The sequence below is a fragment of the Chroicocephalus ridibundus genome, unplaced genomic scaffold (genome assembly GCF_963924245.1).
Source record: "Chroicocephalus ridibundus unplaced genomic scaffold, bChrRid1.1 SCAFFOLD_61, whole genome shotgun sequence".
Taxonomy (NCBI): Eukaryota; Metazoa; Chordata; class Aves; order Charadriiformes; family Laridae; genus Chroicocephalus; species Chroicocephalus ridibundus.
In genome coordinates, this window is record NW_026961567.1 from 897,878 (window position 1) to 966,744 (window position 68,867).

A 68,867-nucleotide genomic window follows, 5' to 3' on the forward strand; every position below is an offset into this window, starting at 1 on the left:
TCATCTCCGTTTTGACAGGAACTTCTTGGAATGGTCCGTTACATTTGACTCTTTTATGGCTTGGCTGTAGAGCCTGGTCGTGTCAGCGCTGCAGCCCTGTCGCTCTTCTTGCCCGACAGCGTCTCTTGTCTGAAAGTCGCTCTTCTTGCCCGACAGCGTCTCTTGTCTGAAAGTCGCTCTTCTTGTGGAGAGTTTTCTCTCATCTTGGAGTCACGTTGTCTCTAGTGCTGTGTGGTGTTGGGCTGCACGTGGGTGTGTTTGGCTTGGAGCTGCGCTGCCTGGGGCTGTAGAGTCAGGGGTAGGGGGAACAGCAGTAAGAGTATATGGTTAATACATTGATCTAATGAGACTGTTGAGGCCAAGGTGGTACAGTCAACTCCCATCAAGTTAGCCATCAGCAGGTGGTGTGGGCAGCTCTTTAATTAAGGGTTTTTTTGGGATGAGCAGAGCTATGTGGGAGGGGCTGTTCAGCAGTAGTGAAGCAGACTGCATCTCAAAGATGTTAAAGCTGCTTTGTGTGGGGTGTGATGTTTGTGTAGTTTGTTTTTTTTTTTTAATGTCAGGCTGTAATTGTACTCCAGATGGTATTTCTAAGTCAAAAGAAGACCTTTTCCGGGGGGGTGTGGGTTGTCACACTGGGTCCCCCCCAAAAGAGGCAGTTCACAACCTAAAAATGCCTGAAAATTCATGGGGGGAATGTGTGTTTAAAAATGGAATAAAACCTGTCTATATGGGCATGAGGCATTGAAATAAAGAAGAATTTCTCATTTTTATACCTATTGTAAAATATGAGTTTATGTATATAAATTTGTTTTTGTTCTAGCTACTTAGATGTTAATTAGGGTGCTTTATGCAGGTTCAGGAAATACATGACTTGTAATTCCATGCTTTTTTGTTGCTTTCTGTATTTTGGGACTCAAGTAGTGCTGTTGAGTAACAAGTCAAAATGAGATTATCAATATGACTTTAAATTGCTAGCAATTTACAATAAATAACTTATTTCACAGAGGAAAATGTTTTTGAGAAAGTTTTCTCATAGAATCTGATTCTGTTTTGTTATTCACTCCCATCCAAAAAGGGGTTCTGGCAGAAGTTCGTTAGTACACACGGTCTTGCTAGAAATAAGGAATGACCCCATAGTAATAGATTGTGTTTGGGTTTGTATTTTTTTTTTTGAAGGACACTCAAGTACATAAATTTTAATAATACTGTTATCATTGCATTGAATAAGCTACTTTTCTATAGAGATAAGTCTGATGTTTATTTTTTTTCTATTTACATTCCATAAAAAAATAACTTAATTGCTCACCTGGACATGTCATTGATGCAATAGGTGTAGCTGCAAGGGAGGAGCAGATAATGCTTTTTCTATCAAGGGTCACTCTTCACTACTTTGTAAATAGTAAACTTAAAGCAAATAACAACACCTGCTGCACCTTCAGGTGCTTTTATGCTTCTGGGGGTTGGCCCCACCCTTTACCCAGGGGATTGTGGGAAAGGTGGTGGGTGGGGCCTGAGGGCCTCAGGTGGGGCCCGGGGTATATGAGCCACAGCTTCAGGGCAGGACCTTGTTCTGCTGCTGGTCTTTTCCAGGGTCAGAGCTCTGGAGCTTCTTAAGTGTTGTTTTGGAGCTTGTGCAGCTGTTTGGGAAGGCTTGTTTTAGCGTTTAAACTAGCATAGGTAAGACATCAGAGGTAAGACTTCTCAATGTAAGGGTGGTTGCCATAGAAAGTGGAGTTGTATGTTATCTTTTTTTTTTCCCCCCCATATCTTTAGTTTTGTAGGGAGCATTTGGTTTGTTTAAATGGCTTAATAGTATGTATCTTTTTTTTTTTTTTGCTTATGGCAGGTGGCGTGTTTTACTATAATTTCTGACTTCATTGAAGATAAAATCTTGTGTTTTTTTCCAATTTTGATGTACACTATGTTAGTTGGTGTTTTTATTAGTCTTAATTGTGTGTGTTATGAGATACTGGAGTAGGATTTAGGGTGAGTGTTTTGTACGTACCTATATATTGAGTTTGTTTGTTTTGAGGAAGCAGCAGGGATGGCTCATCATTTTGCCCCAGAGCATGCAGGGTATCACGGTGGCCCTAAAGCTCTTGCGGGAGGCTACCAGTAGGTTCTGTAACTGTTTTCCCGGCTTTCCAGGTCTGTAGCAGAGCCCGGAGTCTCTATGAAGGCGGAAGACAGGAAGCGCCTGCCAAACACAGGGCAGGGCTCAGAACAGCAGGTCCTGAGGAGCAGTTGGAAAATAAGGGGCAGGAGTTGTGGGGAAGCAGTGGGCCTCCTTCCCTGATGGTTCAGGAGGGGGATGGCTAGGAAAGGGAGGCGGGTTCATGTGTCTTTCTCAAACCAGTTTTGTAATTGGGTTTGGTTGTTGATGGTATCTAGTGTGCTCTAGGCTCTCGCATTTGAGGCAAGACAGATAGTATTGAGGAGGAGCACAGGACTGGTGGTTTGGCAGAAGCGCAGTGCAAATGCTGTGTTTCTTGGTATCTTAGGTGCCGTGAATAACTGTCGCTACAGCATCCGACTCTAGAATCTGTGTGGAGCAGGCAATCAGACTGCATCAGCATTCAGGAGGCTTGAGGGGTTTTGTGGAGGAGGTCGTCATCTCCTCTCAGGATGCTTATTGCTGGTGTTGTGGCTGCTTTTGTGATGACTTTCTCTTTTCCTTTTCCTTTTGCAGAGGAAGAGTAAGCCGGTGACTGCAGGAACGTATCGGATGGTTGTGTTTTGTGGACTACGTCGAGGATGGAATCAGATGCTAGCCCTCCAAAAGCTAAGTTGAGAGACCAGCACTGGAGAGGGGTGGAGGCTGACAATTGTGTAATGGGGTCTTTGACGTTAGTGTAGGGGGGAGGGCTGTTCTGGGGCACAGTCTCCTTTGGGCAGGTAAACAATGTAGCTTACTGTCCAGTGTGATGTTAGCGCATCCTAGGCAGGGCAGTTGCAGCCTGTGTGTGTTGTCGTGTCGTTCGTGTGGTCTGTGTTTTGCATCCTAGACCCTTTTTTTGGGTCTTGAGATCATCTTTAAGCTCCAGGAGCACGGAATGTGCATTGGGTGCCATCCTTATGGTGTCGAACACCTGCACCCGTGGGCGTAGCACCAACCGTCTGCCTCTCTTCTTGCATTAGCATCTTAAAGCGTGCATCGGTCTTGCATCTTGGAACTTTCTGGATGGCCCGCGTCAGCGACTGGGGCTTCTTCCCTGTGTCGTTAAGTTCTTAGGTCTTGAAGCTAGGCTTCCTGTGTGTCCATCTTGTCAGGCTCAACAGTCCCTTCTCAGGAACTGTGAAGTTCTACACTTTGTTTCAGGGGGTTCTGTGGAGCCTCTTCACATCGTCACCATCACGGTCCTGCAGGCTGTCTTGCCCGACGATGACTTTGGTCCCGGTGTCATCCTTCTTGCTGAGAGTTTTCTCTCATCCTTGAGGCGCGTCGTTTGTTGTGTTCTGTGTAGCGTCAGTCTGTGTGTGTTTGGCTTGGGGCTGCCCTGCCTGGGTGTGTAGCGTCCAGGGTAGGCAGAATCACGACAGCAGTCTGTACTGAATATGAGGATCTGTCTAGACCCAGGCAAAGGTTGCTCAGTCGTCTCGAATTGATTAGCTTTCGAGAGGCTGTGTGGATGGGTGTTTCATTAGTGGGCGCTGGCATAAGCGGAGACAAGTTGGAGAGGGTGTTCATGGCTAGTGGAGGGGACAGTATCTCAAAGATGGTAAACCTGCATTGTGTGGGGTGTAATGTTTGCAGGCGTCTCTTCTTTGGATGACAGGCTGTAGTTGGACTTATGTGAACAGGGTTCCTAAGTAGAAACAAGACCTTTGGAATTAAGCTACTGCTCTGCATTAGGGTAATGTTTGATGTTGGTGTGTTGCTTTTTTTTCAGATGCAGAGAGATGAGGTGGCCAGGGATACACAGGGGAGCTGATGGGGGTGCAGGACAAAGGTGGCTGAGCCCGAGGTCTTAAAGGGAAGATGTGACCGGCGGCTCCATGAATACATTTGGCCACTTCTTCTTTTTTTCATGTGAATGTGAGGTTACGTAGCCATGTGTGGAAGTGCTGGTCTGAGGTACAACAGAACTGGTGTTGTTTGCAGTCACTTTACTTTTCAGGTAAGTCTCTTCCAATGAAGTGAACTCTCTGAAAATAATGACGTATTTTTCAGGTAGTATCTGCCTTCAGAGCACCAAGAACTTATATTTACACTTAATGCGAAGGGATGCCGTGCAGAGAGGCTCTTGCTTATACTTATTCCTACAACAGCACAGCCCAGCTAACTTTTATATATGCCCTGTTGGAGGGTTGGAAGCAGAAAAGCGTAGAGGGGTTGTACCCATAGTGAAGAGTAGACGGGACCGGTGACCCGAATCTGACTGATAGGGTATTCCATCCCATCCTCATCACGCTCAGTATAAAAGCGGAGGGATCAAAGGGGTCGGTACCTGTTGTCTGGCCTCTGAAGACTCCTCTGTCTGTTCATTGTCCTTTGACCTCGATCCGTGCATTTATGCAACCAGGTCCGGAGTCTGGTTCCGGACTGTCACGGAGTCTGGTTCCGGACTTTGCCAGTGAAGCAGCGGTCATCCTGGGAGCTCTGTATCGGGTTGTGTATGTCCTGTATATATTTAATTGTTTTCTTGTTACTGTTGTCTTTTCTTGGTATTATTTTGCTGTTAAGATTTCATTACAGTTCAGTTTATCTTTCAGTCCCTAAGTCTCTCTCTCTTGTTCTTTTCTGCCTCAGGAGAGAAGTTAAAAGGGAGCACGTGTCACTTGTTTTACTGCATGGCCTAAGGCACAACAGCAATGATGACAGACAGGGCACCGGAGCAGACTCGGCCGAGGAGAGCGGCGGCCCCAAGCCTTGGTTCTTTCTCAGCCACTGCATTACAGGCGGCACACAAGCCTCTGCTTGCACTCTGTCTGTCGGTCCGATCCAGAACACAGTTCTGGCAGAAGTCGGATAATATGCGTCGTCTTGCTAGAAATGCTGTATGACTCGTTGTGGGGTTTCTTTTACAAGGAAACTAAAGCACATTGAGTCTTGATAAAAATATTGTTACTGTGCTTCATGATCTTCTGGCCTATTTAGGTTAGGATGATGTCTTTCTCTTTATGTCTACGCCCTGCAGAAGTTTAATTAAGTTTACTTACCTACCGGGCCCTGTTGCTGACACAGTTGATGTAGTTGTAATAAAAGAGCACATATTGTCCGTTCCTCTAAGGGTCGCTTTCTCCGTTTTGGTGTTTTGCATGCTGTACTTCTCAGGCCTGTGAGGAAAGGAGCAGCTTTTCCTCTGGCAGGCTCTATGCCTTGTGGAGGTCAGCCAGGCCCTTTCCCAGGGGATGGTGGGAAGGGCGTTGGGCGGGGCCCGGGGTATATAACCCACAGCCTCTGCTGGGGCAGCTCGTTCTGCTGCCAGGTGTCTCCAGGGTCAGAGCTCTGCCTGTCCTTCAGTCGATTGCAGCTTTGGAGGCGGCTCAGCTCCTTGGGTGGAGATGTTATCCCATTTAGAGAATAGCAGGTAAGAAGCTGGAGGTGGCAAGACCTTCAGGACCAGGTGAGGTTTGGCAGCGTGTATAGTAGAGAGCGGCCTCATGTGCCGGTTCTCTTCCTTGTGGTTTTTGAGGTGAGTCGCGTGGTAATGAGTCTTAGGGGGCGGTGAGATAGTTTAAGGGTATGGTTTTCTCTCTTCCAGGCATGGCGCATTTTCCTGGAATCCCTGACTGTATTGAAGACGGAACTTTCTTGTTTGTGTTTTTTTTTTTTCCCCCACTAGCTTTGCTGTATCCCAGATAAGATGCCAATAGAATTTGTCTCAATCGGGCAGATGATGAGATTACTTTGCAGGGACTGGGTGAGCACCTTGTCTGCAGCTGTAGATGGAGTTTCCACATTTCTCAGGAAAGCAGCAGGGCCATAAAGCATAACGTATTTCAGGATGTGGGGTGCCTTGTCACCTTCCCCCACCGTGCTCAGGGTTTTGCCGTGTCCCTGGAGCCTTTGCGGCTTGTGGCAGGCCCCTGGTATAGGTCAGATCAGGGCTTCACTGACTCTGTGGGTCTGCAGCAGAGCCCAGAGTCCGTGGGAAGACAGAAGATAGGAGGTGGTGGTGGGACGCAGGGAGAGGCTGGGAAGAGTGGCTCTCAAGAAGTGTCCAACGCCGGGTGTTCGGGCTGGCAAATAAAGGGTGGGATCTATGGGGAAGAAGTGGGGCTCCTTCCCTGGCAGCTCAGGGAGAAGAGAAGGGGTTTCTAAAGTTTTGGCACTGGGGGAGGGCTAGAAAAGGTAGCCGGGTTCATGAGTCCTTCTTGGACAGGTTTTGCAGATGGGTTCGGGTGTCGTCGGAGCCTGGTGTGCTCTAGGCTCTCGCATTTGAGGCGAGCCAGATAGTATCGAGGAGGAGCACGGGACTGGTGGTTTGGCAGTAGCGCAGTGGTAATGCTGTGTTTCTTGGTATCTTAGGTGCCGTGAATAACTGTTGCCGCAGCGTCAGACTCTGGAATTGGCGCTGAGCGGGCGAGCAGAATGCCTCGGTGTTCACGAGGCTGAGGGTGTTGTGGAAGAGGTCGGCATCTCCTCTCAGGATGCTTATTGCTGGTGCTGTGGCTGCTTTTGGGATAACTTTTTTTTTTCTTTTCCTTTTGCAGAGGAAGAGGAGGAAGCTGGTGACCACAGGAACGTACTGGATGGCTGTTTTCTGTGGACTGCCTCAAGGATGGATTCGGACCCCTGGCCCTCCAAAAGCTAAGTTGAGAGACTGGCGCTCGAGAGGGGACGAGGTTGAGAATTGCAAAAAGGTGTCTTTGAAGTTGGCGTAGGGGAGAGGTTTGTCCTGGAGGGCAGTCTCCTTTAGGCACGTAAGGGATGCGGCTTACTGTTCGGCATTCCCGGGCAGGGTGGTTCCAGCCTGTGTGTGTTGTTGTCTTTCGTGTGGTCCGTGTTCTGTGTCTTAGACCTTTCTCGGGTCTCGAGGTCGTCTTTAAGCTCCAGGAGCACGGCATGGCGCCTCAGGCGCCATCCCTAGGGTCTCAAACGCCTGCACCCATGGGCATAGCACCATTCGGCTGCTGGTCGTCTTGCGTTAGAAGCTTAAAGCTTGCATTGGTCTTGCGTCTTGGAAGTTTCCGGATGGCCCGCGTCTACAACTGGGACTTCTTCCCTATGTCATTATGTTCTTAGGTCTTGAAGCCAGGCTTCCCCCGCATACATCTTATCAGTCTTGACAGTCCCTTCTTATCACAGATGATGATGTCCTACACTCTGTTTCAGGGGCTTCCATAGAGCCTCTTCACATCACCACCACGGTCTCCAGGTCGTCTTGCCCGACGGTGACTTCCGTCTGGGTGTCATCCTTCTTGCTGAGAGTTTTCTCTCATCCTTGAGATGCGTTGTTTTTAGCGTTTTGTGTAGTGTTGGTCTGTGCTTGTGTGTGTGTCTGGCTCGGAGCCCCCCTGCCCGGGTGTGTAGAGTCCAGGGCAGGCAGAATAGTGACGAGAGTCTACAGTTAATATGTGGATCTGTGGCGACCGAGGCAAAGGTTGGGTAGTCATCTGGAATTAATTTGCTCTCAGTAGGTTGGGTGCGTGGGTGTTTTATTAGTGGGTGTTGGCATAAGCAGAGCCAAGTCGGAGAGGCTGTTCACAGTCAGTGAAGGACACAGTATCTCAAAGATGTTCAGGCTGCTTTGTGTGGCGTGTAATGTTTGTGGGCTTTTTCTGTGTTTTTTTTTTTTTTTTGATGGCAGGCTGTAGTTGGATCTAATTGAACAGTGTTCCGAAGTAGAAACAAGACCTTTGGAATTAAGCTATCGCTCTGCATCGGCGTAATGTTGGATTTTTTTTTTTTTCTCTTTTTAGATGCCGAGAGATGAGATGTGCAGGGTGACGTAGGGGAGCCGAGAGGAGCGCTGTACGGAGGTGGCTCGGCATGTGGCATTAGAGGGAAGATGTGACTGGCGCCTCTATGAATACAATTGGGTACTTTTTTTTTCATGTGAATGAAGACAGAAGATAGGAGTTGATGGTGTGGCGGTTTGGCAGAAGCGCAGTGGTAATGTTGTGTTTCTTGGTCTCTTAGGTGCTGTGAATAACTATCATTGCAGCCTCGGACTCCGGAATCGGCGCAGAGCGGGCAAGCAGAACGCCACGGCATTCGGGAGGCTGAGCGTGTTGTCGAAGAGGTTGGCATCTCCTCTCAGGATGCTTATTGCTGGTGCTGTGGCGGCCTCTGGGATTATGTTTTATTTTCCTTTTGCAGAGGAAGAGGAGGAACCTGGTGACTGCGGAAATGTATCGGATGGCTGGTTTTTGCGGACCGCATCGAAGAAGGATTCAGATGGCTGGCCCTCCAAAAGCTAAGTTGACAGTCAGGCGCCGGAGAGGGGCCGAGGTGGACAATTGCAAAATGGGGTCTTTGACGTTAGCGTAGTGGCGAGGGCTGTCCCGGGGCACAGTCATATTTAGGAAGGTAAAGGATGTTGCTTACTGCTCAGTGTGACGCTAGCGTGTCCCGGGCAGGGCAGTTCCAGCCCGTGCGTGTTGTCATGTCGTTCATGTGGTCTGTGTTGTGTATCTTCGCCCCTTCTTGGGTCTCGAGGTCATCTTTGAGCTCCAGGAGCACGACGTGGGGCCCTGGGCGTCATCCTTAGGGTCTCGAATGCTTGGGCCTGTGGGCGTAGCACCATTCATCTGATGCTCTTCTTGCGTTAGCATCTTAAAGCGTGCATCAATCTTGCCTCTCGGAAGTTTCTGGACGGCCCACTTCCACGTCTGGGAGTTCTTCCCTGCGTCGTTACGTTCTTAGGTCTTGAAGCCAGACTTCCTGCACGTCCATCTTAGCGGGCTCAACAGTCCATTCTTATTACGTACCATCACGTTCTACAGTTTGCTTCAGGGGGTTCCGTAGAGCGTCTTCATGTTGACATCATCACGATCCCACAGATTTTCTTGCACGACGGTGACTTTGGTCCCCGTGTCATCTTTCTTGCTGAGAGTTTTCTCTCATCTTTGAGGCGTGTCGTTCGTAGCGTTCCGTGTAGTGTCTGTCCGTAACCGTGAGTGTTTGGCTCGGGGCTGCCCTGCCTGGGCACGTAGTGTCCAGGGTGGGCGGAATCCTGTGGAGAGTCTATATGTAGTACATGAATCCCAGTAGATCGGGGCAAAGGTGTTAGAGTTGTCTCAGGGTAGCCATTGGGAGGCTGTGTAGACACCTCTTCTGTTTTGTTTGGGAAGAGCAGAGGCATGTTGGAAAGGCAATACAGCAGCAGTGAAGAAGAGCTCATGTGGAAGAGGGTACAGCTGGTTTTGGTGCGGATTTTTTTTTTGTAATTTTCTTTGTGTACGGTTGTATTTGGACCTTAGATGGTATTTGTAAAAAGGTGCAAGGCTTTTTGTTGTTATGACTCTATTGCTCTGCCTCAGGGTGATTTCTCTGATGTCGTTCTTGCAGATGCAACAGGACAAGCTTGGCGGGGCAGCGTAGGAGAGGAGAGCAATGTAAGAAGGTGAGTCAGCACGTGGTATTAGAGAGAAGATGTGGCTCTGAGTACTGTATGTATTGGTTCTTTCCAATTTGAAGTTTTGAAGCAATGAATGACATGGGATGTGGGGATGGGGATGAGTCAGTCACTTCAGCCCACCCGCCGCTGCTGACCTTATCACATCTGCCTCAGAGGGAGCAACTTTCAAGTTTTAAAGCAACCCATGTCTGTTGGGTTTTATGGGTGGTTTGCGAGCCTTCAGGTTGCATGCCTCGGGGGAGGATGGGCGGGCAAGGTGAGGGAGTGGGAGATGGGGAATTTGGTAGGGTTTTGGGCAGTATCTCGGCGTGTGTTTCTTCGGTTGGTGTGACATGCAGGGTCAGAGGGGCGATGCTGCGCACCCACTGAGTAGTCCCAGCAAGTGAGGCGGTTGTGGACACGTTGGCGTCTAATAGCCCAGTGCTACATTGCGGCTCAGGGGAGTGTTTGTCTTTGGTTTTGCAGGCGCCGCAGGCATCCGGAGCCGGACGAGCGTTGGAGGTGAGCTGGGTAGCAGAGAGGTAGCGCATGGGGGTGGTGGTTTCCCGTAAGCTCAACAGTAATATTGTGTGTCTTAGGTGTTTTAGGTGCCAGAACCAGAGTGTGCCACAAAGTCCAAACCCAGAATCCATGCGGAGCAGGTGAGCAGAAGGGTACGGCGCGTGTGATGCGGGGTACAGTTGCAGTACAACTTAGTGTTGACGGACGTGATGGTGCCTGATGGCACCATTTTGTGCAAATCGGGATTACGTTGCTCAGTAACTTCCTTGACTGCCATTTGAGATGGTCTTGTGTCGTACGCTTAAGAATTTGGTTCCGTACTATGTTCTTGTATATTTGAAATAGTATTGCTCCGCCTCACTCAGTATCGGTTTCGCATCGTGTTGCCCCGTCACGCTCTTGATTGCTCTGTGTTCTATTCTGGCATCGTACCACACCGTGTTGCGTGGTTTCTTTTTTTTTAATCGGTTGTTCTTTGACTGTGTAATGCCTTGTACCGCCCTCTATTGCGTTATGTCTCGTGTTATATTGCCCCGTCGTAGCCTTGACTGCCTTCTGATCTGTTCGGGCCTCGTACCACGCTGTATTGCGGGTTTTTTAATCGGTTGTTCTTCATCTGGCTTTCTAATGCCTTGTACCGCCCTGTATTGTGTAACATCTTGCATTATATTGCCCCGTCATAGTCTCGACTGCCTTCTGATCCACTCTGGCATCGCACCGCACTGTATTGTGTGGTTTTTAATCGGTTCTTCTTTATTTGACTGTGTAATGCCTTGTACTGCTGTGTATTGTGTTACTTCTCATGTTATAGTGTGCTGTCGTTGTCTTGACTGCCTTCTGATGTTTTCTGGTATTACAGTTGAACGTATGCTGGGTTTCTTAATCGGTTGTTCTTCGTTTGGCTGCATGTTGCCTTGTTACCACCTGGTATGGTGTTGTGTCTTGCATTGTATTGCCCTGTCACTGTCTCGACGGTCATTTTACACGTTCCGTCCTAGGACCGCGCTGTATTGTGAATTCTTTCATGGGTTGTTGTTTCCTTGACTGTGTCGCCTGGTAGGGCCCCGTATCGCGTTACGTCTTGCCTTGTATTGCTCTGTCATTGTGGTGACCGACATCTGATATATTCTACCGTTGTATGGCACCGTACCGTCAATTCTTTCATTGTCTGCTCTGCATTTGATTGTATGTTGCCTTGTACTGCCCTGTGTAAGGTTAGATCTTGCATGGTGTTGCCCTGTCGTTGTCTTGCCAGTTATTTTAGAGTCTCTGGCACAGTATTGTGCAATTTTTAACCGGTGGTTCTGTATTTGACCGCTGTTGCGATGTCACCCCCCTTTTTCCTCCAGGCTGCTGCTCGAGCTATAACGACCAGCAGGAGTCGCTACGAGTGGCACTTGAACTTTGTGGGGTGGCTGGCACCAGAGTCAAGACACTGTGAGTCAGTTAGCTTGCTATAGACCTAGCGGACAGACCAAGAGCCCTTTGAGCTTCCTTGCAAGGCAGCGGCCTGTTTGCCAGCGTTTCCCGGGGACACTCACTTAAGGTTCTGCTCCTCTAGGTTGAGAGAAGCCTTGCCGCAACAGATTCTGGGTAAGTGACTAACAGCATGCCAGACTTTGCCATCTTAGCTGAGCGATACGAAGGGTTTGATCACGCAGATATGATCCTTTAGAGGTGAACCGTTGCCCAAGTCCGGGGCGAGGATGGGATCCAGCCGCACCTAGACTCCTCTCGGAGAAGGAGTTTAGAAAGCAAGGGGGTCCTTTCCGAGCCTCGTGACTCAACAGGAGGGTCTCCCAGACAGCGTGTCAGACCCTGGCCCTGAGGCAGTAAATGACCCGGGGTGCGTGGCCATATGGAACCTGGTAAAGTGCCATCACGTGCGCTGCTACCTTTAGTGAATCACTGTTATGTTTGTTAATGTTTCTCTACCTCTCTCTTAGGAGTGAATTTTATCATTGCGCCCGCCACAACTGCATATGGCCTGTGTTACATCTTGCATTGCATTGCCCTGTCGTCTTGACGGTCACGTTAGAGAATCTGTCCTAGGTCTGGACTGTAGTTTGATGTCTCTCATGGGTTCTGATGTGGCTGTGTATTGCCTTGTCCGGCCCCGTGTGGTGTTACGTCTTCCATTGTATTGCTCTGTTGTTGTCTTGATTGTCATCTGATCTATTCTGCCGTTGTAGGCCACCATATTGTCACTTCCTTCATCAGCTGTTTTTTATGAGCCATGTAAAGGGTTGACGGCACAGACATAATCCTTTAGAGGTGAACCGTTGCCCAAGTCCGGGGCTAGGAATTGGATCCAGCCGCACCTAGACTCCTCTCCGAGAAGGAGTTTAGAAAGCAAGGGGGTCCTCTCCGAGCTAGGAATTGGATCCAGCCGCACCTAGACTCCTCTCCGAGAAGGAGTTTAGAAAGCAAGGGGGTCCTTTCCGAGCCTCGTGACTCAACGGGAGGGTCTCCCTGACAGCTCGTCTGACCCTGGCCCCTAGGCAGGAAATAATCCAGGGTCCGTGGCCACGGAACCTGATAAAGCGCCGTCATGCGCACTGCTGCCTTTGGAGAATCACTGTGTTGATGTTTCTGAATGTTTCTCTACTTTTCTCTTAGGAGTGAAGTGAATGGCTCCACCTGCCACAACTGCATATTGCCTTGTCCGGCCCCGTGTTGGGTTACGTCTTGCCTTGTATTGCCCTATCGTTGTCATGATTGCCACCTGACCCATGGTGTCATAGTAGTGCACTGCATTGTGAATTTTTTGACTGTCTGTTATTTATTTGACTGAGTATTGGCTGGCAGTGGCCTGTATTGTGTTATCTTGCACCGTATTGCCCTGTATTTGCCGTGACTGCCCTCTGAGACTTCCTGAGATCGTAGGGCGTTCTGTTGTGGGTTTTGTAATTGGCTGTTCTTTGTGTGACTGTGTATTGCTTTGTGCTGCCCTGTATTGTGTTACAGCTCGTGTTGCATTACTCTGTCATTGTTTTGACTGCGTTTTGGGACAGTGTCATAGTGCTGCACTGGATTATGGGTATTTTAACTGTTCTTGACTTGGCTGCGCGTTGCCTTTTACTGCTCTGTATGATGTTAGGTCTTGCACTGTATTGGTCTGTCGTTGTCTTGGCTGTTACTTTGGACTGTCTGGGATTGTACTTATTTATTGTGAAAGTTCCATTGGTTGTTCCTTATTTGACTGCTGGGGTGGTGCGGGCGCCCCTTCGTTTTGGCGCCCCAATCATCCATGGAGTTGCTCTGAGTGGTACTTGAAGTTGGGGGATGGTTGGCAACACAGTGGGGACCTAGATATTTTGTTCCTGTGCTGATGTGACTATAAGTCAATTAGCTTACCCCATAAATAGTGGACAGCCCAAGAGCCTTTTGACTTCTGCATGGCAGGGGCCTCCGTGCCAGGATCTCCCCTTGAGCAGGGACGCTCAATTAAGGTTCTGCTCCTCGAGATAGAGATGCCTTGCCGCAACAGATTCTCAGTAAGTGACTAATAGCATACAAAACCTTGTAGCCTTAGCTCAGTGATATAAAGGGTCGATGGCGCAGATACAATCCTTTAGAGGTGAACCGTTGCCTAAGTCCGGGGCTAGGAATTGGATCCAGCCGCACCTAGACTCCTCTCCGAGAAGGAGTTTAGAAAGCAAGGGGGTCCTTTCCGAGCCTCGTGACTCAACGGGAGGGTCTCCCTGACAGCTTGTCTGACCCTGGCCCCTAGGCAGTAAATAATCCGGGGTGCGTGGCCATATGGAATCTGGTAAAGCGCCGTCACATGCGCTGCTGCCTTTGGAGAATCACTGTGTTGATGTTTCTGAATGTTTCACCGCTTCTCTCTTAGAAGCGAAGTTAGCCGCTCGGCCTGCCACAACTGCGTATTGCCTTGTCCGGCCCTGTATGGCATCACGTTTGGCATTGTATTGTCCTCTATTTGCCCGGACTGCCATCTGATCTGTTCCGGCATTGTACTGGTGTGTATTGTGGGTTTTTTAATCGGTTGTGCGTTATTTGAATGCGTATTGCCCTGTCTAGTGTTGTATCTTGCATTGTACTGCCCCGTCATTCCGTTCACTGTCACTTTAGATGTTCTGGGATTGCAGCGATCCGTATTGTGCAGGTTTTATTCGTTAGTCTGTGTTTGACCGTGTATTGCCTTGTTACCACCTTGTATTGTGTTGCGGCTTGCATTGTATCGCCATGTTATTGTTCTGAGTGCCATCTGATACATTTTGGTGTTGTACAGCCCTGCATTGTTACGTCTTCCATTGTATAGCTCTGTCACTGCCTCGACTGCTGTCTCACGCGTTTTGGCATTGCATCGCACGGTATTGCGGGATACTTAATCAGTTATTTATTTGACCGTGTATTTCACTGTACTGCCCTGTATTGCGTTATTTCTTGCCTTGTATTGCTCTGTCATTGTCTTGACTGGCATCTCCATTTATTTTTGTTTTCTCCCGCACTGTATTGCGGTTCTTCTAATTGGTTGGTATTTAGTTGACTGCGTCTTCAGTTCTGCTCTGTCGTGTAATGTTGCATCTTGGATCGTGTCGCCCTATAGTTGTTTTGACTGCCACCCGAGACCGTGTGGGATCGTACTGCACCGTATTGTGGCGTTTTGATGGGTTGTTTCCTATATTATTCTGTATCGTGTTGTAGCAACCTGTATTGTGTTACATTGTGCGTTGTGTTGCCATGAAATAGTCTTAACTGTCCTTTTACACTCTCTGGGGTTGTACCGCACCGAACTGAGGGTGTTTTTGATCGGCTGTTCTATATTTGACTACGTATTGCTTTGTACTGCCCTGTATTTTCCTGAGTCTTGCGTCGTATTGCCCTCTCACCGTGCTGCGAGCCATCTGATGTATTCTGGCGTTGACAGGCACTGTATTGAGGGCTTCTTAGGCTGTTGTACTCTATTTGACCGTGCATCAATTTTGTGATCGGTCATTCCCTATTTGACTGTGTATTGGCCTTGTACTGCCCTGTGTAAAGTTACGTCTCGCATTGTATTGCCCTGTCATAGTATTGCCTGTCATAGTCTGTCATAGCACCAGGATGTGCCCTTGAGCGGGGACGCTTGCTTCAGGTTCTGCTCCTCAAGGCTGAGAGATCCCTTGCCGCAACAGAGTCTCGGTAAGTGACTAATACCACGCTAAACCTCGTAGCCTTAGCTCAGTGATATAAAGGGTTGATGGCGCGGATACAATCCTTTAGAGGTGAAGCGGTGCCCAAGTCCAGGGCTAGGAATTGGATCCAGCCGCACTTAGACTGCTCTTCAAGAAGGAGTTTAGAAAGCAAGGGGGTTGTGGCTCGACGGGAGGGTCTCCCTAACAGCTCGTCTGACCCTGGCCCCTGTGCAATAAATGATCTGGGGTACGTGGCCACGGAACCTGGTAAAGGGATGTTACGTTCACTGCTGCCTTTGTCGAAACACTGTGTTGATGTTTCTAAATGTTTCTCTACTTCTCTCAGGACTGAAGTGAATCGCTCCACCCGCCACAACTGCATATTGCCTTGTCCGGCCCCGTATTGGGTTACCTCTCGCCTTGTATTGCCCTGTCCTTCTTTTGGTTGCCATCTGACCCATGTGAATTCACTGCACTGTGAATTTTGTGACTGTCTGTTATTTATTTGACTGAGTATTGCCTTGTACTGCCTTGTGTACTGCGACGTAGTGCTTTGTCTTGCCCTGTAATTGCCTTGACTGCCATCCGAGATGTTTTGAGATCGTACGGCAGCGTAGTGCGGGTTTTCTGGTCAGCTGTTCTCTATTTGACTGTGTACTGCCTTGCGCTGCCCTGCACGGTGTTCTGTCTCGCGTTGTCATTGTCTCGACCGACATGTGTGATTGTTTGCCATTGTTTGCCAGTGTGGTTTGGGTATTGTAGTTTACTGTTCTTCATTTGACTGCGTATTGCCTTGTACTGACCTGTATAACGTTATGTCTTGCACTGCATTGCCCTGGCATTGTCTTGACCGACATCTGAGACGGTCTGGCATTGTACTGTACTGTATTGGGAGTCTTGTAATTTGCTCTAATTTATTTGTCTGCGAATCGGGTTGTACTGCCCTGTATACTGTAACGTGTGGCATTGTACCGCCTGTCACTGGCTTAACGGTGGCTTTAGAGATTCTATCGTAAGACCGCACTCCGTTGTGAATTTCTCTATTGCTGATTCTGTGACGGCGTATTGCCTCGCACGGCCCAGTACTGTGTTACGCTTGACGTTGCATCGCTCTGTCATTGTCTTCAATGAGATGTGACACTTGGTAACATACGATGGCACTGTATTGCCAATTTTTCCAGTGGCTATGCTTAATTTGAGCATGTATTGATGTGTAGCGCTCTGTATGATGTTAAGTCGTACACTGTCTTGACTTAATAATAGAAATGCTAGAGGCTGGCGTGGTGCCAAGTGGGAAAGGGTGGCTGTGAGACTCTGAAGGCAGCAGGAAAGCCCGCAGCCCGAGGTGGTGCCGCCGCGCCAGCCTCCAAACCATTTTCCGGTAGGGCCGCGGCGCTGGCGACAGCTCCCACGCCGGAAGAGCCAGGAGGGAAAGCCATGCCTCGCTGGAAAGCTCTTTGGCAGCCGCTCGCGTGGCCCCACAGCCCGTGGGGCTGCGGGCTTTGCGGCGGCCGTCAGCCTCGGCGCCACCGGCGCCCACGTGGTACCGCCGCACCAGCCTGTGAAGCATTTTCCGGTAGGGCTGCGGCTCTGGCGACAGCTCTCACGCCCGAAGAGCAGGGAGGGAAAGCCATGCCTCGTTGGAAAGCTCTTTGGCAGCCGCTCGCCTGGCGAAACAGCCCGTGGGGCTGCGGGCTTTGCGGCGGCCGTCAGCCTCGGAGCCACCAGCGCCTACGTGGCGCCGCCCCACCAGCCTGCGAAGCATTTTCCGGTAGGGCCGCGGCTCTGACGACAGCTCCCAAGCACGAAGAGCCAGGAGGGAAAGCCGTGCCTCGTTGGAAAGCTCTTTGGCAGCCGCTCGTGTGGCCCCACAGCCCGTGGGGCTGCGGGCTTTGCGGCGGCCGTCAGCCTCGCTGCCACCGGCGCCCACGTGGCGCCGCCCCACCAGCCTGCGAAGCATTTTCCGGTAGGGCCGCGTCTCTGGCGACAGCTCCCACGCCCGAAGAGCCAGGAGGGAAAGCCGTGCCTCGTTGGAAAGCTCTTTGGCAGCCGATCGCGTGGCCCCACAGCCCGTGGGGCTGCGGGCTTTGTGGCGGCCGTCAGCCTCGGAGCCACCGGCGCCCACAACGTGCAGCCGCGCCAGCCTGCGAAGCATTTTCCTGTAGGGCCGCGGCTCTGGCGACAGCTCCCACGCCCGAAGAGCGAGGAGGGAAAGCCGTGCCTCGTTGGAAAGCTCTTTGGCAGCCGCTCGCCTGGCGAAACAGCCTGGGGGGCTGCGGGCTTTGCGGCGGCCGTCAGCCTCGCTGCCACCGGCGCCCATGTGTCGCCGCCTCACCAGGCTGCGAAGCATTTTCCGGTAGGGCCGCAAATCTGGCGACAGCTCCCAAGCCCGAAGAGCCAGGAGGGAAAGCCGTGCCTCGTTGGAAAGCTCTTTGGCAGCCGATCGCGTGGCCCCACAGCCCGTGGGGCTGTGGGCTTTGTGGCGGCCGTCAGCCTCCCCGCCACTGGCGCCCACCAGGTGCAGACGCGCCAGCCTGCGAAGCATTTTCCGGTAGGGCCGCGGCTCTGGCGACAGCTCCCACGCCCGAAGACCTAGGAGGGAAAGCTGTGCCTCGTTGGAAAGGTCTTTGGCAGCCGCTCGCGTGGCCTCACAGCCCGTGGGGCTGCGGGCTTTCCGGCGGACGTCAGCCTCAGCGACACCGGCGACCACGTGGCGCCGCCGCGACAGCGTGCGAAGCATTTTCCGGTAGGGCTGCGGCTCTGACGACAGCTCCCACGCCCGAAGAGCCATGAGGGAAAGCCGTGCCTCTTTGGAAAGCTCTTTGGCAGGCGCTCGCCTGGCGAAACAGCCTGTGGGGCTGCGGGCTTTGCGGCGGCCGTCAGCCTCGGCGCCACCGGCGCCCACGTGGCGCCGCCGCACCAGCCTGTGAAGCATTTTCCGGTAGGGCCGTGGCTCTGGCGACAGCTCCCACGCCCGAAGACCCAGGAGGGAAAGCCGTGCCTTGTTGGAAAGCTCTTTGGCAGCCGCTCGCGTGGCCCCACAGCCCGTGGGGCTGCGGGCTTTGCGGCGGCCGTCAGCCTCGCCGCCACCGGCGCCTACGTGGCGCTGCCGCGCCAGCTTGCGAAGCATTTTCCGGTAGGGCCGCGGCTCTGACGACAGCTCCCAAGCACGAAGAGCCAGGAGACAAAGCCGTGCCTCGTTGGAAAGCTCTTTGGCAGCCGATCGCGTGGCCCCACAGCCCGTGGGGCTGCGGGCTTTGTGGCGGCCGTCAGCCTCCCCGCCACCGGCGCCCACCAGGTGCAGCCGCGCCAGCCTGCGAAGCATTTTCCTGTAGGGCCGCGGCTCTGCCGACAGCTCCCACGCCCGAAGAGCCAGGAGGGAAAGCCGTGCCTCGTTGGAAAGCTCTTTGGCAGCCGCTTCCGTGGACCCACAGCCCGTGGGGCTGCGGGCTTTGCGGCGGCCGTCAGCCTCGGAGCCACCAGCGCCCACCTGGCGCCGCCCCACCAGCCTGCGAAGCATTTTCCGGTAGGGCCGCAACTCTGGCGACAGCTCCCACGCCCGAAGAGCCAGGAGGGAAAGCCGTGCCTCGTTGGAAAGCTCTTTGGCAGCCACTCGCCTGGCGAAACAGCCTGTGGGGCTGCGGGCTTTGCGGCGGCCGTCAGCCTCGCTGCCACCGGCGCCCATGTGTCACCGCCTCAGCAGGCTGCGAAGCATTTTCCGGTAGGGCCGCGGCTCTGGCGACAGCTCCCACGCCCGAAGAGCCAGGATGGGGAGGATGGGCGGGCAAGGTGAGGGAGTGGGAGATGGGGAATTTGGTAGGGTTTTGGGCAGTATCTCGGCGTGTGTTTCTTCGGTTGGTGTGACATGCAGGGTCAGAGGGGCGATGCTGCGCACCCACTGAGTAGTCCCAGCAAGTGAGGCGGTTGTGGACACGTTGGCGTCTAATAGCCCAGTGCTACATTGCGGCTCAGGGGAGTGTTTGTCTTTGGTTTTGCAGGCGCCGCAGGCATCCGGAGCCGGACGAGCGTTGGAGGTGAGCTGGGTAGCAGAGAGGTAGCGCATGGGGGTGGTGGTTTCCCGTAAGCTCAAGAGTAATATTGTGTGTCTTAGGTGTTTTAGGTGCCAGAACCAGAGTGTGCCACAAAGTCCAAACCCAGAATCCATGCGGAGCAGGTGAGCAGAAGGGTACGGCGCGTGTGATGCGGGGTACAGTTGCAGTACAACTTAGTGTTGATGGACGTGATGGTGCCTGATGGCACCATTTTGTGCAAATCGGGATTACGTTGCTCGGTAACTTCCTTGACTGCCATTTGAGATGGTCTTGTGTCGTACGCTTAAGAATTTGGTTCCATACTATGTTCTTGTATATTTGAAATAGTATTGCTCCGCCTCACTCAGTATCGGTTTCGCATCGTGTTGCCCCGTCACGCTCTTGATTGCTCTGTGATCTATTCTGGCATCGTACCACACCGTGTTGCGTGGTTTTTTTTTTTTAATCGGTTGTTCTTTGACTGTGTAATGCCTTGTACCGCCCTCTATTGCGTTATGTCTCGTGTTATATTGCCCCGTCGTAGCCTTGACTGCCTTCTGATCTGTTCGGGCCTCGTACCACGCTGTATTGCGGGTTTTTTAATCGGTTGTTCTTCATCTGGCTTTCTAATGCCTTGTACCGCCCTGTATTGTGTAACATCTTGCATTATATTGCCCCGTCATAGTCTCGACTGCCTTCTGATCCACTCTGGCATCGCACCGCACTGTATTGTGTGGTTTTTAATCGGTTCTTCTTTATTTGACTGTGTAATGCCTTGTACTGCCGTGTATTGTGTTACTTCTCATGTTATAGTGTGCTGTCGTTGTCTTGACTGCCTTCTGATGTTTTCTGGTATTACAGTTGAACGTATGCTGGGTTTCTTAATCGGTTGTTCTTCGTTTGGCTGCATGTTGCCTTGTTACCGCCTGGTATGGTGTTGTGTCTTGCATTGTATTGCCCTGTCACTGTCTCGACGGTCATTTTACACGTTCCGTCCTAGGACCGCGCTGTATTGTGAATTCTTTCATGGGTTGTTGTTTCCTTGACTGTGTCGCCTGGTAGGGCCCCGTATCGCGTTACGTCTTGCCTTGTATTGCTCTGTCATTGTGGTGACCGACATCTGATATATTCTACCGTTGTATGGCACCGTACCGTCAATTCTTTCATTGTCTGCTCTGCATTTGATTGTATGTTGCCTTGTACTGCCCTGTGTAAGGTTAGATCTTGCATGGTGTTGCCCTGTCGTTGTCTTGCCAGTTATTTTAGAGTCTCTGGCACAGTATTGTGCAATTTTTAACCGGTTGTTCTGTATTTGACCGCTGTTGCGATGTCACCCCCTTTTTCCTCCAGGCTGCTGCTCGAGCTATAACGACCAGCAGGAGTCGCTACGAGTGGCACTTGAACTTTGTGGGGTGGCTGGCACCAGAGTCAAGACACTGTGAGTCAGTTAGCTTGCTATAGACCTAGCGGACAGACCAAGAGCCCTTTGAGCTTCCTTGCAAGGCAGCGGCCTGTTTGCCAGCGTTTCCCGGGGACACTCACTTAAGGTTCTGCTCCTCTAGGTTGAGAGAAGCCTTGCCGCAACAGATTCTGGGTAAGTGACTAACAGCATGCCAGACTTTGCCATCTTAGCTGAGCGATACGAAGGGTTTGATCACGCAGATATGATCCTTTAGAGGTGAACCGTTGCCCAAGTCCGGGGCGAGGATGGGATCCAGCCGCACCTAGACTCCTCTCGGAGAAGGAGTTTAGAAAGCAAGGGGGTCCTTTCCGAGCCTCGTGACTCAACAGGAGGGTCTCCCAGACAGCGTGTCAGACCCTGGCCCTGAGGCAGTAAATGACCCGGGGTGCGTGGCCATATGGAACCTGGTAAAGTGCCATCACGTGCGCTGCTACCTTTAGTGAATCACTGTTATGTTTGTTAATGTTTCTCTACCTCTCTCTTAGGAGTGAATTTTATCATTGCGCCCGCCACAACTGCATATGGCCTGTGTTACATCTTGCATTGCATTGCCCTGTCGTCTTGACGGTCACGTTAGAGAATCTGTCCTAGGTCTGGACTGTAGTTTGATGTCTCTCATGGGTTCTGATGTGGCTGTGTATTGCCTTGTCCGGCCCCGTGTGGTGTTACGTCTTCCATTGTATTGCTCTGTTGTTGTCTTGATTGTCATCTGATCTATTCTGCCGTTGTAGGCCACCATATTGTCACTTCCTTCATCAGCTGTTTTTTATGAGCCATGTAAAGGGTTGACGGCACAGACATAATCCTTTAGAGGTGAACCGTTGCCCAAGTCCGGGGCTAGGAATTGGATCCAGCCGCACCTAGACTCCTCTCCGAGAAGGAGTTTAGAAAGCAAGGGGGTCCTCTCCGAGCTAGGAATTGGATCCAGCCGCACCTAGACTCCTCTCCGAGAAGGAGTTTAGAAAGCAAGGGGGTCCTTTCCGAGCCTCGTGACTCAACGGGAGGGTCTCCCTGACAGCTCGTCTGACCCTGGCCCCTAGGCAGGAAATAATCCAGGGTCCGTGGCCACGGAACCTGATAAAGCGCCGTCATGCGCACTGCTGCCTTTGGAGAATCACTGTGTTGATGTTTCTGAATGTTTCTCTACTTTTCTCTTAGGAGTGAAGTGAATGGCTCCACCTGCCACAACTGCATATTGCCTTGTCCGGCCCCGTGTTGGGTTACGTCTTGCCTTGTATTGCCCTATCGTTGTCATGATTGCCACCTGACCCATGGTGTCATAGTAGTGCACTGCATTGTGAATTTTTTGACTGTCTGTTATTTATTTGACTGAGTATTGGCTGGCAGTGGCCTGTATTGTGTTATCTTGCACCGTATTGCCCTGTATTTGCCGTGACTGCCCTCTGAGACTTCCTGAGATCGTAGGGCGCTCTGTTGTGGGTTTTGTAATTGGCTGTTCTTTGTGTGACTGTGTATTGCTTTGTGCTGCCCTGTATTGTGTTACGGCTCGTGTTGCATTACTCTGTCGTTGTTTTGACTGCGTTTTGGGACAGTGTCATAGTGCTGCACTGGATTATGGGTATTTTAACTGTTCTTGACTTGGCTGCGCGTTGCCTTTTACTGCTCTGTGTGATGTTAGGTCTTGCACTGTATTGGTCTGTCGTTGTCTTGGCTGTTACTTTGGACTGTCTGGGATTGTACTTATTTATTGTGAAAGTTCCATTGGTTGTTCCTTATTTGACTGCTGGGGTGGTGTGGGCGCCCCTTCGTTTTGGCGCCCCAATCATCCATGGAGTTGTTCTGAGTGGTACTTGAAGTTGGGGGATGGTTGGCAACACAGTGGGGACCTAGATATTTTGTTCCTGTGCTGATGTGACTATAAGTCAATTAGCTTACCCCATAAATAGTGGACAGCCCAAGAGCCTTTTGACTTCTGCATGGCAGGGGCCTCCGTGCCAGGATCTCCCCTTGAGCAGGGACGCTCAATTAAGGTTCTGCTCCTCGAGATAGAGATGCCTTGCCGCAACAGATTCTCAGTAAGTGACTAATAGCATACAAAACCTTGTAGCCTTAGCTCAGTGATATAAAGGGTCGATGGCGCAGATACAATCCTTTAGAGGTGAACCGTTGCCTAAGTCCGGGGCTAGGAACTGGATCCAGCCGCACCTAGACTCCTCTCCGAGAAGGAGTTTAGAAAGCAAGGGGGTCCTTTCCGAGCCTCGTGACTCAACGGGAGGGTCTCCCTGACAGCTTGTCTGACCCTGGCCCCTAGGCAGTAAATAATCCGGGGTGCGTGGCCATATGGAATCTGGTAAAGCGCCGTCACATGCGCTGCTGCCTTTGGAGAATCACTGTGTTGATGTTTCTGAATGTTTCACCGCTTCTCTCTTAGAAGCGAAGTTAGCCGCTCGGCCTGCCACAACTGCGTATTGCCTTGTCCGGCCCTGTATGGCATCACGTTTGGCATTGTATTGTCCTCTATTTGCCCGGACTGCCATCTGATCTGTTCCGGCATTGTACTGGTGTGTATTGTGGGTTTTTTAATCGGTTGTGCGTTATTTGAATGCGTATTGCCCTGTCTAGTGTTGTATCTTGCATTGTACTGCCCCGTCATTCCGTTCACTGTCACTTTAGATGTTCTGGGATTGCAGCGATCCGTATTGTGCAGGTTTTATTCGTTAGTCTGTGTTTGACCGTGTATTGCCTTGTTACCACCTTGTATTGTGTTGCGGCTTGCATTGTATCGCCATGTTATTGTTCTGAGTGCCATCTGATACATTTTGGTGTTGTACAGCCCTGCATTGTTACGTCTTCCATTGTATAGCTCTGTCACTGCCTCGACTGCTGTCTCACGCGTTTTGGCATTGCATCGCACGGTATTGCGGGATACTTAATCAGTTATTTATTTGACCGTGTATTTCACTGTACTGCCCTGTATTGCGTTATTTCTTGCCTTGTATTGCTCTGTCATTGTCTTGACTGGCATCTCCATTTATTTTTGTTTTCTCCCGCACTGTATTGCGGTTCTTCTAATTGGTTGGTATTTAGTTGACTGCGTCTTCAGTTCTGCTCTGTCGTGTAATGTTGCATCTTGGATCGTGTCGCCCTATAGTTGTTTTGACTGCCACCCGAGACCGTGTGGGATCGTACTGCACCGTATTGTGGCGTTTTGATGGGTTGTTTCCTATATTATTCTGTATCGTGTTGTAGCAACCTGTATTGTGTTACATTGTGCGTTGTGTTGCCATGAAATAGTCTTAACTGTCCTTTTACACTCTCTGGGGTTGTACCGCACCGAACTGAGGGTGTTTTTGATCGGCTGTTCTATATTTGACTACGTATTGCTTTGTACTGCCCTGTATTTTCCTGAGTCTTGCGTCGTATTGCCCTCTCACCGTGCTGCGAGCCATCTGATGTATTCTGGCGTTGACAGGCACTGTATTGAGGGCTTCTTAGGCTGTTGTACTCTATTTGACCGTGCATCAATTTTGTGATCGGTCATTCCCTATTTGACTGTGTATTGGCCTTGTACTGCCCTGTGTAAAGTTACGTCTCGCATTGTATTGCCCTGTCATAGTATTGCCTGTCATAGTCTGTCATAGCACCAGGATGTGCCCTTGAGCGGGGACGCTTGCTTCAGGTTCTGCTCCTCAAGGCTGAGAGATCCCTTGCCGCAACAGAGTCTCGGTAAGTGACTAATACCACGCTAAACCTCGTAGCCTTAGCTCAGTGATATAAAGGGTTGATGGCGCGGATACAATCCTTTAGAGGTGAAGCGGTGCCCAAGTCCAGGGCTAGGAATTGGATCCAGCCGCACTTAGACTGCTCTTCAAGAAGGAGTTTAGAAAGCAAGGGGGTTGTGGCTCGACGGGAGGGTCTCCCTAACAGCTCGTCTGACCCTGGCCCCTGTGCAATAAATGATCTGGGGTACGTGGCCACGGAACCTGGTAAAGGGATGTTACGTTCACTGCTGCCTTTGTCGAAACACTGTGTTGATGTTTCTAAATGTTTCTCTACTTCTCTCAGGACTGAAGTGAATCGCTCCACCCGCCACAACTGCATATTGCCTTGTCCGGCCCCGTATTGGGTTACCTCTCGCCTTGTATTGCCCTGTCCTTCTTTTGGTTGCCATCTGACCCATGTGAATTCACTGCACTGTGAATTTTGTGACTGTCTGTTATTTATTTGACTGAGTATTGCCTTGTACTGCCTTGTGTACTGCGACGTAGTGCTTTGTCTTGCCCTGTAATTGCCTTGACTGCCATCCGAGATGTTTTGAGATCGTACGGCAGCGTAGTGCGGGTTTTCTGGTCAGCTGTTCTCTATTTGACTGTGTACTGCCTTGCGCTGCCCTGCACGGTGTTCTGTCTCGCGTTGTCATTGTCTCGACCGACATGTGTGATTGTTTGCCATTGTTTGCCAGTGTGGTTTGGGTATTGTAGTTTACTGTTCTTCATTTGACTGCGTATTGCCTTGTACTGACCTGTATAACGTTATGTCTTGCACTGCATTGCCCTGGCATTGTCTTGACCGACATCTGAGACGGTCTGGCATTGTACTGTACTGTATTGGGAGTCTTGTAATTTGCTCTAATTTATTTGTCTGCGAATCGGGTTGTACTGCCCTGTATACTGTAACGTGTGGCATTGTACCGCCTGTCACTGGCTTAACGGTGGCTTTAGAGATTCTATCGTAAGACCGCACTCCGTTGTGAATTTCTCTATTGCTGATTCTGTGACGGCGTATTGCCTCGCACGGCCCAGTACTGTGTTACGCTTGACGTTGCATCGCTCTGTCATTGTCTTCAATGAGATGTGACACTTGGTAACATACGATGGCACTGTATTGCCAATTTTTCCAGTGGCTATGCTTAATTTGAGCATGTATTGATGTGTAGCGCTCTGTATGATGTTAAGTCGTACACTGTCTTGACTTAATAATAGAAATGCTAGAGGCTGGCGTGGTGCCAAGTGGGAAAGGGTGGCTGTGAGACTCTGAAGGCAGCAGGAAAGCCCGCAGCCCGAGGTGGTGCCGCCGCGCCAGCCTCCAAACCATTTTCCGGTAGGGCCGCGGCGCTGGCGACAGCTCCCACGCCGGAAGAGCCAGGAGGGAAAGCCATGCCTCGCTGGAAAGCTCTTTGGCAGCCGCTCGCGTGGCCCCACAGCCCGTGGGGCTGCGGGCTTTGCGGCGGCCGTCAGCCTCGGAGCCACCGGCACCCACCAGGTGCAGCCGCGCCAGCCTGCGAAGCATGTTCCGGTAGGGCCGTGGCTCTGGCGACAGCTCCCACGCCCGAAGAGCCAGGAGGGAAAGCCGTGCCTCGTTGGAAAGCTCTTTGGCAGCCGATCGCGTGGCCCCATAGCCCGTGGGGCTGCGGGCTTTGTGGCGGCCGTCAGCCTCCCCGCCACCGGCGCCCACCAGTTGCAGCCGCGCCAGCCTGCGAAGCATTTTCCTGTAGGGCCGCGGCTCTGGCGACAGCTCCCACGCCCTAAGAGCGAGGAGAGAAAGCCGTGCCTCGTTGGAAAGCTCTTTGGCAGCCGCTCGCCTGGCGAAACAGCCTGTGGGGCTGCGGGCTTTGCGGCGGCCGTCAGCCTCTCTGCCACCGGCGCCCACGTGGCGCCGCTGCGCCAGCCTGCGAAGCATTTTCCGGTAGGGCCGCGTCTCTGGCGACAGCTCCCACGCCCGAAGAGCCAGGAGGGAAAGCCATGCCTCGTTGGAAAGCTCTTTGGCAGCCTCTCGCGTGGCCCCACAGCCCGTGGGGCTGCGGGCTTTGTGGCGGCCGTCAGCCTCGGCGCCACCGGCGCCCACATGGCGCCGCCGCGCCAGCTTGCGAAGCATTTTCCGGTAGGGCCGCAACTCTGGCGACAGCTCCCAAGCACGAAGAGCCAGGAGGGAAAGCCATGCCTCGTTGGAAAGCTCTTTGGCAGCCGCTCGCCTGGCCCCACAGCCCGTGGGGCTGCGGGCTTTGCCGCGGCCGTCAGCCTCGGAGCCACCGGCGCCCACGTCGCGCCGCCCCACCAGCCTGTGAAGCATTTTCCGGTAGGGCCGCAACTCTGGCGACAGCTCCCACGCCCGAAGAGCCAGGAGGGAAAGCCGTGCCTCGTTGGAAAGCTCTTTGGCAGCCGATCGCGTGGCCCCACAGCCCGTGGGGCTGCGGGCTTTGTGGCGGCCGTCAGCCTCCCCGCCACCGGCGCCCACCAGGTGCAGCCGCGCCAGCCTGCGAAGCATTTTCCTGTAGGGCCGCGGCTCTGGCGACAGCTCCCACGCCCGAAGAGCCAGGAGAGAAAGCCGTGCCTCGTTGGAAAGCTCTTTGGCAGCCGCTCGCCTGGCGAAACAGCCTGTGGGGCTGCGGGCTTTGCGGCGGCCGTCAGCCTCGCTGCCACCGGCGCCCACGTGGCGCCGCTGCGCCAGCCTGCGAAGCATTTTCCGGTAGGGCCGCGTCTCTGGCGACAGCTCCCACGCCCGAAGAGCCAGGAGGGAAAGCCATGCCTCGTTGGAAAGCTCTTTGGCAGCCTCTCGCGTGGCCCCACAGCCCGTGGGGCTGCGGGCTTTGTGGCGGCCGTCAGCCTCGGCGCCACCGGCGCCCACATGGCGCCGCCGCGCCAGCCTGCGAAGCATTTTCCGGTAGGGCCGCAACTCTGGCGACAGCTCCCACACCCGAAGAGCGAGGAGGGAAAGCCGTGCCTCGTTGGAAAGCTCTTTGGCAGCCGCTCGCCTGGCGAAACAGCCTGTGGGGCTGCGGGCTTTGCGGCGGCCGTCAGACTCGCTGCCACCGGCGCCCATGTGTCACCGCCTCACCAGGCTGCGAAGCATTTTCCGGTAGGGCCGCGGCTCTGGCGACAGCTCCCATGCCCGAAGAGCCAGGAGGAAAAGCCATGCCTCGTTGGAAAGCTCTTTGGCAGCCGCTCGCGTGGCCCCACAGCCCGTGGGGCTGCGGGCTTTGCGGCGGCCGTCAGCCTCGGCGCCACCGGCGCCCACGTGGTGCTGCCGCGCCAGCTTGCGAAGCATTTTCCGGTAGGGCTGCGGCTCTGACGACAGCTCCCAAGCCCGAAGAGCCAGGAGGGAAAGCCGTGCCTCGTTGGAAAGCTCTTTGGCGGCCGCTCGCCTGGCAAAACAGCCTGTGGGGCTGCGGGCTTTACGGCGGCCGTCAGCCTCGGAGCCAACGGCGCCCACGTGGCGCCGCTGCGCCAGCCTGCGAAGCATTTTCCTGTAGGGCCGCGGCTCTGGCGACAGCTCCCACGCCCGAAGAGCCAGGAGGGAAAGCCATGCCTCGTTGGAAAGCTCTTTGGCAGCCTCTCGCGTGGTCCCACAGCCCGTGGGGCTGCGGGCTTTGTGGCGGCCGTCAGCCTCCCCGCCACCGGCGCCCACCAGGTGCAGCCGCGCCAGCCTGCGAAGCATTTTCCGGTAGGGCCGCAACTCTGGCGACAGCTCCCAAGCACGAAGAGCCAGGAGGGAAAGCCATGCCTCGTTGGAAAGCTCTTTGGCAGCCGCTCGCCTGGCCCCACAGCCCGTGGGGCTGCGGGCTTTGTGGCGGCCGTCAGCCTCCCCGCCACCGGCGCCCACCAGGTGCAGCCGCGCCAGCCTGCGAAGTATTTTCCGGTAGGGCCGCGTCTCTGGCGACAGCTCCCACGCCCGAAGAGCCAGGAGGGAAAGCCATGCCTCGTTGGAAAGCTCTTTGGCAGCCTCTCGCGTGGCCCCACAGCCCGTGGGGCTGCGGGCTTTGCGGCGGCCGTCAGCCTCCGCGCCACCGGCGTTCACGTGGCGCCGCCGCACAAGCCTGCGAAGCATTTTCCGGTAGGGCCGCGGCTCTGACGACAGCTCCCACGCCCGAAGAGCCAGGAGGGAAAGCCGTGCCTTGTTGGAAAGCTCTTTGGCAGCCGCTCGCGTGGCCCCACAGCCCGTGGGGCTGCGGGCTTTGCGGCGGCCGTCAGCCTCGGCGCCACCGGCGCCCACGTGGCGCTGCCGCGCCAGCCTGCGAAGCATTTTCCGGTAGGGCCGCAACTCTGGCGACAGCTCCCAAGCCCGAAGAGCCAGGAGGGAAAGCCGTGCCTCGTTGGAAAGCTCTTTGGCAGCCGATTGCGTGGCCCCACAGCCCGTGGGGCTGCGGGCTTTGTGGCGGCCGTCAGCCTCCCCGCCACTGGCGCCCACCAGGTGCAGCCGCGCCAGCCTGCGAAGCATTTTCCGGTAGGGCCGCGGCTCTGGCGACAGCTCCCACGCCCGAAGAGCCAGGAGGGAAAGTCGTGCCTCGTTGGAAAGCTCTTTGGCAGCCGCTCGCCTGGCGAAACAGCCTGTGGGGCTGCGGGCTTTGCGGCGGCCGTCAGCCTTAGCGCCACCGGCGCCCACCAGCTACAGCCGCGCCAGCCTGCGAAGCATTTTCCGGTAGGGCCGCGGCTCTGGCGACAGCTCCCACGCCCGAAGAGCCAGGAGGAAAAGCCGTGCCTCGTTGGAAAGCTCTTTGGCAGCCGCTCGCGTGGCCCCACAGCCCGTGGGGCTGCGGGCTTTGCGGCGGCCGTCAGCCTCGGCGCCACCGGCGCCCACGTGGTGCTGCCGCGCCAGCTTGCGAAGCATTTTCCGGTAGGGCTGCGGCTCTGACGACAGCTCCCAAGCCCGAAGAGCCAGGAGGGAAAGCCGTGCCTCGTTGGAAAGCTCTTTGGCGGCCGCTCGCCTGGCGAAACAGCCTGTGGGGCTGCGGGCTTTGCGGCGGCCGTCAGCCTCGGAGCCAACGGCGCCCACGTGGCGCCGCCCCACCAGCCTGCGAAGCATTTTCCTGTAGGGCCGCGGCTCTGGCGACAGCTCCCAAGCCCGAAGAGCCAGGAGGGAAAGCCATGCCTCGTTGGAAAGCTCTTTGGCAGCCTCTCGCGTGGCCCCACAGCCCGTGGGGCTGCGGGCTTTGTGGCGGCCGTCAGCCTCCCCGCCACCGGCGCCCACCAGGTGCAGCCGCGCCAGCCTGCGAAGCATTTTCCTGTAGGGCCGCGTCTCTGGCGACAGCTCCCACGCCCGAAGAGCCAGGAGAGAAAGCCGTGCCTCGTTGGAAAGCTCTTTGGCAGCCGCTCGCCTGGCGAAACAGCCTGTGGGGCTGCGGGCTTTGCGGCGGCCGTCAGCCTCGCTGCCACCGGCGCCCACGTGGCGCCGCTGCGCCAGCCTGCGAAGCATTTTCCGGTAGGGCCGCGTCTCTGGCGACAGCTCCCACGCCCGAAGAGCCAGGAGGGAAAGCCATGCCTCGTTGGAAAGCTCTTTGGCAGCCTCTCGCGTGGCCCCACAGCCCGTGGGGCTGCGGGCTTTGTGGCGGCCGTCAGCCTCGGCGCCACCGGCGCCCACATGGCGCCGCCGCGCCAGCTTGCGAAGCATTTTCCGGTAGGGCCGCAACTCTGGCGACAGCTCCCACACCCGAAGAGCGAGGAGGGAAATTCGTGCCTCGCTGGAAAGCTCTTTGGCAGCCGCTCGTGTGGCCCCACAGCCCGTGTGGCTGCGGGCTTTGCGGCGGCCGTCAGCCTCGCCGCCAACGGTGCCCACGTGGCGCTGCCGTGCCAGCTTGCGAAGCATTTTCCGGTAGGGCCGCGGCTCTGGCGACAGCTCCCATGCCCGAAGAGCCAGGAGGAAAAGCCATGCCTCGTTGGAAAGCTCTTTGGCAGCCGCTCGCGTGGCCCCACAGCCCGTGGGGCTGCGGGCTTTGCGGCGGCCGTCAGCCTCGGCGCCACCGGCGCCCACGTGGTGCTGCCGCGCCAGCTTACGAAGCATTTTCCGGTAGGGCTGCGGCTCTGACGACAGCTCCCACGCCTGAAGAGCCAGGAGGGAAAGCCGTGCCTCGTTGGAAAGCTCTTTGGCGGCCGCTCGCCTGGCAAAACAGCCTGTGGGGCTGCGGGCTTTGCGGCGGCCGTCAGCCTCGGAGCCAACGGCGCCCACGTGGCGCCGCCCCACCAGCCTGCGAAGCATTTTCCGGTAGGGCCGCAACTCTGGCGACAGCTCCCAAGCCCGAAGAGCCAGGATGGAAAGCCGTGCCTCGTTGGAAAGCTCTTTGGCAGCCGATTGCGTGGCCCCACAGCCCGTGGGGCTGCGGGCTTTGTGGCGGCCGTAAGCCTCCCCGCCACTGGCGCCCACCAGGTGCAGCCGCGCCAGCCTGCGAAGCATTTTCCTGTAGGGCCGCGTCTCTGGCGACAGCTCCCACGCCCGAAGAGCGAGGAGGGAAAGCCGTGCCTCGTTGGAAAGCTCTTTGGCAGCCGCTCGCCTGGCGAAACAGCCTGTGGGGCTGCGGGCTTTGCGGCGGCCGTCAGCCTCAGCGCCACCGGCGCCCACCAGCTACAGCCGCGCCAGCCTGCGAAGCATTTTCCGGTAGGGCCGCGGCTCTGGCGACAGCTCCCACGCCCGAAGAGCCAGGAGGGAAAGCCATGCCTCGTTGGAAAGCTCTTTGGCAGCCGATCGCGTGGCCCCACAGCCCGTGGGGCTGCGGGCTTTGTGGCGGCCGTCAGCCTCCGCGCCACCGGCGCCCACATGGCGCCGCCGCGCCAGCTTGCGAAGCATTTTCCGGTAGGGCCGCAACTCTGGCGACAGCTCCCACACCCGAAGAGCGAGGAGGGAAAGCCGTGCCTCGTTGGAAAGCTCTTTGGCAGCCGCTCGCCTGGCGAAACAGCCTGTGGGGCTGCGGGCTTTGCGGCGGCCGTCAGCCTCGCTGCCAACGGCGTCCATGTGTCACCGCCTCACCAGGCTGCGAAGCATTTTCCGGTAGGGCCGCGGCTCTGGCGACAGCTCCCACGCCCGAAGAGCCAGGAGGGAAAGTCGTGCCTCGCTGGAAAGCTCTTTGGCAGCCGCTCGTGTGGCCCCACAGCCCGTGTGGCTGCGGGCTTTGCGGCGGCCGTCAGCCTCGCCGCCAACGGTGCCCACGTGGCGCTGCCGTGCCAGCTTGCGAAGCATTTTCCGGTAGGGCCGCGGCTCTGGCGACAGCTCCCATGCCCGAAGAGCCAGGAGGAAAAGCCATGCCTCGTTGGAAAGCTCTTTGGCAGCCGCTCGCGTGGCCCCACAGCCCGTGGGGCTGCGGGCTTTGCGGCGGCCGTCAGCCTCGGCGCCACCGGCGCCCACGTGGTGCTGCCGCGCCAGCTTGCGAAGCATTTTCCGGTAGGGCTGCGGCTCTGTCGACAGCTCCCAAGCCCGAAGAGCCAGGAGGGAAATCCGTGCCTCGTTGGAAAGCTCTTTGGCGGCCGCTCGCCTGGCAAAACAGCCTGTGGGGCTGCGGGCTTTGCGGCGGCCGTCAGCCTCGGAGCCAACGGCGCCCACGTGGCGCCGCCGCGCCAGCCTGCGAAGCATTTTCCTGTAGGGCCACGGCTCTGGCGACAGCTCCCACGCCCGAAGAGCCAGGAGGGAAAGCCATGCCTCGTTGGAAAGCTCTTTGGCAGCCTCTCGCGTGGTCCCACAGCCCGTGGGGCTGCGGGCTTTGTGGCGGCCGTCAGCCTCCCCGCCACCGGCGCCCACCAGGTGCAGCCGCGCCAGCCTGCGAAGCATTTTCCGGTAGGGCCGCAACTCTGGCGACAGCTCCCAAGCACGAAGAGCCAGGAGGGAAAGCCATGCCTCGTTGGAAAGCTCTTTGGCAGCCGCTCGCCTGGCCCCACAGCCCGTGGGGCTGCGGGCTTTGTGGCGGCCGTCAGCCTCCCCGCCACCGGCGCCCACCAGGTGCAGCCGCGCCAGCCTGCGAAGCATTTTCCGGTAGGGCCGCGTCTCTGGCGACAGCTCCCACGCCCGAAGAGCCAGGAGGGAAAGCCATGCCTCGTTGGAAAGCTCTTTGGCAGCCTCTCGCGTGGCCCCACAGCCCGTGGGGCTGCGGGCTTTGTGGCGGCCGTCAGCCTCGGAGCCACCAGCGCCCACGTGGCGCCGCCCCACCAGCCTGCGAAGCATTTTCCGGTAGGGCCGCGGCTCTGGCGACAGCTCCCAAGGACGAAGAGCCAGGAGGGAAAGCCGTGCCTCGTTGGAAAGCTCTTTGGCAGCCGCTCGCCTGGCCCCACAGCCCGTGGGGCTGCGGGCTTTGCGGCGGCCGTCAGCCTCCGCGCCACCGGCGTTCACGTGGCGCCGCCGCACAAGCCTGCGAAGCATTTTCCGGTAGGGCCGCGGCTCTGGCGACAGCTCCCACGCCCGAAGAGCCAGGAGGGAAAGCCGTGCCTCGTTGGAAAGCTCTTTGGCAGCCGATCGCGTGGCCCCACAGCCCGTGGGGCTGCGGGCTTTGTGGCGGCCGTCAGCCTCCCCGCCACCGGCGCCCACCAGGTGCAGCCGCGCCAGCCTGCGAAGCATTTTCCTGTAGGGCCGCGGCTCTGGCGACAGCTCCCACGCCCTAAGAGCGAGGAGAGAAAGCCGTGCCTCATTGGAAAGCTCTTTGGCAGCCGCTCGCCTGGCGAAACAGCCTGTGGGGCTGCGGGCTTTGCGGCGGCCGTCAGCCTCGCTGCCACCGGCGCCCACGTGGCGCCGCTGCACCAGCCTGCGAAGCATTTTCCGGTAGGGCCGCGTCTCTGGCGACAGCTCCCACGCCCGAAGAGCCAGGAGGGAAAGCCATGCCTCGTTGGAAAGCTCTTTGGCAGCCTCTCGCGTGGCCCCACAGCCCATGGGGCTGCGGGCTTTGTGGCGGCCGTCAGCCTCGGCGCCACCGGCGCCCACATGGCGCCGCCGCGCCAGCTTGCGAAGCATTTTCCGGTAGGGCCGCAACTCTGGCGACAGCTCCCAAGCACGAAGAGCCAGGAGGGAAAGCCATGCCTCGTTGGAAAGCTCTTTGGCAGCCGCTCGCCTGGCCCCACAGCCCGTGGGGCTGCGGGCTTTGCCGCGGCCGTCAGCCTCGGAGCCACCGGCGCCCACGTCGCGCCGCCCCACCAGCCTGTGAAGCATTTTCCGGTAGGGCCGCAACTCTGGCGACAGCTCCCACGCCCGAAGAGCCAGGAGGGAAAGCCGTGCCTCGTTGGAAAGCTCTTTGGCAGCCGATCGCGTGGCCCCACAGCCCGTGGGGCTGCGGGCTTTGTGGCGGCCGTCAGCCTCCCCGCCACCGGCGCCCACCAGGTGCAGCCGCGCCAGCCTGCGAAGCATTTTCCTGTAGGGCCGCGGCTCTGGCGACAGCTCCCACGCCCGAAGAGCCAGGAGAGAAAGCCGTGCCTCGTTGGAAAGCTCTTTGGCAGCCGCTCGCCTGGCGAAACAGCCTGTGGGGCTGCGGGCTTTGCGGCGGCCGTCAGCCTCGCTGCCACCGGCGCCCACGTGGCGCCGCTGCGCCAGCCTGCGAAGCATTTTCCGGTAGGGCCGCGTCTCTGGCGACAGCTCCCACGCCCGAAGAGCCAGGAGGGAAAGCCATGCCTCGTTGGAAAGCTCTTTGGCAGCCTCTCGCGTGGCCCCACAGCCCGTGGGGCTGCGGGCTTTGTGGCGGCCGTCAGCCTCGGCGCCACCGGCGCCCACATGGCGCCGCCGCGCCAGCTTGCGAAGCATTTTCCGGTAGGGCCGCAACTCTGGCGACAGCTCCCACACCCGAAGAGCGAGGAGGGAAAGCCGTGCCTCGTTGGAAAGCTCTTTGGCAGCCGCTCGCCTGGCGAAACAGCCTGTGGGGCTGCGGGCTTTGCGGCGGCCGTCAGCCTCGCTGCCACCGGCGCCCATGTGTCACCGCCTCACCAGGCTGCGAAGCATTTTCCGGTAGGGCCGCGGCTCTGGCGACAGCTCCCACGCCCGAAGAGCCAGGAGGGAAAGTCGTGCCTCGCTGGAAAGCTCTTTGGCAGCCGCTCGTGTGGCCCCACAGCCCGTGTGGCTGCGGGCTTTGCGGCGGCCGTCAGCCTCGCCGCCACCGGCGCCCACGTGGCGCTGCCGCGCCAGCTTGCGAAGCATTTTCCGGTAGGGCCGCGGCTCTGGCGACAGCTCCCATGCCCGAAGAGCCAGGAGGAAAAGCCATGCCTCGTTGGAAAGCTCTTTGGCAGCCGCTCGCGTGGCCCCACAGCCCGTGGGGCTGCGGGCTTTGCGGCGGCCGTCAGCCTCGGCGCCACCGGCGCCCACGTGGTGCTGCCGCGCCAGCTTGCGAAGCATTTTCCGGTAGGGCTGCGGCTCTGACGACAGCTCCCAAGCCCGAAGAGCCAGGAGGGAAAGCCATGCCTCGTTGGAAAGCTCTTTGGCGGCCGCTCGCCTGGCAAAACAGCCTGTGGGGCTGCGGGCTTTACGGCGGCCGTCAGCCTCGGAGCCAACGGCGCCCACGTGGCGCCGCTGCGCCAGCCTGCGAAGCATTTTCCTGTAGGGCCGCGGCTCTGGCGACAGCTCCCACGCCCGAAGAGCCAGGAGGGAAAGCCATGCCTCGTTGGAAAGCTCTTTGGCAGCCTCTCGCGTGGTCCCACAGCCCGTGGGGCTGCGGGCTTTGTGGCGGCCGTCAGCCTCCCCGCCACCGGCGCCCACCAGGTGCAGCCGCGCCAGCCTGCGAAGCATTTTCCGGTAGGGCCGCAACTCTGGCGACAGCTCCCAAGCACGAAGAGCCAGGAGGGAAAGCCATGCCTCGTTGGAAAGCTCTTTGGCAGCCGCTCGCGTGGCCCCACAGCCCGTGGGGCTGCGGGCTTTGTGGCGGCCGTCAGCCTCCCCGCCACCGGCGCCCACCAGGTGCAGCCGCGCCAGCCTGCGAAGCATTTTCCGGTAGGGCCGCGTCTCTGGCGACAGCTCCCACGCCCGAAGAGCCAGGAGGGAAAGCCATGCCTCGTTGGAAAGCTCTTTGGCAGCCTCTCGCGTGGCCTCACAGCCCGTGGGGCTGCGGGCTTTGTGGCGGCCGTCAGCCTCGGCGCCACCGGCGCCCACATGGCGCCGCCGCGCCAGCCTGTGAAGCATTTTCCGGTAGGGCCGCAACTCTGGCGACAGCTCCCAAGCACGAAGAGCCAGGAGGGAAAGCCGTGCCTCGTTGGAAAGCTCTTTGGCAGCCGATCGCGTGGCCCCACAGCCCGTGGGGCTGCGGGCTTTGTGGCGGCCGTCAGCCTCCCCGCCACCGGCGCCCACCAGGTGCAGCCGCGCCAGCCTGCGAAGCATTTTCCAGTAGGGCCACGGCTCTGACGACAACTCCCAAGCCCGAAGAGCCAGGAGGGAAAGCCGTGCCTCGTTGGAAAGCTCTTTGGCAGCCGCTCGCGTGGCCCCACAGCCCGTGGGGCTGCGGGCTTTGCGGCCGCCGTCAGCCTCGCTGCCACCGGCGCCCACATGGCGCCGCCCCACCAGCCTGCGAAGCATTTTCCGGTAGGGCCGCGGCTCTGGCGACAGCTCCCAAGGACGAAGAGCCAGGAGGGAAAGCCGTGCCTCGTTGGAAAGCTCTTTGGCAGCCGCTCGCCTGGCCCCACAGCCCGTGGGGCTGCGGGCTTTGCGGCGGCCGTCAGCCTCCGCGCCACCGGCGTTCACGTGGCGCCGCCGCACAAGCCTGCGAAGCATTTTCCGGTAGGGCCGCGGCTCTGACGACAGCTCCCACGCCCGAAGAGCCAGGAGGGAAAGCCGTGCCTTGTTGGAAAGCTCTTTGGCAGCCGCTCGCGTGGCCCCACAGCCCGTGGGGCTGCGGGCTTTGCGGCGGCCGTCAGCCTCGGCGCCACCGGCGCCCACGTGGCGCTGCCGCGCCAGCCTGCGAAGCATTTTCCGGTAGGGCCGCAACTCTGGCGACAGCTCCCAAGCCCGAAGAGCCAGGAGGGAAAGCCGTGCCTCGTTGGAAAGCTCTTTGGCAGCCGATTGCGTGGCCCCACAGCCCGTGGGGCTGCGGGCTTTGTGGCGGCCGTCAGCCTCCCCGCCACTGGCGCCCACCAGGTGCAGCCGCGCCAGCCTGCGAAGCATTTTCCTGTAGTGCCGCGGCTCTGGCGACAGCTCCCACGCCCGAAGAGCCAGGAGGGAAAGTCGTGCCTCGCTGGAAAGCTCTTTGGCAGCCGCTCGCCTGGCGAAACAGCCTGTGGGGCTGCGGGCTTTGCGGCGGCCGTCAGCCTTAGCGCCACCGGCGCCCACCAGCTACAGCCGCGCCAGCCTGCGAAGCATTTTCCGGTAGGGCCGCGGCTCTGGCGACAGCTCCCACGCCCGAAGAGCCAGGAGGGAAAGCCGTGCCTCGTTGGAAAGCTCTTTGGCAGCCGCTCGCCTGGCGAAACAGCCTGTGGGGCTGCGGGCTTTGCGGCGGCCGTCAGCCTCGGAGCCACCGGCACCCACCAGGTGCAGCCGCGCCAGCCTGCGAAGCATGTTCCGGTAGGGCCGTGGCTCTGGCGACAGCTCCCACGCCCGAAGAGCCAGGAGGGAAAGCCGTGCCTCGTTGGAAAGCTCTTTGGCAGCCGATCGCGTGGCCCCACAGCCCGTGGGGCTGCGGGCTTTGTGGCGGCCGTCAGCCTCCCCGCCACCGGCGCCCACCAGGTGCAGCCGCGCCAGCCTGCGAAGCATTTTCCTGTAGGGCCGCGGCTCTGGCGACAGCTCCCACGCCCGAAGAGCGAGGAGAGAAAGCCGTGCCTCGTTGGAAAGCTCTTTGGCAGCCGCTCGCCTGGCGAAACAGCCTGTGGGGCTGCGGGCTTTGTGGCGGCCGTCAGCCTCGCTGCCACCGGCGCCCACATGGCGCCGCTGCGCCAGCCTGCGAAGCATTTTCCTGTAGGGCCGCGTCTCTGGCGACAGCTCCCACGCCCGAAGAGCCAGGAGGGAAAGCCGTGCCTCGTTGGAAAGCTCTTTGGCAGCCGCTCGCGTGGCCTCACAGCCCGTGGGGCTGCGGGCTTTGCAGCGGCCGTCAGCCTCGGCGCCACCGGCGCCCACGAGGCGCCGCCGCGCCAGCCTGCGAAGCATTTTCCGGTAGGGCCGCGGCTCTGGCGACAGCTCCCAAGGACGAAGAGCCAGGAGGGAAAGCCGTGCCTCGTTGGAAAGCTCTTTGGCAGCCGCTCGCCTGGCGAAACAGCCTGTGGGGCTGCGGGCTTTGTGGCGGCCGTCAGCCTCGGCGCCACCGGCGCCCACGTGGCGCCGCCCCACCAGCCTGCGAAGCATTTTCCGGTAGGGCCGCAACTCTGGCGACAGCTCCCAAGCCCGAAGAGCCAGGAGGGAAAGCCGTGCCTCGTTGGAAAGCTCTTTGGCAGCCAATCGCGTGGCCCCACAGCCCGTGGGGCTGCGGGCTTTGCGGCGGCCGTCAGCCTCACCACCAACGGTGCCCATGTGGCGCCGCCGCGCAAGTATGCAGAGCTTTTTGCGGTAGGGCCGCGACTCTGGCGACAGCTCCCACGCCCGAAGACCCAGGAGGGAAAGCCGTGCCTCGTTGGAAAGCTCTTTGGCAGCCGCTCGCGTGGCCCCACAGCCCGTGGGGCTGTGGGCTTTGCGGCGGCCGTCAGCCTCACCGCCACCGGCGCCCACCAGCTACAGCCGCGCCAGCCTGCGAAGCATTTTCCGGTAGGGCCGCGGCTCTGGCGACAGCTCCCACGCCCGAAGAGCCAGGAGGGAAAGCCGTGCCTCGTTGGAAAGCTCTTTGGCAGCCGCTCGCGTGGCCACACAGCCCATGGAGCTGCGGGCTTTGCGGCGGCCGTCAGCCTCGGCGCCACCGGCGCCCACGTGGTACCGCCGCACCAGCCTGCGAAGCATTTTCCGGTAGGGCTGCGGCTCTGGCGACAGCTCCCACGCCCGAAGAGCCAGGAGGGAAAGCCGTGCCTCGTTGGAAAGCTCTTTGGCAGCCGCTCGCCTGGCGAAACAGCCTGTGGGGCTGCGGGCTTTGCGGCGGCCGTCAGCCTCGCCGCCAACGGTGCCCACGTGGCGCTGCCGTGCCAGCTTGCAAAGCATTTTCCGGTAGGGCTGCGGCTCTGACGACAACTCCCAAGCCCGAAGAGCCAGGAGGGAAAGCCATGCCTCGTTGGAAAGCTCTTTGGCAGCCGCTCGCGTGGCCCCACAGCCCATGGGGCTGCGGGCTCTGCGGCTGCCGTCAGCCTCGCCGCCACCGGCGCCCACGTGGCGCCGCTGCGCCAGCCTGCGAAGCGTTTTCCGGTAGGGCCGCGGCTCTGGCGACAGCTCCCACGCCCGAAGAGCCAGGAGGAAAAGCCATGCCTCGTTGGAAAGCTCTTTGGCAGCCGCTCGCGTGGCCCCACAGCCCGTGGGGCTGCGGGCTTTGCGGCGGCCGTCAGCCTCGGCGACACCGGCGCCCACGTGGTGCTGCCACGCTAGCTTGCGAAGCATTTTCGGGTAGGGCTGCGGCTCTGACGACAGCTCCCAAGCCCGAAGAGCCAGGAGGGAAAGCCGTGCCTCGTTGGAAAGCTCTTTGGCGGCCGCTCGCCTGGCGAAACAGCCCGTGGGGCTGCGGGCTTTGCGGCGGCCGTCAGCCTCACCGCCACCCGCGCCCACCAGGTGCAGCCGCGCCAGCCTGCGAAGCATTTTCCTGTAGGGCCGCGGCTCTGGCGACAGCTCCCACGCCCGAAGACCTAGGAGGGAAAGCCGTGCCTGGTTGGAAAGCTCTTTGGCAGCCGCTCGCCTGGCGAAACAGCCTGTGGGGCTGCGGGCTTTGCGGCGGCCGTCAGCCTCGGAGCCACCGGCGCCCACGTGGCGCCGCCCCACCAGCCTGCGAAGCATTTTCCGGTAGGGCCGCAACTCTGGCGACAGCTCCCAAGCACGAAGAGCCAGGAGGGAAAGCCGTGCCTTGTTGGAAAGCTCTTTGGCAGCCGCTCGCCTGGCGAAACAGCCCGTGCGGCTGCGGGCTTTGCGGCGGCCGTCAGCCTCGGAGCCACCGGCGCCCACGTGGCGCCGCCCCACCAGCCTGCGAAGCATTTTCCGGTAGGGCCGCAACTCTGGCGACAGCTCCCAAGCACGAAGAGCCAGGAGGGAAAGCTGTGCCTCGTTGGAAAGCTCTTTGGCAGCCGCTCGCGTGGCCCCACAGCCCGTGGGGCTGCGGGCTTTGCGGCGGCCGTCAGCCTCAGCGCCACCGGCGCCCACCAGCTACAGCCGCGCCACCCTGCGAAGCATTTTCCGGTAGGGCCGCGGCTCTGGCGACAGCTCCCACGCCCGAAGAGCCAGGAGGGAAAGCCGTGCCTCGTTGGAAAGCTCTTTGGCTGCCGCTCGCGTGGCCCCACAGCCCATGGGGCTGCGGGCTTTGCGGCGGCCGTCAGCCTCGGCGCCACCGGCGCCCACGTGGCGCCGCCGCGCCAGCTTGCGAAGCATTTTCCGGTAGGGCTGCGGCTCTGGCGAGAGCTCCCGCGCCCGAAGAGCAGGGAGGGAAAGCCATGCCTCGTTGGAAAGCTCTTTGGCAGCCGCTCGCGTGGCCCCACAGCCCGTGGGGCTGCGGGCTTTGCGGCGACCGTCAGCCTCCCCGCCACCGCCGCCCACCAGGTGCAGCCGCGCCAGCCTGCGAAGCATTTTCCGGTAGGGCCGCGGCTCTGGCGACAGCTCCCACGCCCGAAGAGCAGGGAGGGAAAGCCATGCCTCGTTGGAAAGCTCTTTGGCAGCCTCTTGCGTGGCCCCACAGCCCGTGGGGCTGCGGGCTTTGCGGCGGCCGTCAGCCTCGGCGCCACCGGCGCCCACGTGGCGCTGCCGCGCCAGCCTGCGAAGCATTTTCCGGTAGGGCTGCGGCTCTGACGACAGCTCCCAAGCCCGAAGAGCCAGGAGGGAAAGCCGTGCCTCGTTGGAAAGCTCTTTGGCGGCCGCTCGCGTGGCCCCACAGCCCGTGGGGCTGCGGGCTTTCCGGCGGACGTCAGCCTCAGCGACACCGGCGCCCACGTGGCGCCGCCGCGCCAGCCTGCGAAGCATTTTCCTGTAGGGCTGCGGCTCTGGCGACAGCTCCCACGCCCGAAGAGCCAGGAGGGAAAGCCGTGCCTCGTTGGAAAGCTCTTTGGCAGCCGCTCGCCTGGCGAAACAGCCCGTGGGGCTGCGGGCTTTGCGGCGGCCGTCAGCCTCGCTGCCACCGGCGCCCACGTGGCGCCGCCGCGCCAGCCTGCGAAGCATTTTCCTGTAGGGCTGCGGCTCTGGCGACAGCTCCCACGCCCGAAGAGCCAGGAGGGAAAGCCGTGCCTCGTTGGAAAGCTCTTTGGCAGCCGCTCGTCTGGCGAAACAGCCTGTGGGGCTGCGGGCTTTGCGGCGGCCGTCAGCCTCGCTGCCACCGGCGCCCACATGGCGCCGCTGCGCCAGCCTGCGAAGCATTTTCCGGTAGGGCCGCGTCTCTGGCGACAGCTCCCACGCCCGAAGAGCCAGGAGGGAAAGCCATGCCTCGTTGGAAAGCTCTTTGGCAGCCTCTCGCGTGGCCCCACAGCCCGTGGGGCTGCGGGCTTTGTGGCGGCCGTCAGCCTCGGCGCCACCGGCGCCCACATGGCGCCGCCGCGCCAGCTTGCGAAGCATTTTCCGGTAGGGCCGCAACTCTGGCGACAGCTCCCAAGCACGAAGAGCCAGGAGGGAAAGCCATGCCTCGTTGGAAAGCTCTTTGGCAGCCGCTCGCCTGGCGAAACAGCCCGTGGGGCTGCGGGCTTTGCCGCGGCCGTCAGCCTCGGAGCCACCGGCGCCCACGTGGCGCCGCCCCACCAGCCTGTGAAGCATTTTCCGGTAGGGCCGCAACTCTGGCGACAGCTCCCAAGCACGAAGAGCCAGGAGGGAAAGCCGTGCCTCGTTGGAAAGCTCTTTGGCAGCCTCTCGCGTGGCCCCACAGCCCGTGGGGCTGCGGGCTTTGTGGCGGCCGTCATCCTTGGCGCCACCGGCGCCCACCAGGTGCAGCCGCGCCAGCCTGCGAAGCATTTTCCTGTAGGGCCGCGGCTCTGGCGACAGCTCCCACGCCCGAAGAGCCAGGAGGGAAAGCCGTGCCTCGTTGGAAAGCTCTTTGGCAGCCGCTCGCCTGGCGAAACAGCCTGTGGGGCTGCGGGCTTTGCGGCGGCCGTCAGCCTCGGAGCCACCGGCGCCCACGTGGCGCCGCCCCACCAGCCTGCGAAGCATTTTCCTGTAGGGACGCGGCTCTGGCGACAGCTCCCACGCCCGAAGAGCGAGGAGGGAAAGCCGTGCCTCGTTGGAAAGCTCTTTGGCAGCAGATCGCGTGGCCCCACAGCCCGTGGGGCTGCGGGCTTTGTGGCGGCCGTCAGCCTCCCTGCCACCGGCGCCCACCAGGTGCAGCCGCGCCAGCCTGCGAAGCATTTTCCAGTAGGGCCGCGGCTCTGGCGACAGCTCCCACGCCGTAAGAGCGAGGAGAGAAAGCCGTGCCTCGTTGGAAAGCTCTTTGGCAGCCGCTCGCCTGGCGAAACAGCCTGTGGGGCTGCGGGCTTTGCGGCGGCCGTCAGCCTCGCTGCCACCGGCGCCCACGTGGCGCCGCTGCGCCAGCCTGCGAAGCATTTTCCGGTAGGGCCGCGTCTCTGGCGACAGCTCCCACGCCCGAAGAGCCAGGAGGGAAAGTCGTTCCTCGCTGGAAAGCTCTTTGGCTGCCGCTCGTGTGGCCCCACAGCCCGTGTGGCTGCGGGCTTTGCGGCGGCCGTCAGCCTCGCCGCCAACGGTGCCCACGTGGCGCTGCCGTGCCAGCTTGCGAAGCATTTTCCGGTAGGGCTGCGGCTCTGACGACAACTCCCAAGCCCGAAGAGCCAGGAGGGAAAGCCATGCCTCGTTGGAAAGCTCTTTGGCAGCCGCTCGCGTGGCCCCACAGCCCGTGGGGCTGCGGGCTCTGCGGCGGCCGTCAGCCTCGCCGCCACCGGCGCCCATGTGTCGCCGCCTCACCAGCCTGCGAAGCGTTTTCCGGTAGGGCCGCGGCTCTGGCGACAGCTCCCACGCCCGAAGAGCCAGGAGGAAAAGCCATGCCTCGTTGGAAAGCTCTTTGGCAGCCGCTCGCGTGGCCCCACAGCCCGTGGGGCTGCGGGCTTTGCGGCGGCCGTCTGCCTCGGCGACACCGGCGCCCACGTGGTGCTGCCGCGCCAGCTTGCGAAGCATTTTCCGGTAGGGCTGCGGCTCTGACGACAGCTCCCAAGCCCGAAGAGCCAGGAGGGAAAGCCGTGCCTCGTTGGAAAGCTCTTTGGCGGCCGCTCGCCTGGCGAAACAGCCTGTGGGGCTGCGGGCTTTGCGGCGGCCGTCAGCCTCGGAGCCACCGGCACCCACCAGGTGCAGCCGCGCCAGCCTGCGAAGCATTTTCCGGTAGGGCCGTTTCTCTGGCGACAGCTCCCACGCCCGAAGAGCCAGGAGGGAAAGCCGTGCCTTGTTGGAAAGCTCTTTGGCAGCCGCTCGCCTGGCGAAACAGCCTGTGGGGCTGCGGGCTTTGCGGCGGCCGTCAGCCTCGGAGCCACCGGCACCCACCAGGTGCAGCCGCGCCAGCCTGCGAAGCATTTTCTGGTAGGGCCGTGGCTCTGGCGACAGCTCCCATGCCCGAAGAGCCAGGAGGGAAAGCCGTGCCTCGTTGGAAAGCTCTTTGGCGGCCGCTCGCGTGGCCCCACAGCCCATGGGGCTGCGGGCTATGCGGCGACCGTCAGCCTCCCTGCCACCGGCGCCCACGTGGCGCCGCCCCACCAGCCTGCGAAGCATTTTCCGGTAGGGCCGCAACTCTGGCGACAGCTCCCAAGCACGAAGAGCCAGGAGGGAAAGCCATGCCTCGTTGGAAAGCTCTTTGGCAGCCGCTCGCCTGGCGAAACAGCCCGTGCGGCTGCGGGCTTTGCGGCGGCCGTCAGCCTCAGAGCCACCGGCGCCCACGTGGCGCCGCCCCACCAGCCTGCGAAGCATTTTCCGGTAGGGCCGCAACTCTGGCGACAGCTCCCAAGCACGAAGAGCCAGGAGGGAAAGCCATGCCTCGTTGGAAAGCTCTTTGGCAGCCGCTCGCGTGGCCCCACAGCCCGTGTGGCTGCGGGCTTTGCGGCGACCGTCAGCCTCCCCGCCACCGCCGCCCACCAGGTGCAGCCGCGCCAGCCTGCGAAGCATTTTCCGGTAGGGCCGCGGCTCTGGCGACAGCTCCCACGCCCGAAGAGCAGGGAGGGAAAGCCATGCCTCGTTGGAAAGCTCTTTGGCAGCCTCTTGCGTGGCCCCACAGCCCGTGGGGCTGCGGGCTTTGCGGCGGCCGTCAGCCTCGGCGCCACCGGCGCCCACGTGGCGCTGCCGCGCCAGCCTGCGAAGCATTTTCTGGTAGGGCTGCGGCTCTGACGACAGCTCCCAAGCCCGAAGAGCGAGGAGGGAAAGCCGTGCCTCGTTGGAAAGCTCTTTGGCGGCCGCTCGCGTGGCCCCACAGCCCGTGGGGCTGCGGGCTTTCCGGCGGACGTCAGCCTCAGCGACACCGGCGCCCACGTGGCGCCGCCGCGCCAGCCTGCGAAGCATTTTCCTGTAGGGCTGCAGCTCTGGCGACAGCTCCCACGCCCGAAGAGCCAGGAGGGAAAGCCGTGCCTCGTTGGAAAGCTCTTTGGCAGCCGCTCGCCTGGCGAAACAGCCCGTGGGGCTGCGGGCTTTGCGGCGGCCGTCAGCCTCGCTGCCACCGGCGCCCACGTGGCGCCGCCGCGCCAGCCTGCGAAGCATTTTCCTGTAGGGCTGCGGCTCTGGCGACAGCTCCCACGCCCGAAGAGCCAGGAGGGAAAGCCGTGCCTCGTTGGAAAGCTCTTTGGCAGCCGATCGCGTGGCCCCACAGCCCGTGGGGCTGCGGGCTTTGTGGCGGCCGTCAGCCTCCCCGCCACCGGCGCCCACCAGGTGCAGCCGCGCCAGCCTGCGAAGCATTTTCCTGTAGGGCCGCGGCTCTGGCGACAGCTCCCACGCCCTAAGAGCGAGGAGAGAAAGCCGTGCCTCGTTGGAAAGCTCTTTGACAGCCGCTCGTCTGGCGAAACAGCCTGTGGGGCTGCGGGCTTTGCGGCGGCCGTCAGCCTCGCTGCCACCGGCGCCCACATGGCGCCGCTGCGCCAGCCTGCGAAGCATTTTCCGGTAGGGCCGCGTCTCTGGCGACAGCTCCCACGCCCGAAGAGCCAGGAGGGAAAGCCATGCCTCGTTGGAAAGCTCTTTGGCGGCCGCTCGCGTGGCCCCACAGCCCGTGGGGCTGCGGGCTTTCCGGCGGATGTCAGCCTCAGCGACACCGGCGCCCACGTGGCGCCGCCGCGCCAGCCTGCGAAGCATTTTCCTGTAGGGCTGCAGCTCTGGCGACAGCTCCCACGCCCGAAGAGCCAGGAGGGAAAGCCGTGCCTCGTTGGAAAGCTCTTTGGCAGCCGCTCGCGTGGCCCCACAGCCCGTGGGGCTGCGGGCTTTGTGGCGGCCGTCAGCCTCCCCGCCACCGGCGCCCACCAGGTGCAGCCGCGCCAGCCTGCGAAGCATTTTCCTGTAGGGCCGCGGCTCTGGCGACAGCTCCCACGCCCTAAGAGCGAGGAGAGAAAGCCGTGCCTCGTTGGAAAGCTCTTTGGCAGCCGCTCGTCTGGCGAAACAGCCTGTGGGGCTGCGGGCTTTGCGGCGGCCGTCAGCCTCGCTGCCACCGGCGCCCACATGGCGCCGCTGCGCCAGCCTGCGAAGCATTTTCCGGTAGGGCCGCGTCTCTGGCGACAGCTCCCACGCCCGAAGAGCCAGGAGGGAAAGCCATGCCTCGTTGGAAAGCTCTTTGGCAGCCGATCGCGTGGCCCCACAGCCCGTGGGGCTGCGGGCTTTGTGGCGGCCGTCAGCCTCCCTGCCACCGGCGCCCACCAGGTGCAGCCGCGCCAGCCTGCGAAGCATTTTCCAGTAGGGCCGCGGCTCTGGCGACAGCTCCCACGCCATAAGAGCGAGGAGAGAAAGCCGTGCCTCGTTGGAAAGCTCTTTGGCAGCCGCTCGCCTGGCGAAACAGCCTGTGGGGCTGCGGGCTTTGCGGCGGCCGTCAGCCTCGCTGCCACCGGCGCCCACGTGGCGCCGCTGCGCCAGCCTGCGAAGCATTTTCCGGTAGGGCCGCGTCTCTGGCGACAGCTCCCACGCCCGAAGAGCCAGGAGGGAAAGTCGTTCCTCGCTGGAAAGCTCTTTGGCTGCCGCTCGTGTGGCCCCACAGCCCGTGTGGCTGCGGGCTTTGCGGCGGCCGTCAGCCTCGCCGCCAACGGTGCCCACGTGGCGCTGCCGTGCCAGCTTGCGAAGCATTTTCCGGTAGGGCTGCGGCTCTGACGACAACTCCCAAGCCCGAAGAGCCAGGAGGGAAAGCCATGCCTCGTTGGAAAGCTCTTTGGCAGCCGCTCGCGTGGCCCCACAGCCCGTGGGGCTGCGGGCTCTGCGGCGGCCGTCAGCCTCGCCGCCACCGGCGCCCATGTGTCGCCGCCTCACCAGCCTGCGAAGCGTTTTCCGGTAGGGCCGCGGCTCTGGCGACAGCTCCCACGCCCGAAGAGCCAGGAGGAAAAGCCATGCCTCGTTGGAAAGCTCTTTGGCAGCCGCTCGCGTGGCCCCACAGCCCGTGGGGCTGCGGGCTTTGCGGCGGCCGTCTGCCTCGGCGACACCGGCGCCCACGTGGTGCTGCCGCGCCAGCTTGCGAAGCATTTTCCGGTAGGGCTGCGGCTCTGACGACAGCTCCCAAGCCCGAAGAGCCAGGAGGGAAAGCCGTGCCTCGTTGGAAAGCTCTTTGGCGGCCGCTCGCCTGGCGAAACAGCCTGTGGGGCTGCGGGCTTTGCGGCGGCCGTCAGCCTCGGAGCCACCGGCACCCACCAGGTGCAGCCGCGCCAGCCTGCGAAGCATTTTCCGGTAGGGCCGTTTCTCTGGCGACAGCTCCCACGCCCGAAGAGCCAGGAGGGAAAGCCGTGCCTTGTTGGAAAGCTCTTTGGCAGCCGCTCGCCTGGCGAAACAGCCTGTGGGGCTGCGGGCTTTGCGGCGGCCGTCAGCCTCGGAGCCACCGGCACCCACCAGGTGCAGCCGCGCCAGCCTGCGAAGCATTTTCTGGTAGGGCCGTGGCTCTGGCGACAGCTCCCATGCCCGAAGAGCCAGGAGGGAAAGCCGTGCCTCGTTGGAAAGCTCTTTGGCGGCCGCTCGCGTGGCCCCACAGCCCATGGGGCTGCGGGCTATGCGGCGACCGTCAGCCTCCCTGCCACCGGCGCCCACGTGGCGCCGCCCCACCAGCCTGCGAAGCATTTTCCGGTAGGGCCGCAACTCTGGCGACAGCTCCCAAGCACGAAGAGCCAGGAGGGAAAGCCATGCCTCGTTGGAAAGCTCTTTGGCAGCCGCTCGCCTGGCGAAACAGCCCGTGCGGCTGCGGGCTTTGCGGCGGCCGTCAGCCTCAGAGCCACCGGCGCCCACGTGGCGCCGCCCCACCAGCCTGCGAAGCATTTTCCGGTAGGGCCGCAACTCTGGCGACAGCTCCCAAGCACGAAGAGCCAGGAGGGAAAGCCATGCCTCGTTGGAAAGCTCTTTGGCAGCCGCTCGCGTGGCCCCACAGCCCGTGTGGCTGCGGGCTTTGCGGCGACCGTCAGCCTCCCCGCCACCGCCGCCCACCAGGTGCAGCCGCGCCAGCCTGCGAAGCATTTTCCGGTAGGGCCGCGGCTCTGGCGACAGCTCCCACGCCCGAAGAGCAGGGAGGGAAAGCCATGCCTCGTTGGAAAGCTCTTTGGCAGCCTCTTGCGTGGCCCCACAGCCCGTGGGGCTGCGGGCTTTGCGGCGGCCGTCAGCCTCGGCGCCACCGGCGCCCACGTGGCGCTGCCGCGCCAGCCTGCGAAGCATTTTCTGGTAGGGCTGCGGCTCTGACGACAGCTCCCAAGCCCGAAGAGCGAGGAGGGAAAGCCGTGCCTCGTTGGAAAGCTCTTTGGCGGCCGCTCGCGTGGCCCCACAGCCCGTGGGGCTGCGGGCTTTCCGGCGGACGTCAGCCTCAGCGACACCGGCGCCCACGTGGCGCCGCCGCGCCAGCCTGCGAAGCATTTTCCTGTAGGGCTGCAGCTCTGGCGACAGCTCCCACGCCCGAAGAGCCAGGAGGGAAAGCCGTGCCTCGTTGGAAAGCTCTTTGGCAGCCGCTCGCCTGGCGAAACAGCCCGTGGGGCTGCGGGCTTTGCGGCGGCCGTCAGCCTCGCTGCCACCGGCGCCCACGTGGCGCCGCCGCGCCAGCCTGCGAAGCATTTTCCTGTAGGGCTGCGGCTCTGGCGACAGCTCCCACGCCCGAAGAGCCAGGAGGGAAAGCCGTGCCTCGTTGGAAAGCTCTTTGGCAGCCGATCGCGTGGCCCCACAGCCCGTGGGGCTGCGGGCTTTGTGGCGGCCGTCAGCCTCCCCGCCACCGGCGCCCACCAGGTGCAGCCGCGCCAGCCTGCGAAGCATTTTCCTGTAGGGCCGCGGCTCTGGCGACAGCTCCCACGCCCTAAGAGCGAGGAGAGAAAGCCGTGCCTCGTTGGAAAGCTCTTTGACAGCCGCTCGTCTGGCGAAACAGCCTGTGGGGCTGCGGGCTTTGCGGCGGCCGTCAGCCTCGCTGCCACCGGCGCCCACATGGCGCCGCTGCGCCAGCCTGCGAAGCATTTTCCGGTAGGGCCGCGTCTCTGGCGACAGCTCCCACGCCCGAAGAGCCAGGAGGGAAAGCCATGCCTCGTTGGAAAGCTCTTTGGCGGCCGCTCGCGTGGCCCCACAGCCCGTGGGGCTGCGGGCTTTCCGGCGGATGTCAGCCTCAGCGACACCGGCGCCCACGTGGCGCCGCCGCGCCAGCCTGCGAAGCATTTTCCTGTAGGGCTGCAGCTCTGGCGACAGCTCCCACGCCCGAAGAGCCAGGAGGGAAAGCCGTGCCTCGTTGGAAAGCTCTTTGGCAGCCGCTCGCGTGGCCCCACAGCCCGTGGGGCTGCGGGCTTTGTGGCGGCCGTCAGCCTCCCCGCCACCGGCGCCCACCAGGTGCAGCCGCGCCAGCCTGCGAAGCATTTTCCTGTAGGGCCGCGGCTCTGGCGACAGCTCCCACGCCCTAAGAGCGAGGAGAGAAAGCCGTGCCTCGTTGGAAAGCTCTTTGGCAGCCGCTCGTCTGGCGAAACAGCCTGTGGGGCTGCGGGCTTTGCGGCGGCCGTCAGCCTCGCTGCCACCGGCGCCCACATGGCGCCGCTGCGCCAGCCTGCGAAGCATTTTCCGGTAGGGCCGCGTCTCTGGCGACAGCTCCCACGCCCGAAGAGCCAGGAGGGAAAGCCATGCCTCGTTGGAAAGCTCTTTGGCAGCCGATCGCGTGGCCCCACAGCCCGTGGGGCTGCGGGCTTTGTGGCGGCCGTCAGCCTCCCTGCCACCGGCGCCCACCAGGTGCAGCCGCGCCAGCCTGCGAAGCATTTTCCAGTAGGGCCGCGGCTCTGGCGACAGCTCCCACGCCATAAGAGCGAGGAGAGAAAGCCGTGCCTCGTTGGAAAGCTCTTTGGCAGCCGCTCGCCTGGCGAAACAGCCTGTGGGGCTGCGGGCTTTGCGGCGGCCGTCAGCCTCGCTGCCACCGGCGCCCACGTGGCGCCGCTGCGCCAGCCTGCGAAGCATTTTCCGGTAGGGCCGCGTCTCTGGCGACAGCTCCCACGCCCGAAGAGCCAGGAGGGAAAGTCGTTCCTCGCTGGAAAGCTCTTTGGCTGCCGCTCGTGTGGCCCCACAGCCCGTGTGGCTGCGGGCTTTGCGGCGGCCGTCAGCCTCGCCGCCAACGGTGCCCACGTGGCGCTGCCGTGCCAGCTTGCGAAGCATTTTCCGGTAGGGCTGCGGCTCTGACGACAACTCCCAAGCCCGAAGAGCCAGGAGGGAAAGCCATGCCTCGTTGGAAAGCTCTTTGGCAGCCGCTCGCGTGGCCCCACAGCCCGTGGGGCTGCGGGCTCTGCGGCGGCCGTCAGCCTCGCCGCCACCGGCGCCCACGTGGCGCCACTGCGCCAGCCTGCGAAGCGTTTTCCGGTAGGGCCGCGGCTCTGGCGACAGCTCCCACGCCCGAAGAGCCAGGAGGAAAAGCCATGCCTCGTTGGAAAGCTCTTTGGCAGCCGCTCGCGTGGCCCCACAGCCCGTGGGGCTGCGGGCTTTGCGGCGGCCGTCAGCCTCGGCGACACCGGCGCCCACGTGGTGCTGCCGCGCCAGCTTGCGAAGCATTTTCCGGTAGGGCTGCGGCTCTGACGACAGCTCCCAAGCCCGAAGAGCCAGGAGGGAAAGCCGTGCCTCGTTGGAAAGCTCTTTGGCGGCCGCTCGCCTGGCGAAACAGCCTGTGGGGCTGCGGGCTTTGCGGCGGCCGTCAGCCTCGGAGCCACCGGCACCCACCAGGTGCAGCCGCGCCAGCCTGCGAAGCATTTTCCGGTAGGGCCGTTTCTCTGGCGACAGCTCCCACGCCCGAAGAGCCAGGAGGGAAAGCCGTGCCTTGTTGGAAAGCTCTTTGGCAGCCGCTCGCCTGGCGAAACAGCCTGTGGGGCTGCGGGCTTTGCGGCGGCCGTCAGCCTCGGAGCCACCGGCACCCACCAGGTGCAGCCGCGCCAGCCTGCGAAGCATTTTCTGGTAGGGCCGTGGCTCTGGCGACAGCTCCCATGCCCGAAGAGCCAGGAGGGAAAGCCGTGCCTCGTTGGAAAGCTCTTTGGCGGCCGCTCGCGTGGCCCCACAGCCCATGGGGCTGCGGGCTATGCGGCGACCGTCAGCCTCCCTGCCACCGGCGCCCACGTGGCGCCGCCCCACCAGCCTGCGAAGCATTTTCCGGTAGGGCCGCAACTCTGGCGACAGCTCCCAAGCACGAAGAGCCAGGAGGGAAAGCCATGCCTCGTTGGAAAGCTCTTTGGCAGCCGCTCGCCTGGCGAAACAGCCCGTGCGGCTGCGGGCTTTGCGGCGGCCGTCAGCCTCGGAGCCACCGGCACCCACGTGGCGCCGCCCCACCAGCCTGCGAAGCATTTTCCGGTAGGGCCGCAACTCTGGCGACAGCTCCCAAGCACGAAGAGCCAGGAGGGAAAGCTGTGCCTCGTTGGAAAGCTCTTTGGCAGCCGCTCGCGTGGCCCCACAGCCCGTGGGGCTGCGGGCTTTGCGGCGGCCGTCAGCCTCAGCGCCACCGGCGCCTACCAGCTACAGCCGCGCCACCCTGCGAAGCATTTTCCGGTAGGGCCGCGGCTCTGGCGACAGCTCCCACGCCCGAAGAGCCAGGAGGGAAAGCCGTGCCTCGTTGGAAAGCTCTTTGGCAGCCGCTCGCGTGGCCCCACAGCCCATGGGGCTGCGGGCTTTGCGGCGGCCGTCAGCCTCGGCGCCACCGGCGCCCACGTGGCGCCGCCGCGCCAGCTTGCGAAGCATTTTCCGGTAGGGCTGCGGCTCTGGCGAGAGCTCCCGCGCCCGAAGAGCAGGGAGGGAAAGCCATGCCTCGTTGGAAAGCTCTTTGGCAGCCGCTCGCGTGGCCCCACAGCCCGTGTGGCTGCGGGCTTTGCGGCGACCGTCAGCCTCCCCGCCACCGCCGCCCACCAGGTGCAGCCGCGCCAGCCTGCGAAGCATTTTCCGGTAGGGCCGCGGCTCTGGCGACAGCTCCCACGCCCGAAGAGCAGGGAGGGAAAGCCATGCCTCGTTGGAAAGCTCTTTGGCAGCCTCTTGCGTGGCCCCACAGCCCGTGGGGCTGCGGGCTTTGCGGCGGCCGTCAGCCTCGGCGCCACCGGCGCCCACGTGGCGCTGCCGCGCCAGCCTGCGAAGCATTTTCCGGTAGGGCTGCGGCTCTGACGACAGCTCCCAAGCCCGAAGAGCCAGGAGGGAAAGCCGTGCCTCGTTGGAAAGCTCTTTGGCGGCCGCTCGCGTGGCCCCACAGCCCGTGGGGCTGCGGGCTTTCCGGCGGACGTCAGCCTCAGCGACACCGGCGCCCACGTGGCGCCGCTGCGCCAGCCTGCGAAGCATTTTCCTGTAGGGCCGCGGCTCTGGCGACAGCTCCCACACCCGAAGAGCCAGGAGGGAAAGCCGTGCCTCGTTGGAAAGCTCTTTGGCGGCCGCTCGCGTGGCCCCACAGCCCATGGGGCTGCGGGCTATGCGGCGACCGTCAGCCTCCCTGCCACCGGCGCCCACGTGGCGCCGCTGCGCCAGCCTGCGAAGCATTTTCCTGTAGGGCCGCGGCTCTGGCGACAGCTCCCACACCCGAAGAGCCAGGAGGGAAAGCCGTGCCTCGTTGGAAAGCTCTTTGGCAGCCGCTCGCCTGGCGAAACAGCCTGTGGGGCTGCGGGCTTTGCGGCGGCCGTCAGCCTCGGAGCCACCGGCGCCCACGTGGCGCCGCCCCACCAGCCTGCGAAGCATTTTCCTGTAGGGCCGCGGCTCTGGCGACAGCTCCCACGCCCGAAGAGCCAGGAGGGAAAGCCGTGCCTCGTTGGAAAGCTCTTTGGCAGCCGCTCGCGTGGCCCCACAGCCTGTGGGGCTGCGGGCTTTGCGGCGGCCGTCAGCCTCGGAGCCACCGGCGCCCACGTGGCGCCGCCCCACCAGCCTGCGAAGCATTTTCCGGTAGGGCCGCGGCTCTGGCGACAGCTCCCAAGCACGAAGAGCCAGGAGGGAAAGCCGTGCCTCGTTGGAAAGCTCTTTGGCGGCCGCTCGCCTGGCGAAACAGCCTGTGGGGCTGCGGGCTTTGCGGCGGCCGTCAGCCTCGGAGCCACCGGCACCCACCAGGTGCAGCCGCGCCAGCCTGCGAAGCATTTTCCGGTAGGGCCGTTTCTCTGGCGACAGCTCCCACGCCCGAAGAGCCAGGAGGGAAAGCCGTGCCTTGTTGGAAAGCTCTTTGGCAGCCGCTCGCCTGGCGAAACAGCCTGTGGGGCTGCGGGCTTTGCGGCGGCCGTCAGCCTCGGAGCCACCGGCACCCACCAGGTGCAGCCGCGCCAGCCTGCGAAGCATTTTCTGGTAGGGCCGTGGCTCTGGCGACAGCTCCCATGCCCGAAGAGCCAGGAGGGAAAGCCGTGCCTCGTTGGAAAGCTCTTTGGCGGCCGCTCGCGTGGCCCCACAGCCCATGGGGCTGCGGGCTATGCGGCGACCGTCAGCCTCCCTGCCACCGGCGCCCACGTGGCGCCGCCCCACCAGCCTGCGAAGCATTTTCCGGTAGGGCCGCAACTCTGGCGACAGCTCCCAAGCACGAAGAGCCAGGAGGGAAAGCCATGCCTCGTTGGAAAGCTCTTTGGCAGCCGCTCGCCTGGCGAAACAGCCCGTGCGGCTGCGGGCTTTGCGGCGGCCGTCAGCCTCGGAGCCACCGGCACCCACGTGGCGCCGCCCCACCAGCCTGCGAAGCATTTTCCGGTAGGGCCGCAACTCTGGCGACAGCTCCCAAGCACGAAGAGCCAGGAGGGAAAGCTGTGCCTCGTTGGAAAGCTCTTTGGCAGCCGCTCGCGTGGCCCCACAGCCCGTGGGGCTGCGGGCTTTGCGGCGGCCGTCAGCCTCAGCGCCACCGGCGCCTACCAGCTACAGCCGCGCCACCCTGCGAAGCATTTTCCGGTAGGGCCGCGGCTCTGGCGACAGCTCCCACGCCCGAAGAGCCAGGAGGGAAAGCCGTGCCTCGTTGGAAAGCTCTTTGGCAGCCGCTCGCGTGGCCCCACAGCCCATGGGGCTGCGGGCTTTGCGGCGGCCGTCAGCCTCGGCGCCACCGGCGCCCACGTGGCGCCGCCGCGCCAGCTTGCGAAGCATTTTCCGGTAGGGCTGCGGCTCTGGCGAGAGCTCCCGCGCCCGAAGAGCAGGGAGGGAAAGCCATGCCTCGTTGGAAAGCTCTTTGGCAGCCGCTCGCGTGGCCCCACAGCCCGTGTGGCTGCGGGCTTTGCGGCGACCGTCAGCCTCCCCGCCACCGCCGCCCACCAGGTGCAGCCGCGCCAGCCTGCGAAGCATTTTCCGGTAGGGCCGCGGCTCTGGCGACAGCTCCCACGCCCGAAGAGCAGGGAGGGAAAGCCATGCCTCGTTGGAAAGCTCTTTGGCAGCCTCTTGCGTGGCCCCACAGCCCGTGGGGCTGCGGGCTTTGCGGCGGCCGTCAGCCTCGGCGCCACCGGCGCCCACGTGGCGCTGCCGCGCCAGCCTGCGAAGCATTTTCCGGTAGGGCTGCGGCTCTGACGACAGCTCCCAAGCCCGAAGAGCCAGGAGGGAAAGCCGTGCCTCGTTGGAAAGCTCTTTGGCGGCCGCTCGCGTGGCCCCACAGCCCGTGGGGCTGCGGGCTTTCCGGCGGACGTCAGCCTCAGCGACACCGGCGCCCACGTGGCGCCGCTGCGCCAGCCTGCGAAGCATTTTCCTGTAGGGCCGCGGCTCTGGCGACAGCTCCCACACCCGAAGAGCCAGGAGGGAAAGCCGTGCCTCGTTGGAAAGCTCTTTGGCGGCCGCTCGCGTGGCCCCACAGCCCATGGGGCTGCGGGCTATGCGGCGACCGTCAGCCTCCCTGCCACCGGCGCCCACGTGGCGCCGCTGCGCCAGCCTGCGAAGCATTTTCCTGTAGGGCCGCGGCTCTGGCGACAGCTCCCACACCCGAAGAGCCAGGAGGGAAAGCCGTGCCTCGTTGGAAAGCTCTTTGGCAGCCGCTCGCCTGGCGAAACAGCCTGTGGGGCTGCGGGCTTTGCGGCGGCCGTCAGCCTCGGAGCCACCGGCGCCCACGTGGCGCCGCCCCACCAGCCTGCGAAGCATTTTCCTGTAGGGCCGCGGCTCTGGCGACAGCTCCCACGCCCGAAGAGCCAGGAGGGAAAGCCGTGCCTCGTTGGAAAGCTCTTTGGCAGCCGCTCGCGTGGCCCCACAGCCTGTGGGGCTGCGGGCTTTGCGGCGGCCGTCAGCCTCGGAGCCACCGGCGCCCACGTGGCGCCGCCCCACCAGCCTGCGAAGCATTTTCCGGTAGGGCCGCGGCTCTGGCGACAGCTCCCAAGCACGAAGAGCCAGGAGGGAAAGCCGTGCCTCATTGGAAAGCTCTTTGGCAGCCGCTCGCCTGGCGAAACAGCCTGTGGGGCTGCAGGCTTTGCGGCGGCCGTCAGCCTCGCTGCCACCGGCGCCCACGTGGCGCCGCTGCGCCAGCCTGCGAAGCATTATCCGGTAAGGCCGCGGCTCTGGCGACAGCTCCCACGCCCAAGAGCAGGAAGGGAAAGCCGTGCCTCGTTGGAAAGCTCTTTGGCAGCCGCTCGCCTCGCGAAACAGCCTGTGGGGCTGCGGGCTTTGCGGCGGCCGTCAGCCTCGCTGCCACCGGCGCCCACGTGGCGCCGCCGCGCCAGCCTGCGAAGCATTTTCCGGTAGGCCCGCGGCTCTGGCGACAGCTCCCACGCCCGAAGAGCCAGGAGGGAAAGTCGTGCCTGCTGGAAAGCTCTTTGGCAGCCGATCGCGTGGCCCCACAGCCCGTGGGGCTGCGGGCTTTGCGGCGGCCGTCAGCCTCCCCGCCACCGGCGCCCACGTGGCGCCGCCGCGCCAGCCTGCGAAGCATTTTCCGGTAGGGCCGCGGCTCTGGCGACAGCTCCCACGTCCGAAGAGCCAGGAGGGAAAGCCATGCCTCGTTGGAAAGCTCTTTGGCAGCCTCTCGCGTGGCCCCACAGCCCGTGGGGCTGCGGGCTTTGCGGCGGCCGTCAGCCTCGGAGCCACCGGCGCCCACCAGGTGCAGCCGCGCCAGCCTGCGAAGCATTTTTCTGTAGGGCCGCGGCTCTGGCGACAGCTCCCACGCCCGAAGAGCGAGGAGGGAAAGCCGTGCCTCGTTGGAAAGCTCTTTGGCAGCCGCTCGCCTGGCGAAACAGCCCGTGTGGCTGCGGGCTTTGCGGCGGCCGTCAGCCTCGCTGCCACCGGCGCCCATGTGTCACCGCCTCACCAGGCTGCGAAGCATTTTCCGGTAGGGCCGCAACTCTGGCGACAGCTCCCACGCCCGAAGAGCCAGGAGGGAAAGTCGTGTCTCGCTGGAAAGCTCTTTGGCAGCCGATCGCGTGGCCCCACAGCCCGTGGGGCTGCGGGCTTTGCGGCGGCCGTCAGCCTCCCCGCCACCGGCGCCCACGTGGCGCTGCCGTGCCAGCTTGCGAAGCATTTTCCGGTAGGGCTGCGGCTCTGACGACAAATCCCAAGCCCGAAGAGCCAGGAGGGAAAGCCGTGCCTCGTTGGAAAGCTCTTTGGCAGCCGCTCGCGTGGCGAAACAGCCTGTGGGGCTGCGGGCTTTGCGGCGGCCGTCAGCCTCGGAGCCACCGGCACCCACCAGGTGCAGCCGCGCCAGCCTGCGAAGCATTTTCCGGTAGGGCCGTGGCTCTGGCGACAGCTCCCACGCCCGAAGAGCCAGGAGGGAAAGCCGTGCCTCGTTGGAAAGCTCTTTGGCGGCCGCTCGCGTGGCCCCACAGCCCATGGGGCTGCGGGCTATCCGGCGGCCGTCAGCCTCCCTGCCACCGGCGCCCACGTGGCGCCGCTGCGCCAGCCTGCGAAGCATTTTCCTGTAGGGCCGCGGCTCTGGCGACAGCTCCCACGCCCGAAGAGCCAGGAGGGAAAGCCGTGCCTCGTTGGAAAGCTCTTTGGCAGCCGCTCGCCTGGCGAAACAGCCTGTGGGGCTGCGGGCTTTGCGGCGGCCGTCAGCCTCGGAGCCACCGGCGCCCACGTGGCGCCGCCCCACCAGCCTGCGAAGCATTTTCCGGTAGGGCCGCGGCTCTGGCAACAGCTCCCAAGCACGAAGAGCCAGGAGGGAAAGCCGTGCCTCGTTGGAAAGCTCTTTGGCAGCCGCTCGCCTGGCGAAACAGCCTGTGGGGCTGCGGGCTTTGCGGCGGCCGTCAGCCTCGCTGCCACCGGCGCCCACGTGGCGCCGCTGCGCCAGCCTGCGAAGCATTATCCGGTAGGGCCGCGGCTCTGGCGACAGCTCCCACGCCCAAGAGCAGGGAGGGAAAGCCGTGCCTCGTTGGAAAGCTCTTTGGCAGCCGCTCGCCTGGCGAAACAGCCTGTGGGGCTGCGGGCTTTGCGGCGGCCGTCAGCCTCGCTGCCACCGGCGCCCACGTGGCGCCGCCGCGCCAGCCTGCGAAGCATTTTCCGGTAGGCCCGCGGCTCTGGCGACAGCTCCCACGCCCGAAGAGCCAGGAGGGAAAGCCGTGCCTCGTTGGAAAGCTCTTTGGCGGCCGCTCGCGTGGCCCCACAGTCCGTGAGGCTGCGGGCTTTCCGGCGGCCGTCAGCCTCGGTTCCATCGGCGCCCACCAGGTGCAGCCGCGCCAGCCTGCGAAGCATTTTCCGGTAGGGCCGCGTCTCTGGCGACAGCTCCCACGCCCGAAGAGCCAGGAGGGAAAGCCGTGCCTCGTTGGAAAGCTCTTTGGCAGCCGCTCGCGTGGCCCCACAGCCCGTGGGGCTGCGGGCTTTGCGGCGGCCGTCAGCCTCGGCGCCACCGGCGCCCACGTCGCGCCGCCACGCCAGCCTGCGAAGTATTTTCCGGTACGTTACTTCCGGGTGGTCACGTGGGGAGCGGCGTCTGCCGGTCGCGTTTCCGTCGGGCGGGAGGATGGTAGGCGGTCCCCGCTCCCGGGACGGACCCCCCCCCGCTCCCGGGACGGTTCCCCCCCTCCCCGCGTCCCCCCCCCGCGTCCCCGGGCTCCCAGCCCGGCCCCGGCCCCACCCCCCCCGTCCTCCGGCTCGGACCCCCCCTGCGTCCTCCGGCTCGGACCCCCCCGCTCCTGGGACGGTTCCCCCCCCGCGTCCCGTCCCCTGGCTCCCAGGCCGGCCCCGGCCCCGGCCCCCCCCGCCGCGTCCTCCGGCTCGGACCCCCCCTCCCTCCCTCCCTCGCGTACCCCCCCATCGGGACGGTTCTCCCCCCGCGTCCCCGGGCTCCCGGGCCGGCCCCCCCCTGCTCCCGGGCCGGCGTCCCCCCGCTCCCGGGCCCGCAGCACCCCCGCTCCCTGTTCCTTTGCGAGGAGACGGGCCCCGGCCCTCCTCCCCAGCCGAGGCACTGCCGGCAGATGTCCTCCCCCCGTCCTGTTCCCGACAGCGGCGGCCGCCCCTGGCTGCGCTTGGTCGCCTCTCGATGCAGGTGCCAGGAGCATCCGGGTGGGGAAAGCAGCGTCTCCAGGAGCTCCTGCTGCAGGGGGGGCTCCCGCTGGGGCGAGTGGTCGGGGAACTGCTGCCCCTTCTCTTTCTCTCCCGGAGGCCGCGGTTGTCCGCTCCTCCCCGGGGTTGTCGTGGGCTGCCTTTGCCACAGACTTGCCTGGGCTGTCTCCGTTCAGCCCCGTTCTCCCTCCTGGTGTGGGCGACCTGGGACTGGTGGACGTTTACTGGCTTTGAACAGGAGCTGCTGCGGGTGAAGCTTAAGATGCTTGAAAAACGTGAAACAGCCAGAGAACAACATCAAGGTGATTGAGCCAGAAGGTGCTTCCTGCGGCAGGGAAGAGACAGCCAAGCATTTCTGGGTGAGGAAGGGTCCCCTCTGAGTTGTCCTCAGCAGACCAGATTGCTGATATGTACCGCAGGGTCCGTACGCGTATCCAAAATCACGGTATGGCCATGGCGAAGGGTTGTGTGCGTGCAAGGCTGCACATCTGGGAAGCTTCATATCGCAAGAGCTGTAAGACACCGCTGTGTTCTCTTAGGTGGAGGATGGTCAAGTGACCAGCGCTGCAGAAGAGGAAGGGACAGAGAAAGAGAGAGGCACCTGAACTGGAAAATTCTGTGGGCAGCGCTGAAAGCAGGAGCTGCGGTGAGTCCCAGGCTTTGGGGCCGTGTCCCACTCGTCAGGAGCCTCCGTTGGCTGCAGTCTTCACAGACCTTCACGAAAGAAGGACGCTTTAGATTGCCACCTAGCTTTACGCCAGAAGTTTTTTTCCTGTCTTGGCAGAATTCCAGCTGCCAGCGTTTCTCCGTGGTCGCCCTTCCTTCTGCCGTGATGGTACAGGACAGACGGAAAGAATCCGGAGTGCTCTGCGAGTACGAGGTGCGTCTGCGATGCGCGTCTGCTTTTTTCCTGAGGTACTTGTAGTGTGGACTCTGAAGTTAACGGGAAGGATGTGCCAGCGCTCCTCCTATAGTTTTTCTGTGAAATATTTTAACAAAATCCTTATCGCTTCCCGCTGTCAGGAAAGAGGGGAGGGTAAGTGACTTCAGATTTGTAAATTCTCAGCGGCACGGACTAAGGTGAGATAAATCTCAAGGTCCATACAGAAACATTTATTAGCTTACCAAAATGGTTAGTATAGATCTTAACAAGCCCACGATAATTGGTTAGGTATATAAAAAATTATGGCAGGTGTTGGGGTGTACATTGTGTTAGTTAACACCAGGTGTAGGACAACTTATGGCAAGCGGTGCTTAAGGTCGTACTTAAGGTCATCTTAAGGTCATCACTTCACAGCTCTAACTGTTACTTAACAATTCCAAGAGAAAAGAGAAACTGAGGGACAGAGAGAGGAAAAGACAGAGAAAAAGACAGAGATAAAGAGATCGCGGGTCCTGGTTCCAGCGTCTTTTTCAGGGATTCTTCCCAGGCATAATCTTCTTCTTTCTTGGGAAGAATCTTCCCAGGCACTATCTATTTCTTTTGTTTCTTTTTTGTTCCCTCGGGGCACTTATTTTCCCCTTTTACGTTTGCTGAATCAGCACGGTCCGCCCTCCTGGCTGAGGACGGGCTCAGCTCAGGTTTCTCCCTTCTCCCCGGTGACGTGTGCCATGATTTGGGTGGAGAGACGAGTGCCATGGTCACACATGTTTAGCGTGATCTCTGTAATCTTCATGAGCACATGCAGGGCGTGCGCTTTCACGTGCGTTTCGCGGATAATGAAGCAAAGGTCACTCATGGGACACAACGGCCTCGAGAACTGAGAACGAGCGAGCTCAGGGCACGAGTGGCAGAACCGACCTGTCTTCACAAGACAGTTCTCCCACACTTTCAGCCGCCAGAAGTGTGAGCCTCACCAGCTGTTTGAAGGCCAGGCCTGCGTTATTTATTTCCTTGCGAGTGTTTGAGGCGTTCCACTGAAGGCTTGGAGGGGCTCCTGCCCCTCGGCAGGGAATTTACAGTCCGTCCCTCACAATCCTAAAAACAAAATAAAGTCTGTCCTGGAGCACGTTACGCCTCTGCAAAGCTTACTTCCCTCCATTTATTTTTCTCTTCCTGAAAGCATATTCTTCTCTTTCTGGGTGCTCACTGTCAAACGATACTGTGAAAATAATTCTGTACTAGAAGAGGGAAGGAACTGTTTGTAAGAGTTCACATGTCCAGAAGAAGCAGGCTTTGCTTTCACGATAAAAACTTTATGCTTTCTCAGTCAATAAGTCTTTAAAATATTTCACAGCGGTACTCGAAAACCTCACTGAGATACTGGCATCTGTCCTAAAGGCGATTGAGGTCAAAGAGGAGACATGGACAAAACGGGACAAACGGGCATCGCCTCTCTGTGTTCTCCAGGCTTTGCCGTGAAGCAGCAGCAGCGTTTAACTCGTGACGGCGAATCCTGTGGTTTTGGTTGTGGTTTTGGTGAGTTACGGCTTCAACAATGTCCTTTTTCTGTAACCTCGGGAGGAAGTTCATTTCCTTCCGCAGGCCCAAGTGCCGCGCGTCTCCCCCCAGTTGCTGGCATCGCCGGCCTTTGGGTTCTCGGTTGGAACAGTCGAGATACCATAAAAACGCGTTCCTCTGCGCCTTCAGCACAGCCAAAAGCATTCGCGAATCTGCCGGTCCTTTTTGGTAGCCCTACGGATCGCGGCGCCGGCGATTTGATTCCCCGCCCCCAAAAGTAAAACCATTTGGAGGAGTTTTTTCTCTCACTGATTTTTCTATGTTAAATGAAGCTAAAAAAAAAAAAGTGAGAGTTGTATAATCGACAAACTGACTTGCGTAGTTTAAACTGCAGCCGCCTAAACGGCTGTAGTGTACAATTTATGAGGTGTACCTGGGCAGTTAGGTATTTGTTCGAAATGTTTAAAAGGAGAGACAACTGAATGTTACGCGGTTTTCCCCCCCGTTTTTTTGGCAGAGTGCTCTGAAGTACTTCTGTCTGGCTTTCAGTGCCGCCTTTTCCCGGCAGCCAGTAGTGTCTCTCTCGGGCAGCGCCGCTGCCCCGATGTCCCTCCTCCTCCTCGTGTAGCACACAAAAAACCCCCCGTGGTCAAATCACAGCTGTGTATTTTGGAGACGGATAGTTTAATAGTATCCGTTCACAGCCGTGCAAGTTAAATTAGCGCCGAAGGAAAGCCAAGTACTTTCACAGGGTAAGTATTTTCACTGGGTGGATGTAAACTTCATGCACACCTTCTCAGTGAAAGGGAAAGGGCCAGGTGTTTCCCAGCACCAGCCGGAGGGTTCGCCCTTATGCTAAGAACGTGTTCAAAATGGCACTGATTAGTCTTAATCCTGACTTTTAAGAGTTCAAATGGCGCTGGCTTTTGAAGGCTGTGCTGTATTTCGAGCTGAGCTGTTTCCCCAGCTCCTGTCCCGTCCCTCCGTCTGACGGAATTCCTCTGCTCTCTTCTGTGCTGTTTTTTTGGGATGCTGAGCTATAATTGGGGATTTTTGTTTTCCAGGTGCCTCGTCGTAGGCGTCTCGTGCTGCTCGAGAGATGCCCCAGCCCAGGTTTGCAGCCGGTGGCGGAGCCCCCCTGAGGAGAAGGGGCCAGCCCTGGGTCTGGGCGTTTTAAGCCTTTTTTTGGGGTGAATAGAAGGGTGTCTGTGTGTGTGTGTCTTGGGGGGTGATGGTGTCATTTGGGGCACCCCGATGTCACTGGGGCAGCGATGATGCAGCAGAGGAGCAGGTGAGTGGGAGATGGGGGGGGGGGTTACGTGGAGTTGCCCCCCCAAAAGAAGTGGGTCGCGGCCCCAGAATGTCTGAAAATTCTTGGGATGCATTAAAAAATGTGAAAACCTGTAACTATGGGCAGGATGCATTGAAATAGGGAATGAGAAACATACATATATATAAATTATGTATGTAAAAGTTCAAAATAAAAACCTCTGTCTCTAAGGATTCTGTGATTCTGTGTTATATGAAAGATCCTAGAATATAAAGATACTTAGATGCGTTTATAAAAAGATATTAGTGTCAAACTAGGTGTGTAGGCAGACAGCCTAAATAGATATTCGGTATCAAAAGCGTTAACGTAGGAAATGGGCAACGTAAATTCCCTAAACGTACAGATGTGTGTCAATACCGGAGCGGGTGCTGCCGCCTGGCGGCTGAAGGCGCGTCCTGCAGGTGGGGGGTGGCGCATGCGCAGTGCCCGCGCCTCCCGGCCCCCCTCGGCCCCCGCCGCCGGCGCCGCGTGGGTTCCGCAGCTCGTGCGCAGGCGCGGCTTCGCGGAGGCCCGTCCGGCCGCAGTCTCAAGAGAGCGGCGGCCGGAGGGCGAACCAGGACCGCCGGGACTCTGGCGAGCTCCGCGCCACCTGGAGCGGCATCGGTGCCGCCCGCCCGGCCTCCAGAGCGGCCATCGGCCCCTCCGCATCGGCTCTTACACGTTACCACGGCCCCGTCAGTGCCCGGCAGTTTTCCGGGTTTCCATCTACGTGACCCCGCGGTCCTCCAGGACCCCGGAAGTGCCCCCTCAGTCCTCCGACGCGCGTCTCCGTGGCACTTCGGTCCTCCAGGACCCCGGAAGTGCCCCCTCAGTCCTCCGACGCGCGTCTCCGTGGCACTGCGGTCCTCCACGACCCCGGAAGTGCCCCCTCAGTCCTCCGACGCGCGTCTCTATGGCACTTTAGTCCTCCAGGAGCCCGTCCGTAAATGCTCATAAGTCTTCTGGAAATCATATGCTTCCAACACTCTTCCAAAACGATAAAACACGATTATCAGTTAACCACAAAAATATCTGAAGATCGCAAAAATAATGCAACCCCTGCAGAGCTCTCTTCTCCACAGCAACAACTGGACAGAAATCACACAAAAGCGGTAAGAGAATCACCAGAGGTTAGTCCCAAATGGAAATAAAAAGGGGAGGCGCTTCGCCTGCTGGGAACTTAAGGCAGGAGAAGCGAAGCTGCTGCTCCCGCTGCCACCCGCCTTCACGTCTTCTGGGGGTTGGCCCTGCCCCTTTCCCAGGGGATTGTGGGAAGGGCGGTGGGCGGGGCCTGAGGGCGGTGGGCGGGGCCCGGGGTACACGAGCCCCAGCCCGGGCTCAGGAGCTCATTCTGCTGCTGGGCCCCGTGGGGTGGGTGCTCTGCTGGTCCCTCGCTTTGCTGCAGCTTTGGGACAGGCTCAGCTGTTTGGGCAGGCGTGTTTCGGCATTTAGGGAGGCAGAGGTGAGAAGGCTGAGCTGAGACCTTCGGGAGCAGTAAACATCCAGCTGCCTGTATGGTAGAAAGTTGACTGCTATGCTCCTTTTTTTTTCGGGTCATAACTTTGTGATGAGTGTTTAAGGGGTGCCCAGATGGTTTAATAGTATGCTTTTCTTTGTTCTAGGAGCACTGCGTTTTCCTAGAATTTCTGACTTTATTGAAGATAGAACTGTGGGTTTTTCACCAGTTTTGCAGTATGCTGTGTAAATTGCTGATATTGTTTCTCTTAATTGGGTTGATGATGAGATTATCTTATGGGGGTTAGGGTGAGCGTTTTGTATGCATCTGCATATATGGCACCAGCATTTCTCAAGAAAGCAGCAGGGATGTAAGGCATAGCGTCGTTCAGGGTATGGCATGGCTCATCACCTTTCCCCGTTGCCCATGGAGTGCCACGGTGTCCCTAGAGTTTTTGCAGCGGGCAGCAGGCCCCTCATAGATTGTGTCAGGACATTATTTGTTTTGTGGGTCTGATGCAGAGCCCAGAGTCTGTGGGAAGACAGAAGATAGGAGGTGCCTGCCAAACGCAGGGCACAGCTCAGAAGAGCTGCTCCTGAGAAGCAGCCGGCGTAGGGGGTTCAGGGTTGCAAATACAGGATGGGAGCTGTCAGGAAGAAGTGAGGCTCCTTCCCTGACGGTTGAGGAGAAGAGAAGGGGTTTCTAAAGTTTTGGCGCTGGGGGCTGGCTAGGAAAAGGAGGTGGGTTCATCAGTCTCTGTCATATCGGTTTTGCATTTGGGTGTCGACAGGGTCTGGTCTGTTCTAGTCTCTTGCATTTGAGGTGAGCTGGACAGTGTGGAGGAGGAGCACGGGACTGATGATTTTGCAGAAATGCAATGGTAATTTTGTGTCTGTTTGTATCTTAGGTGCCATAAATAATTGTTGCTGCAGCCTCTGACTGGAATCGACGTGAAGCAGGTGAGTGGATTGCCATGGCACCTCTGAGGATGAGGGTGTTGTGGAAGAGGTTGGCATCTACTGTCACGGTGGTCACTGCTGGAGCTGTGATTTCTTTTTGTTTTGCTGATGAAGAGGAACATGGTGACTGCAGGAACACATCAGTTAGCTGTTTGTTGTGTTTTTTTTTGTCAAGGATGAATTCAGACCACTGGCCCTCTGAAAGCGAAGTAGAGGGACAGGTGCTGGAGGGGGGCCAAGGTTGACAGTTTCAGGGAGGAGTTTTAAAGTCAGGCTAGAGCAGAGGGCTATGCGGGAGCAGTCTCCTCTGAGTAGGTAAAGGGAGTGGGTTACTTTTCAGCACAAAGCTAGTGTGTGCTGGGCAGGGCAGTTCTGGCCTGTGTCTTCGGTTGTGTAGTTTGTGTGCTCTGTCTTCTGTGTCTTGGACTTTCAGACGGCAGGACTTACAGACGGCAGTCTGTACTGAATATGAGGATCTGTCTAGACCCAGGCAAAGGTTGCTCAGTCGTCTCGAATTGATTAGCTTTCGAGAGGCTGTGTGGACGGGTGTTTCATTAGTGGGCGCTGGCATAAGCGGAGACAAGTTGGAGAGGGTGTTCATGGCTAGTGGAGGGGACAGTATCTCAAAGATGGTAAACCTGCATTGTGTGGGGTGTAATGTTTGCAGGCGTCTCTTCTTTGGATGACAGGCTGTAGTTGGACTTATGTGAACAGGGTTCCTAAGTAGAAACAAGACCTTTGGAATTAAGCTACTGCTATGCATTAGGGTAATGTTTGATGTTGGTGTGTTGCTTTTTTTTCAGATGCAGAGAGATGAGGTGGCCAGGGATACACAGGGGAGCTGATGGGGGTGCAGGACAAAGGTGGCTGAGCCCGAGGTCTTAAAGGGAAGATGTGACCGGCGGCTCCATGAATACATTTGGCCACTTCTTCTTTTTTTCATGTGAATGTGAGGTTACGTAGCCATGTGTGGAAGTGCTGGTCTGAGGTACAACAGAACTGGTGTTGTTTGCAGTCACTTTACTTTTCAGGTAAGTCTCTTCCAATGAAGTGAACTCTCTGAAAATAATGACGTATTTTTCAGGTAGTATCTGCCTTCAGAGCACCAAGAACTTATATTTACACTTAATGCGAAGGGATGCCGTGCAGAGAGGCTCTTGCTTATACTTATTCCTACAACAGCACAGCCCAGCTAACTTTTATATATCTGCCCTGTTGGAGGGTTGGAAGCAGAAAAGCGTAGAGGGGTTGCACCCATAGTGAAGAGTAGACGGGACCGGTGACCCGAATCTGACTGATAGGGTATTCCATCCCATCCTCATCACGCTCAGTATAAAAGCGGAGGGATCAAAGGGGTCGGTACCTGTTTTCTGGCCTCTGAAGACTCCTCTGTCTGTTCATTGTCCTTTGACCTCGATCCGTGCATTTATGCAACCAGGTCCGGAGTCTGGTTCCGGTCTGTCACGGAGTCTGGTTCCAGTCTGTCACGGAGTCTGGTTCCGGACTTTGCCAGTGAAGCAGCGGTCATCCTGGGAGCTCTGTATCGGGTTGTGTATGTCCTGTATATATTTAATTGTTTTCTTGTTACTGTTGTCTTTTCTCAGTATTATTTTGCTGTTAAGATTTCATTACAGTTCAGTTTATCTTTCAGTCCCTAAGTCTCTCTCTCTTGTTCTTTTCTGCCTCAGGAGAGAAGTTAAAAGGGAGCACGTGTCACTTGTTTTACTGCATGGCCTAAGGCACAACAGCAATGATGACAGACAGGGCACCGGAGCAGACTCGGCCGAGGAGAGCGGCGGCCCCAAGCCTCGGTTCTTTCTCAGCCACTGCATTACAGGCGGCACACAAGCCTCTGCTTGCACTCTGTCTGTCGGTCCGATCCAGAACACAGTTCTGGCAGAAGTCGGATAATATGCGTCGTCTTGCTAGAAATGCTGTATGACTCGTTGTGGGGTTTCTTTTACAAGGAAACTAAAGCACATTGAGTCTTGATAAAAATATTGTTATTGTGCTTCATGATCTTCTGGCCTATTTAGGTTAGGATGATGTCTTTCTCTTTATGTCTACGCCCTGCAGAAGTTTAATTAAGTTTACTTACCTACCGGGCCCTGTTGCTGACACAGTTGATGTCGTTGTAATAAAAGAGCACATATTGTCCGTTCCTCTAAGGGTCGCTTTCTCCGTTTTGGTGTTTTGCATGCTGTACTTCTCAGGCCTGTGAGGAAAGGAGCAGCTTTTCCTCTGGCAGGCTCTATGCCTTGTGGAGGTCAGCCAGGCCCTTTCCCAGGGGATGGTGGGAAGGGCGTTGGGCGGGGCCCGGGGTATATAACCCACAGCCTCTGCTGGGGCAGCTCGTTCTGCTGCCAGGTGTCTCCAGGGTCAGAGCTCTGCCTGTCCTTCAGTCGATTGCAGCTTTGGAGGCGGCTCAGCTCCTTGGGTGGAGATGTTATCCCATTTAGAGAATAGCAGGTAAGAAGCTGGAGGTGGCAAGACCTTCAGGACCAGGTGAGGTTTGGCAGCGTGTATAGTAGAGAGCGGCCTCATGTGCCGGTTCTCTTCCTTGTGGTTTTTGAGGTGAGTCGCGTGGTAATGAGTCTTAGGGGGCGGTGAGATAGTTTAAGGGTATGGTTTTCTCTCTTCCAGGCATGGCGCATTTTCCTGGAATCCCTGACTGTATTGAAGATGGAACTTTCTTGTTTGTGTTTTTTTTTTTTTCCCCACTAGCTTTGCTGTATCCCAGATAAGATGCCAATAGAATTTGTCTCAATCGGGCAGATGATGAGATTACTTTGCAGGGACTGGGTGAGCACCTTGTCTGCAGCTGTAGATGGAGTTTCCACATTTCTCAGGAAAGCAGCAGGGCCATAAAGCATAACGTATTTCAGGATGTGGGGTGCCTTGTCACCTTCCCCCACCGTGCTCAGGGTTTTGCCGTGTCCCTGGAGCCTTTGCGGCTTGTGGCAGGCCCCTGGTATAGGTCAGATCAGGGCTTCACTGACTCTGTGGGTCTGCAGCAGAGCCCAGAGTCCGTGGGAAGACAGAAGATAGGAGGTGGTGGTGGGACGCAGGGAGAGGCTGGGAAGAGTGGCTCTCAAGAAGTGTCCAACGCCGGGTGTTCGGGCTGGCAAATAAAGGGTGGGATCTATGGGGAAGAAATGGGGCTCCTTCCCTGGCAGCTCAGGGAGAAGAGAAGGGGTTTCTAAAGTTTTGGCACTGGGGGAGGGCTAGAAAAGGTAGCCGGGTTCATGAGTCCTTCTTGGACAGGTTTTGCAGATGGGTTCGGGTGTCGTCGGAGCCTGGTGTGCTCTAGGCTCTCGCATTTGAGGCGAGCCAGATAGTATCGAGGAGGAGCACGGGACTGGTGGTTTGGCAGTAGCGCAGTGGTAATGCTGTGTTTCTTGGTATCTTAGGTGCCGTGAATAACTGTTGCCGCAGCGTCAGACTCTGGAATTGGCGCTGAGCGGGCGAGCAGAATGCCTCGGCGTTCATGAGGCTGAGGGTGTTGTGGAAGAGGTTGGCATCTCCTCTCAGGATGCTTATTGCTGGTGCTGTGGCTGCTTTTGGGATAACTTTTTTTTTCTTTTCCTTTTGCAGAGGAAGAGGAGGAAGCTGGTGACCACAGGAACGTACTGGATGGCTGTTTTCTGTGGACTGCCTCAAGGATGGATTCGGACCCCTGGCCCTCCAAAAGCTAAGTTGAGAGACTGGCGCTCGAGAGGGGACGAGGTTGAGAATTGCAAAAAGGTGTCTTTGAAGTTGGCGTAGGGGAGAGGTTTGTCCTGGAGGGCAGTCTCCTTTAGGCACGTAAGGGATGCGGCTTACTGTTCGGCATTCCCGGGCAGGGTGGTTCCAGCCTGTGTGTGTTGTTGTCTTTCGTGTGGTCCGTGTTCTGTGTCTTAGACCTTTCTCGGGTCTCGAGGTCATCTTTAAGCTCCAGGAGCACGGCATGGCGCCTCAGGCGCCATCCCTAGGGTCTCGAACACCTGCACCCATGGGCATAGCACCATTCGGCTGCTGGTCGTCTTGCGTTAGAAGCTTAAAGCTCGCATCGGTCTTGCGTCTTGGAAGTTTCCGGATGGCCCGCGTCTACAACTGGGACTTCTTCCCTATGTCATTATGTTCTTAGGTCTTGAAGCCAGGCTTCCCCCGCATACATCTTATCAGTCTTGACAGTCCCTTCTTATCACAGATGATGATGTCCTACACTCTGTTTCAGGGGCTTCCATAGAGCCTCTTCACATCACCACCACGGTCTCCAGGTCGTCTTGCCCGACGGTGACTTCCGTCTGGGTGTCATCCTTCTTGCTGAGAGTTTTCTCTCATCCTTGAGATGCGTTGTTTTTAGCGTTTTGTGTAGTGTTGGTCTGTGCTTGTGTGTGTGTCTGGCTCGGAGCCCCCCTGCCCGGGTGTGTAGAGTCCAGGGCAGGCAGAATAGTGACGAGAGTCTACAGTTAATATGTGGATCTGTGGCGACCGAGGCAAAGGTTGGGTAGTCATCTGGAATTAATTTGCTCTCAGTAGGTTGGGTGCGTGGGTGTTTTATTAGTGGGTGTTGGCATAAGCAGAGCCAAGTCGGAGAGGCTGTTCACAGCCAGTGAAGGACGCAGTATCTCAAAGATGTTCAGGCTGCTTTGTGTGGGGTGTAATGTTTGTGGGCTTTTTCTGTGTTTTTTTTTTTTTTGATGGCAGGCTGTAGTTGGATCTAATTGAACAGTGTTCCGAAGTAGAAACAAGACCTTTGGAATTAAGCTATCGCTCTGCATCGGCGTAATGTTGGATTTTTTTTTTTTTTTTCTCTTTTTAGATGCCGAGAGATGAGATGTGCAGGGTGACGTAGGGGAGCCGAGAGGAGCGCTGTACGGAGGTGGCTCGGCATGTGGCATTAGAGGGAAGATGTGACTGGCGCCTCTATGAATACAATTGGGTACTTTTTTTTTTCATGTGAATGAAGACAGAAGATAGGAGTTGATGGTGTGGCGGTTTGGCAGAAGCGCAGTGGTAATGTTGTGTTTCTTGGTCTCTTAGGTGCTGTGAATAACTATCATTGCAGCCTCGGACTCCGGAATCGGCGCAGAGCGGGCAAGCAGAACGCCACGGCATTCGGGAGGCTGAGCGTGTCGTCGAAGAGGTTGGCATCTCCTCTCAGGATGCTTATTGCTGGTGCTGTGGCGGCCTCTGGGATTATGTTTTATTTTCCTTTTGCAGAGGAAGAGGAGGAACCTGGTGACTGCGGAAATGTATCGGATGGCTGGTTTTTGCGGACCGCATCGAAGAAGGATTCAGATGCCTGTCCCTCCAAAAGCTAAGTTGACAGTCAGGCGCCGGAGAGGGGCCGAGGTGGACAATTGCAAAATGGGGTCTTTGACGTTAGCGTAGTGGCGAGGGCTGTCCCGGGGCACAGTCAT